General features: G+C 41.5%; 1 protein-coding gene across 1 annotated transcript; it reads left to right on the top strand.

Moving 5' to 3' along the window:
* The first annotated feature begins 31,405 nt into the window (after positions 1–31,405).
* Positions 31,406–66,353, top strand: ITGA3 (integrin subunit alpha 3). The gene is given in 27 exon segments (XM_074261186.1): positions 31,406–32,018; positions 42,865–42,952; positions 42,954–42,993; positions 43,490–43,569; positions 45,251–45,500; positions 47,215–47,301; positions 47,592–47,799; positions 48,215–48,408; positions 49,919–50,007; positions 50,403–50,539; positions 51,420–51,506; positions 51,955–52,022; positions 52,424–52,560; positions 53,359–53,508; positions 53,893–53,990; positions 54,162–54,309; positions 54,776–54,844; positions 56,635–56,714; positions 56,846–56,923; positions 57,817–57,919; positions 58,181–58,357; positions 58,627–58,749; positions 61,200–61,313; positions 61,867–61,965; positions 62,545–62,670; positions 63,096–63,244; positions 64,402–66,353. Coding segments are annotated over 26 exon segments (3,156 nt in total). The 5' UTR covers positions 31,406–31,803; the 3' UTR covers positions 63,207–63,244; positions 64,402–66,353.
* The last annotated feature ends 5,736 nt before the right edge of the window (positions 66,354–72,089 follow it).

The following is a 72,089-nucleotide window of genomic DNA, read 5'->3' as shown; positions in this document are numbered from 1 at the left end:
GTATTTGAACCCTTTTTAAAGTATCTGAGGTGGGAATTTGACTCTAAATGCAGTTTCCCCTTCATTATATCATACTGAGAGTTCACAAGAAATGCCTCAAAGGCATTGAAACCTATACCTAAGTGAGTAAGTGTTGTTGAGTCATGTCAGTCACATCCAACTCTTCATGATTTGGGGTTTCTTGGCAAAGATATTGGAGTAATTTGCCATTTACTTTTTCAGTTTATTTTACAGATAACAAAATTGAGGCAATAGGGTGAGGCAATAGCTAGTAAGTGTCTGGAGGCTGGATTGGATCTTAGGTCTTCTTGATTCCAAACCCTAGTGCTTCTGTCCACTGTGCCATCCAGATGCCAAACTTAAAGCTTTAACAAGAACAGGGCTGTCTGGGATTTGCCCTCCGGCACTGAATTTTGAAGTCATTGGAAGCACTTGCAATCCCATAGTAGAAGAAACAAGTGTCACAATTAATTAGCAAAAAGAATTTGTAAAAATAGGAAGCTGCCAGATGGTCTGTTTCGCACCTCCTCCTCTGGAGAACTGCTGAGCTCCTCTGTAGTCTCGTTGCCTTCCCAGTGAGCACATTTCATGGCCTGTGCCTCAGCAGAATCTTTTGCTGCCCTAAGACCAAAACTTCTAGCTATGGCTCTGTCTGATTATATGTTTTGCCTCAATTATTCTTTATTCACAGAATTTCAGAACTGGAAGGAACCTCAAAAATCACCTGATTGAATCCTTTATTACAGAGGATTCTTAAATCCGGAGTAGAAAAGAGATTTGCTCAAAATTATAACCTGAAGTTCTCCTAGAATAGCAATGATAGATGGGAGGGGCCCAATGTCAAAGTATGGGACTGAAAAATCAAAGGATCTGGTTCTATGTCAGGTCTGCTTTTTACTATCTCCTCTACTGTGCTCAAGTCCCCTTCCCTCAGTTTCCTTTCCCAATAGAAAATAAACAACTTAAGAAAATAAACACATTTTTTAGTCTTCCTATAATCAGCACCTTCCCCAGGACCTTATAAAAGGTAGTCTATGGATAACTATTTGATGAGATGAATTCTCTCAACTGTAAAATGAGATCATTGAACTAAATTTCCTGTCCGTCTCTAGATCTATGACCCTATTTACTTCTCTTTCCCTTGGAATTCCCCCTCCCCAATCCCTCCTCCTCCTACCCCTAAGAAAAGCCCAGGACACAAAAAGCTGAATGATGGAGAAAGAGCACTAGGAGACCTGCCTTGGTTTTTAGACCTTGAGCAAGTCAGCCCCTCAGTCTCATTTTCTCACCTGTAAATTGAAGCTCATAATTTTACTACCTACCTCACAGGAATGTTGTGAGCACAATTGCTATTATTATTATTGATCTAAATTGATCTATGATTTCATTAAGGCGTGGGAGCTCCTTCCACCATTACAGGCCAACTTCTCTGTAAGTCTCATCATCTTAACTGCCTTGCTTGGAGGCCACTGAGACCAATCTTCATATTTTACAAATGAGAAAATTGAGGCACAGAGAGGTTGTTACTTTCCTGTGTCCAAATCGGCAAATGAAACTTCTTTGTCCATTTTCCCTTAATAGAGTGCCCTTCCCCCTGCCTCCCTTCTGAGGACAATGGCCTATGGTAGCAGGGAGAACCACCCTTGTAGAGACAGTTTCTAACTTTATCCTGCCTGTTCTCTATATAACCAGAAACACAATACTCTCCCTCCTCAAACTCAGAACTGACCCCTACCCAATTTTCACCAAGATGAGCAGCCCCTCAATCTCCCACCCTACCTGCTCCACTCTGACCCCTGCCAGTTCTATTTGATATCCCCTGCCTCTACTAGGTACCCAGTTCTCACCTTCAGGGGAGGGGGTAGTGGTGAGGTCAGCTGTGAGGGGCAGGATCAGGGGCTGGGGTGGTGATGGTGGCAGTGTGTGTAACCTTGATTACTCATGGACCCGGCCCTTCCCGGTGGGGTGGGGTGGAGGAAGTGACTCAGTCCTTGTAGGCAATTCATGCTTCAGAGGACTGACTTGCCTTTTCAACCCAATGAGCCAAGACATTTGTCCCAACAGGATCTAAGGGGGGGTGGGGAGAGGGAGGAGGAAGAAGGCAGGATATTAAAGGGATAGAGCCTATAATTGTTTCTCTGCTTTCCAGCAGGTTTTTAAGTCTAATATCCTAAGGATTCTCTGATCAGTGTAGCCACAGCTAAAAGTTTAACATTCAGGGTGGGTGGAGGGGAATGTAAGCAACTGAGTCTCAGAGCTGGGTGCTTTTCAGATGGGGGCAAGGATTTCTTTTGATCCCTTTGAAAGCTATTCTTAATGGGTTTTGTGCCACAGGCAGTCTGGCAGAGCAGAATACTTTTTAAAAAATTCATATTGTGGAAGGAAATGTTCGATTTCAGTTAAAAGTTAAGGAAAATAAAGTTATAATTTTTTTCTCTCCGAACTCTTTATCGCTGGATATCAGTTCAAGAATTCCAGCCTTGGCATAGTCTCAGGATAAAGAGTGAATATATACTTAGGTGTTTGTGTGTGTGTCCATATACATATATGTATATATACACATATAAAATATATTTATGTATATATACACTTTTATGCATATGTGTATATACTATATATAACTAATGTATGAACATTAGTCTATGTGTGTATATACACATGATATAGATAGCAAAGGAAATTGTTTTGTTTAATTATGCATATTTGTTCCTACCTAGGTGGTACAGTGGTTTGAGCGATGGGCCTGAACATTATAAATATGGAAATAGAAGAATTGCACTTTTTTAAAAGAGTAATTTTTTGCATTTTAAAATCATTAAAGCTTTTTATTTTCAAAATATATGCAAAGATAGTTTTCAACATTTACCCTCGCAAAATCTTGTGTTCCAAATTTTTTTCTTCCTCCTTCTCCCTATCCCCTCCCTTAGATGGCAAGTAATCCAATATATATTAAATATGTGCAATTCTTCTATACATATTTCCACAATTATCATACGGCATAAGAAAAATCAGATCAAAAAGGGAGAAATGAGAAAGAAAATAAAATGCAAGCAAACAACAAAAAAGGTGAAAATATTATGTTGTGACCTACATTCAGTCCCCACAGTCCTCTCTCTGAGTACAGATTGCTCTCTCTACCACAAATCCATTGGAACTGGCCTGAATCATCTTGTTGTTGAAAAGAAACACATCCATCAGAATTGATCATCATATAATCTTGTTGCTGTGTACAATGTTCTCTTGGTTCTATTCACTTCACTCAGCACCAGTTCATGTAAGTCTCTCCAAACCTCTCTGAAATTATCCTGTTGATCGTTTCTTGTAGAGCAATAATAGAATTGCACATGTTTAACAATGGATTACTTGCTGTCTAGGGGAAGGATATGGAGAAAAGGGAGGGAGAAAAATTTGGAATACAAAGTTTTTCCAGAGTGAATATTAAAAACTATCTTTGTATGTATTTTGGAAATAGAGTGATGGGCCTGGAGTCAGGACTCATCTTCCTGAATTGAAATCTGGCCTCAGATACTTACTAGCTGTGTCATGTAAGGGCCCTTTAAATGGGCGCCACAGTGCATCGGGAGATTGAGGCCCAGAAGTAATTTCTGTGGATATTAGGACTGCCCTTGGGCGGGATCCTGGCCATATTGAGATAGTTTTGTAATGGGTGACTCTCTCGCTGATTGGCTGTGTGTGTGACCTCACAGGCCCTATGTAAGCCCACTGCAGGCAGCAACCGCCCTCTTTAATCTGGCGCTCTTCACCCTGGCTCCCCAGCCTGGGTGGCCAAGCCAAGATGGGTAGCCAAAAGAGGTAAGGGTTTTGGTAGTGAACACATGGGTCTTCTGACCAGGTGTTCACCAGGGAACCAACAAGTCAGGGCATCAGTCAGGGCATTATGTGAGTAGGTATAATAAAGGCTTTTAAGATTACACGTGGCTGTTCTTGAGTGCGCTACCGGTTATTAAACTATAGATTCAAGAGATTGTGGCCAGAGACCTTAGAAGGCCTCAGAGGAGGCGAGCCGGGTAGAGCTCACACTGCAAAGGACAGTGGTCAAAGGTACTCTGGTGGGTCTAGGACAGACTAGTAATTGTAACTGCTAGAGAGCACGTTACAAATGGCGCCCAACGTGGTGGACGCATCAGGAATTATCAGGTTTTGAAAATATTTAATATTCAGAATTAAGATTCTGAAAGATCCGGTAGAAACGCCACTTAGGAGGGAAGACAGAGAAGCAATATGGACCCAGGTAACTCTGGGATCAGACTCAAGGACACAGCTGAACATAATGCTTATATCAAGAGGTTAAAGAGCCAGATGGAAGATCTTTTAACAAAGATCACCACTGAAGAACAGCAGGAAGCTTGTAATCAAGCTCCACAAAGGCTATCCCCACATCCAGTAAATATAGCTCGGAGAGGGAGCAACCTAGAGCTAATGCGTATGTATGACAATATAGAGTATAAAATGCCACAGCAAGAGTTGCTGGAATTGCAGGTTAAACTACAGATGGAGATAGAGAAAGAAGAAAAAGCTAGGTTACTACAGATAGAACAGGAAGAGTTCAAACCAGTGGCTGAAACTAAGGAAGGAAATAAAGGAACCACATGGACTTCAGTTGTAGAAATTCTTCTTAGCGTTTTGTTGGTTTACCTCCTGCATTGTTGTTTTAAGGAATCTATTGATTACTATTCCATTGAGAAGTTTAGTTCTTTTTATGTGCAAAGCTCAGGTTGGATTTTAAATCAGCCTTTGGGGAATTTTCCAATTCTTCTTCCCTCTGCCTCACCTTCTTGGGCCAAGGGAGAAGGGGGAGGAGGAAAAGGAAGGGCGATAATGCTATCAGCACTGCCCATTAATCCATTCAAAACTCCTGTGTCTTCATTTCAAAGGACAGGAGTAGGCTTTATGCCCCAAGGCAAAAAGGAATTGTGGGGTATTGAGTATAATCAGAAAAGTTTTAAAAATACAGTTCAGTTAATTTCTAAGAAACCTTACAGGGATAAGGCCTTGCAGTTAGAGAGAGTGGAGTTTTATACTTGTAAAACTGCTAGGATCGTCTTTGGAGAGTTGGAAATCCTCTTTTATTACCTCGTGGATTTTCCACTTCCACAGGTGGGCTTGATTTCCCAACCCCCTACGGGTACTTATAAAACAGTGTTTATGTCTAGAATGGGTTGGAAAATTGTTGTTTTAATCACTAGAATAAATAGACAGTGTGTGATCTTTGACCCAGGAGGAAAAGTAATATCAGATTTATTGATTCACACTCCTGAAGTACAATTCAATATCAGAAACTCAAACTTTGATTTTTAGGCAAAAGAATTCAGGGATATAGCCGAGTGTTCTAGTAAAGTCATTACTGCACAGACTATCCCCAAGATCTTTTCTTCTAAACAAGAGAAAGGAATTTTGGGATATGTAATTGCTTACAATTTTTAAATTTTGATTTTACATTTTAAAACATTTTTGATTTTACACCTTCAAATTATTTTGATTTTACATTTTAAAGTTATTTTGGTTTTATATTTTTAATCTATTTTGGTTTTACACTTTTAAATTCTTTGCATTTTACCTTAGCAATGCACTTCGGGCATACACAGAAAGTGCAGCTAAGTGACAGACTGACTTTTGTCTGACTTGTTAATCTTTTTGACAACAACTTTGTTTCCACTGTGATGTGGAAAGGCCTGGATGGCATTTGGAAAGGCCCAAGTTGGGCCCCGGGGACATTCCTTCCTAGGTGCAGATCCAGCAGCAGAGTTCATCCCCACCAGAGACATTTGTAACCTGGGGATCCAAGAGAAGGACCAGACAACAGTCCAGAGAGACCAGCCAGATGTCCGCAGCCCTCCAGACGCTGATGGCAGCGATGCCCCTCCTGACCGTGACCAGAGACACCAGACACAGTTCCAGTGTTGCAGCTGAGATGGACTGTTTTGGGTGATACGCAATATAAAGACTGTAAATGGACAATGGGCCTGCTTGCTTCTCCCGTGGCCACTTGCCATATGGTGGCCTGGGAAGAGGCTTTGCCCTATGCTTTCTATTGAAGGACTATGCTTTTAAATTAGTGGGTGAAAAACCAACACACCCACCTGCCGTTGTTATTGAGACAATGTTACTGGACATGACTTTGCTTATGTGCACCTGTGAAACTAGAATTGTTCTAGAATTGTGAAAAGTGCAATAGAGAATTGTGATAAGCTAGAATTGTTCTAGAATTGTGATAAGTGCAATTGAGAATTGTGATAAGCTAGAATTGTTCTAGGAGTGTGAAAAGTGCAACAGAAAATTGTAAGAAACTAGAATTGGTCTAGAACTGTGATAAATGTAACTAGAATTGTGACAACCTAACTACTGATATTTGTTAACTAGAATTGTGATGTTTTACCTTGTTGACTTCCCACCTCAGTGTTGACATCCTACCTCATTGGCATCCAACCTCTTTGGCTTATTATCTCGAGTATGACTTTGATGAATGGGTTGAACACTTGGGCCACTGTTGAGCCTGGTTCTCATTGTCATACTTCTGTTTACTGATCTGCTGCTTTGTACTTCCTTGGGCATAACACTGTCATCTCATGGATCAAGTGAACTATAGCTGGTGCTAAAAGTTTAGCTTGGTGAGATGTGCGGTTCCCGCAAAACAAGAGAAAGGGAATTGTAAGGGCCCTTTAAATGGGCGCCACAGTGCATCGGGAGATTGAGGCCCAGAAGTAATTTCTGTGGATATTAGGACTGCCCTTGGGCGGGATCCTGGCCATATTGAGATAGTTTTGTAATGGGTGACTCTCTCGCTGATTGGCTGTGTGTGTGACCTCACAGGCCCTATGTAAGCCCACTGCAGGCAGCAACCGCCCTCTTTAATCTGGCGTTCTTCACCCTGGCTCCCCAGCCTGGGTGGCCAAGCCAAGATGGGTAGCCAAAAGAGGTAAGGGTTTTGGTAGTGAACACATGGGTCTTCTGACCAGGTGTTCACCAGGGAACCAACAAGTCAGGGCATCAGTTAGGGCATTATGTGAGTAGGTATAATAAAGGCTTTTAAGATTACACGTGGCTGTTCTTGAGTGCGCTACCGGTTATTAAACTATAGATTCAAGAGATTGTGGCCAGAGACCTTAGAAGGCCTCAGAGGAGGCGAGCCGGGTAGAGCTCACACTGCAAAGGACAGTGGTCAAAGGTACTCTGGTGGGTCTAGGACAGACTAGTAATTGTAACTGCCAGGAGAGCACGTTACAGTGTCACCCTGGGCAAGTCAATTAAAACACTATTTGTCTCAGTTTTCTCATTTGTCAAATAAGCTGGAAAAGAAAACGGCAAATCATTTCTGTATCTTTGCCAAGAAAACCCCAAATAGAGTCATAAGGAGTTGGGCACAAAGGAAAAATGACTAAATTTGTTGAAAGGATTTTTTTTCCTTCTCAAAAGGCAGGGGATGAAACAGGAGATAATGGGAAAGCTTCTCGGATAATGAAGATTATTAAGATAACAGCTGTTAAAGAAATAAAGAAACCAATAGAAGACAGAACATTTCATGCTGTATAAGCGTCTGAGTATCCATTTTTTTTTTTTTTTTTTTTTTGGTAATTGATAAAACTAAAATGAATTTTAAGAAGAGCCTCAGTCTTATTGAGTCCCTGAAGATCAAGATCAAAGACCTGGGGGTTGAAAGTACTTGTAGGAATTGGGAGGGGATTGGGGGCATCGAGGTGGAGCAGTGGACAGAGCACTGGCCCTGGTCAGTTCAAATCTGGTCTCAGACACTTAAGATTCATCAGCTGTGTGATCCTGGGCAAGCCGCTTAATCCCAATTTCCTTGCCAAAAAAAGGAATGGAGGGCTCAGTGTCAGAGTGAGGATATTATTGTCAATGTGGAGGCTCAGTATCAGGGATGGAAGCTCTCTGTTACAATGAAGGCTCATTGTGGCTTCTTTTGCTTTCATTCAGCTCTCAACTAAAGTCCTGCCTTTTGCAAGAAGTTTTCCCTCTGAGATTTCCCACCTTCAATTATACTGTTTGTATATAGTTAGTTGTCTGCAGTTATCTCCCCCATTTTCCTTGAGAACAAGGATTGTCTTTTGTCTTTTCCTTGTGTCCCCAGCACTTAACAGTCCCCAGCACTGGTAGGGGCTTAACCAATGCTAGTTGATGATTGTGTGTCAGTGATAGTGGCTTAGTGTCATCACCAGAAAAAGGACATTCAGCATCATGGATGGAAGAATCAAGTTTGGAAATGAGGGACTTAAGGTTAGAATGGGAGCACAGTATCCTAGATGGAGAGCTAAGTGACGGTTGGAAGCTCAGCATTATTGTTAGGATTTTTTAGTTCGATTAGGTTTTGGGGGGTGTTGTGTATTGGGGACTCATCGGGAAGATTGGGGCAAGTTAGAATCAAAGCAGAAAGCTCTGTTTCATTGATGGAGGCCAATTCTGTCAATAGCAATTGTTTCTGACCCTGATCATATCTGACCTCTTGTCCTGGAGAACACTTTCCCAGAAGACTGATAACATTTTTTCTTTTTTTTATTAAAGCTTTTTTATTTACAAAACATATGCTTGGGCAATTTTTCAACACTGAAACCCTTGCAAAATCCAAATTTCTCCCTCCTTCCCCCCACCTTCTCCCCTAGATGACAGGTAGACTGATAATATTCTGAGGGAAGGGACTCATTCATCAGTTGGCTTAATGTCTGTCATTCTATCATATCTGATTTCTTAGTCATGCCTGTGTTTTCCTGAACATATACTTTTAAGAAACCAAATGGAACATGTCCATTGAATATTTTAAATTTAACTTTAAAAATCAGTTTTATTGATGTCTACTGTTTATACATCACAGCTGTTCTGGGATATAGTCTCTAACTGCCAATCTAATTAAACTTTCCTTTGCATTAAAAACAAAACCAAAAAAATCTCAACTGATTAATTGAACGTACCTGACAGTATGTGCCCATATCTCTGCTGTGGAGGAGATATGTTTCATTTTCTGATTCCCAGAACCATTCTAAGGTTGCTTTCAGGGAATGAGGGAGTTGTGGAGGAAATGGTGTCCTTTGACTGAAGTACACTCAATCTTGGAGTGAGTCCTGGAATAAACCTGACCTGACCTGTATAAAGGGCTCAGACTTGACCCTCTATAACCCTTCTGGCCCCAGGCCTCCATCAGCTACTGCCTTGATCATCAGGCAGGACAAGGAACTGTTGTTTTCTTGTCAATTATTCATATCCAACTCTTCATGACCCCATTTAGGGTTTTCTTGGCAAAGATACTGGAGTGGTTTTTGCCACTGTCTTCTTTTTGTCCATCTGACAGATGAGGAAACTAAATTAAACAAGGTTGTGACTTGCCTAGGATCACACTAAGCTACTAAGTGTCTGAAGTCAGATTTGAACTCAAGTCCTCCTGATTCCAGGTCTGGCACTCTAGCCACGGTATCACCTGGCAGCCTATAGGATCTGAACATCTGTTTTCCCACATTTTGGATATCTTTTACCCCCAACCTATCCTCACATTTCCTTCCATTTCTCTGGAACTGATAGTTAAATCAATCTTGCCACTGTTCCTATGAAGGCAGTAGAAATCTACTGATCCATGGTTGGGATCTTCACTGGCCAGCATTTCCCTTGCTCACTCTCACCACTCCTGGCAATGCCTTATCTTCCCACTCTCCTACTTCCTTTTCACTCTGCCCTCCAGAACCTTCTTATTAACTGCCCTTTATATTAGACTTGTACCCTCTTCCCTTTACCCCATGTCCCTGCTCCAGTTAATGTCAACAACTATTTAAGAATCTACTGTGTTCTAGCACTATGTTAAGTGCTGAGGATACAAAAAAATGCACAAATAGCCCTTGTCCTCAAGGACCTCCAGTCTAATTGGAGGACAGCATGCAAACAACCATGTATGCACATGATAGACGCAGGGAAAAAGGAAATATCATAGGAAAAGTCCTATGTGATGGAGAGCAGGAAGAAGAGAAGGATCACTGGGAAAGGCCTGCTACAGAAGGTAGCATTTGGCTCGAGTCTTGAAGGAAGCCAAGAGGCAGCATGGAGGAGGAATAATACTCCCAGTATATTGGAGAGACCCTGTAGAAGTGAATGGGAAAGAAACATGGTTCCAGAAAATGCAAGAAGGCCAATGCAGAGTATGATGAGGGGAGTGAAGTGAAAGAAGAATGGAAAGCAGAAAGCTGTAAAAAAAAATAGTTTGAATATATCTTGTAGCTATTTATAGGTGAAAATGTCACAAAAGCACAGAATGTAAGTTCCCTGAGGGCAGGCATTGTTTGTATAGCTAAAGCCAAACACACAACAGACAGTAATGCTATTAAATTGAGTTGACTTGACTTGAATTTCCTTAAGTTGATTTGACTTTCTTTGAATTATCTGGGCTTGACTTGAATCTTTTTGAGTTGAATTGACTTGATTTAAATTTTTTGAGTTGACTTGTTTTGACTTGACTTGACTTAAATTTCCTTGAATTGACTTGAATTGAAAAGAAAAACAGGTTCCCAGAATGGTAAGGAATCTTGAAAATGACCTTCGTGTTTAGTTTAGTAATAAGGAGAAATTAGGTTGGGCTAGGGACTGGGAGAGCAGCTCCTGGGAGATCCTCCAGGAGGAATCAGATATTTGTTCCATTCTCTGGGGGTCATGCCATGGTACTTCCTCTAGAATTCTGTAGGATGTGTACCTGCTCACCTCAGGGCAGAGGGACACAGGCTCAGAGCTCAACCTCCTTCCTCAAAGATACTATAGTGGAAAAATTAGTTTTAACTGTGGCTCCATACCTACTCGGTCTTCCTCAAAATTTTCTTAAATCCCCTGAACTGCTGCCTACCTCACTTGTCTTCTGAAAATTATAGAGTAATTAATCAGTCAGTCAACAAGTATTTATTAAGTTCTTACTTAGAGCAGTGGATAAAGTATCTGGCTTGGAGTCAGGAAGACCTGAGTTGAAATGTGACCTCAGACACTTACCAGATTTAGTGTGATGCTGTTTACCTCACTGTGCTCATCTCTCAAATGAGGTAGAGAGGGAAATGGCAATTCACTCCGATATCTTTGCCAAGAAAGTCCTTGGAGTCAGGAAGACTCAGACTGCAATGATTGAACAACAGCAACAACAAAAAACAAAATCTGTCAAGCATCGTGCTAAAAGCTGAGGATAAAAAAGTAGGCCCTGACCTCAAGAAAACTGTATTTTAAGAAGGAGGGAGAAGGGAGGTGTCAAACCAGAAAATAATTAGATACATATAGGAAATAGTAGATTGAGGGAGGCAAGGAAAAGAAACCTTTAGAAGGGATTTAAGCTGGTTCTAAGACAGAGGTGATTGGGGAGAGCATTTCAGGCGTTCAGAATGTGTTGTGTCCAGCTTCATGAACGAATATGAAGAGGAATAATATCTCCTCTTTATTTCCAAAGCCACTACTACAATTCTTAGCTATAATTCTGTAATAGCCTCTTAAATGGCTTCCTCCCTCATCTTGCTTCCTTGTCCAGGTTGAACACTACTTTGCTATTTATTTTCCTAATCCACAGGTTTGCACAGAGAAAGGAAGAAGTTGGGTAGCCAGGGAATTTGACAAGTAAAGCTCAATGTGAATGAATAGTTCCTTATTACTTACCAGATAAAATTATAAAATGACAGCACTCAGAATAGAATGGGATGGTAGAGATCATTTATTCCAGAACCCAGTATGGAGATGTAGCTCTAAGTCTGTAGGATGGCATTCAAGACTCTCTCCAACATCTCTTTTACATATTTCTCCATCTTTTTTTTTTTTCTCTAGTCAGAGTTAAATTATTTGCCCAACGTCATACTATTATTATGAGTGTAAGGATGAATTTGAACTCAGGTCCTCCTAACTCCAGGGTTGGTGCTATAGTCCTAGCTGTACCCTATTTCTCTATTTTTTAATTTAAATTTTTATTTCTTAAAAATTAATTTATTAGTTTTAGATTTTACTTTTATAAGATTTTGAGTCACATTTTTTCTCCCTCTCTTCATCCACTCCTTTCTTCCCAAGACAAGAAATAATCTTATATAGGTTGTACATGTAGAATCATATTAAAAATATTTCCATATTAATCATGTTGTGAACTACTCAAGACAAAAGGGAAAACCCATAAGAAAAAACGTCAACAAAAGTGAAAACAGTATGCTTCAATCTGATTCCATTGTTCTTTCTCTAAATATGGATAGCATTTTCCACCATGAGTCTTTTGGAATTGTTTTAGATCATTATATTTAGCTAAGTCTATCAAAATTGATCCCTCACAATTGTTCCAGTATATAATTTTCCCTTGGTTTTGCTCACTTCATTTAGTATCAGTTTATGTAAGTCTTCTTTTTCTGAAATCTATCTGCTCATCATTTCTTAAAAAACAATGGAATTTGAGTGGATGCCCATCAGTTGGAAAATGGCTGAGTAAGTTATGGTATATGAATGTTATGAAATATTATTGTTTTATTAGAAATGATCAGCAGGATGATTTCAGAGAGGCCTGGAGAGACTTATATGAACTGATGCTAAGTGAAATGAGCAGAACCAGGAGATCATTGTACATGGCAACAACAATATTATATGACAATCAATTCTGATGGACAGGACTCTCCAGCAATGAGATGCTGCAGGGCAGTTCCAATAATGTTGTAATGAAGAGAGCCATCTACACTCAATGAGGTCTACGGAAACCGAATATGAATCATAACATAACATTCTCACTCCTTTTTTTGTTGTTTTCATTTTGTTTTCTTATTCATTTTCTTTCTTTTTTAATCTGATTTTTCTTGTGCAGCAATTGTACAAATAGGTTTACATATGTTGGATTATCATATATTTTTAATATATTGTATTACTTGCCATCTAGGGAGGGGTTGAGGGGAAGGAGGGGAAAATTTGGAACACAAGGCTATGCAAGGCTCAATGTTGAAAAATTATCCGTGCATATATTTTGAAAATAAAAAGCTTTCATAAAAAGGTAAAAAGAACTCTTGAGAACTGTATTTCTGTTATGGGTATACATAGAGAGTGCATGTATAATTTGATTTTACTCTTATAAAAAGGGAACTAGAGGTGGAAAAAGGATTGTACCAGAAAATGGGAAAAGTGGAGGTAAAATGAGGAAAATTACATCTCATGAAGAGGCAAAGGAAGGAGGGGGATGAACATTTTGTGAATATTACTCTCATCAGATTTGGCTCAAAGAGAAAATTTTAGACATATCTAGTTTACAGAGAAACTTCTCTCACCTTATTGAAAGTGGGAGGGGAAAGGCAAAAAAGGAAGAAGTAGACTAAACAAAAGGGAAAACAGAAATAGTAGGTGAAAGATATAAGAAAGGGGGAGGGACTCTAAAAGAAGAGAGATTCTAAAGGGAAAATTGCTTGAGTCAAATGATGCTCATAAGTTAAATATTGGGAAGGAGGGAAAGGAGAAAAGGAAAAAGAAAAATATAATCTGGGGATAAACAAGATGGTAGGAAATACAGAATTAGTAGTTTTAGGTATAAATGTGAATGGGTGAACTCTCCCATAAAGCGGAAGTCGATAGCAGACTGGATTAAAAGCTAGAATCCTACAATAAATTTACAAGAAACACATTTAAAGCAGAGTGATACATACGAGTAAAGGTAAAAAGCTGGAGCTGAATCTATTATGTTTCAGGTGAAGTAAAAAAAAAAAAAAAAAAAAAAAAAAAAAAAAAGCAGGGTAGCTATCCTGATCTTAGATCAAGCAAAAGCAAAAATTGATCTAATTAAAAGAGATAAGGAAGGAAACTATATCTTGCTAAAGGGTACCATAGATAATGAAGCAATATCAATACTAAATATATATGCACCAAGTGATATTAGCATGGAAATTCCTAAAGGAGAAGTTAAGAGAGCTGCAAGAAGAAATAGATAGCAAAACTATAATTGTGAAAGATCTCAGCCTTCTCTCTCAGAACTACATAAATCAAACCACAAATAAATAAAAGAAAAAGTCAAAGAGGTAAGTAGAATACTAGAAAAGTTAGGTTATGATAGATCTTTGGAGAAAACTGAATGGAGACAGAAAGGAGTATACTTTCTTTTCAGCAGTTCATGGAACCTATACAAAAATTGACCATATATTAGGACACAAAGACCTCAAAATCAAATGCAGAAAGGCAGAAATAGTAAATACATTTTTAAGATCATCATGCATTAAAAATTACATTCAACAAAAAGTCAGGGGAAAATAGACCAAAAAGTAATTGGCAGCTAAAGAATGAATCATAGACACAATTAATAATTTCATCCAAGAGAATGACAATAATGAGACAACATGCCAAAATTTGTGGGATGTAGCCGAATTTTATATTTCTAGATGCTTACTTGCATAAAATAAAGTGAAGATCAATGAATTGGGCTTGCAACTAAAAAAGCTAGAAAAAGAGCATATTAAAAACCCTCAATCAAATACCAAACTTAAAATTCTAAAAATAAAAAGATAAATTAATAAAATTGAAAGAAAATAAAAAGCTTTAATAATAATTTTAAAAGAACAATACTATTCCATTTCATTCATATACCATTACTTGCTCAATAATTCCCCAATTGATGGGCATTCCCTCAATTTTCATTTTTTTGCCACCATAAAGAGAGCTGCTTTAAACATTTTTGTACATGTGGGTATTTTTCTCTTTATTATGATTTCTTTGGGATATATACCTAGTAGTGGTATTACTGAATCAAAGGGTATGCACAGTTTTATAGCCCTTTAGGCATACTTCCAAATTGTTCTCCAGAATGATTTACACCAGTTCACAGCTCTACCAACAATGCATTCCATTTTTTTGGATCCAATTTGGATCCAATGCATCCAGTTTTCCCATATCTTCTCCAACATTTATCACTTTTTTTTTCTGTCATATTAGTCAATCTGATAAGGATGAGATGGTATCTCAGTTGTTTTAATTTGCATTTCTCTAATGGTGTCCAAGAGAATTTTTATATGACTATAGATGGGTTTAATTTCTTTATCTGAAAACTGCTTGTTCTTATCCTATAACCATTTATTTATAAATTGGGGAATGACTTGCATTCTTATGAATCTGACTCAGTTTTCTATACATTTGAGAAATGTGGCCTTTATAAAAAAAACTGAATCTAAAAGTTGTTCCCTTGATTGTGGTTTCCTTCCTAATCTTAGTTGCATTGGCTTTATGCAAAAACTTTTAAATTTAATGTATTATTTTACATTTCATAATGTTCTTCATATCCTGTTTGATCATAAATTTTCCCTTTTCCATAGATCTGACAGGTAAACAATTCCCTGCTCTCCTAATTTGCTTATTATCTTTTATGTCTAAATCATATGCCTATTTAGACCTTATGTTGGTATAGGGCGTGAGATGTTGGTCAGTACCTAGTTTCTCTCACACCATTTTCTAGTTTTCATAGCAGTTTTTGTCAAATAGTAAGTTCATATCCCAGAAGCTGGAGTCTTTGGGTTTATCAAATAGATTAATTATAATCATTGACTATACATTGATGTTGTGTAGTTAACCTATTCCACTGATCCACTACTCAGCCAAAACCAACTAGTTTTAATGATTGCTGCTTTATAATATAGTTTTAGATCTGGTATGGTTAGGCCCCCTTCCTTTGCATTTTTTTCATTACTTCTCTTGATATTCTTGACCTTTTGTTCTTTCAGATGAATTTTGTTATTATTTTTGCTAGCTCTGTAAAATAATTTTGGCAATTTATTTCTCTATTTTTAATAATAAATATTTATGTGTGTCGTGGACAGCTCACCCCAGAGTCAGGAAGGCAAGTCTCTTAATTTCCAGTCAAGATTATAAATTACAGAACACATAGGGATCTGTATTAGAGAAATTTCCTTACTAGGAGTTTCTTAAGTCAGTGAAATCACTGGTCTGGTCCTCTCCTTTCCCGAGAAGGGAAAAATAGATTAAAAAGCTGGAAGCAACTTTAGTCTACCCAAAATACAGTGGCTTTTAACATTAAGTTCCTAAATTTTAAAGATACATATGTATGTATATAATATATATTTCAATAGAATTGATTTCTTATGCATTATTTTGTATTTTATATTATGTACTTTAAAATTATTTATTTTATATCTCATTTATGCAACAAAACAAGCATTTCCATAGCATAATATAATAATAATAAATAACATAATTGCAGATAAAACTGCAAATCTGTTATGTACAACTTGCTATTCCTTTTAAATATATAATAAAGTTATGATGTAAATTTCTTTTTTTTTAAATGTTCTTTCTTCCCCACATATTATCTATTTTCTTTTGAGAAGGGGTCCATGAGTTTCACCAGACTACCAGAGGGTTCCCTTATAACAAATGAAGAATGTCTGATTTAGTATAATCTTAGAAGTGAGGAAACTATGAATCGCTGAAGATTACTCACAGTTGCCCAAAAGTAATCCCTGATATTGTTAAACTGGTTTCTCTATCTCTGAATGTATCCTATACATTTCTACCTGCACTTTAAAAAATATATTTTAAAATCAAAATTATTTTTCCAGACAATAAACAAAACAAAACAAAAAAAAAGACAACTACCTTTTTTCCCTCCCTTTTCTTAAACCTCCCTAACTCTTAATTACAATCTGGATCTCCAGAGGGCTGCTAATTATTTTTCCACTCAGATTCAAAGAACAGCCTGAGTGTGATGGAATTTTCTGGAACCATAGCTCATGTGACCCCACTGGTGTGCTCTCCATTGATTATCTGTTAGACTTAATTAGCTTTTAGAAAGAGTACTTATTAAACATGTATATCAGGAATAGTTGTCACAGAAATATTTCCCCAAATCAGCAATCTTCCCTTGTACAAAAAAGTTCCTGGAGAGAATGGACTCAAACTTAAGAGCACATGTGGTCAGAACATGAAATCCCGCTTATCCTATCAATTTTTTTTCTCTTCATGGAGTGGACACTACAGGGAATATCAGATTTTTCAATCTTTCAAAATTCACCAGGTCATCACTTGGTCAATGGCAAAAAAGAGAGAAACTAGCTTTTATGTCCCTTCTTTCTTCCAATGGCATTTCCCTCTTAGGAATTCTTTACCACTTGGATTCAATTACCACTCAACTGACTGAATATGCCATCCCAAAGTGGCCTACAAAGTATGAAAGATACTTTCAGCCAACCATGAAATATTTCCCAAGTAGTGTTTATCTGTTTTTATGTGATGAGCAAAGGACTTCACTTTTCTCAAGTTGATTAAAGATTTGTTTACACCTTTGACTAATTAATTGATTTAGTTCAGATTTAAGGCCTTCTATGTTTGCCTTTATTGAGGGATTTATAATGAAAATTCTACAATTAGTAAGTTCCTCCCTAGAACTTCCATTTGATGAAGGACCAATGCCACCTTTGCTCACCTCTAACCTAAACTCAACTTTTGATTCTTTGTTCTGCCTTCCAATTCCCCATTTCTTGAGGAGATCTTTCTCTTGCATCCCCTTTCAACATTTTTTATATGTTGTCTTCCTCATTACAATATAGTCTCTTTGAAGGTAGAGATTACCTTTTCTTTTTGCTTTTATTTCTATACATGATACATGCTTAATAAATGTTATCTAATCTAATGCAAAAAGAAACAGATATTCAGAAAAGATAAATAATATCATGACAGATGTCCCAAAGACATTAGGGTTAAAGGACTCTAGTAACTTTGATATTTCAAGCTTGGATGCTGAAATTAGTGGTTTGTTGTCATCACTGAAAACCAGCATAGATGATGATGAGAACTCTTTGGTAAAGCTATAAATCATTGCCTTTCACTGACCAAGAAGAAACAAGTGATCAGAATATTCTTATTTTTAAAAGGTTAAAGCAAAGAGGAGGTGAGATTTAATCAATTGAACCTACATGTTGGGCTTGGCTACAAAAAAATGAATTGCTGATATCTCATTTCAAAACCTGCATACTAATAAAAGTTGTTGAAATTGTTATTTAAAAAAAAGAAAAAGAAAAGAAGTTCTTGATATAGATCTGAAAAGTTTGATATTATAGAGAGTAATAGGTATATCACAGATGAATGTATAGCAGAAAAGAACAATAATTCATGGAAAACCATATCTAAGAAAAGAGCTAACAACAAAACCCATAATTTCAGATGCTTGTTTATAAATGCACAAAGTATAAATAATAAATAGGGAAAAGTAGAGATCTTCTTGAAAAGAGGCATATATGAACTCATAAGTGTCACTGATAATTAATGGGATGTAAGTAATAACAACAAAGTAAATCTAGGAGGTCATAATTTTTCAAAAAAAACCACATAAAATGAGGGGTTATTAGCACTGAATATTTAAAAGATGGATATAAATATAGAGACAGATACAGATATGTATAAGGAAATGGATATAAACATGGACATGGACATAAATTTGGATAAAGTCTATGATAGCTTCTATCATATTCCATCAGGCTCTAATTATCAGAGGAGCAAGAAGCAATCATCCTTGTCACATACAAGCAGACACAAAACTTAGCATTTGCTAAGAAACAGTGGGGTGATAAATCTCTTCTCACCTCTTAATTCTGTACCTCAGGGGAAAATGTTGCATTTGCTTTCAACATGGAAATTAAAGCAGTGCACATACACATACTCTTACATGTCACTGGTTTAATTCAGAGTCACATCAAGAATACACACCCCAGTGGTTGAGCCAATCCTCCCTGAGGGCATATTTCTCAATCCTATCTCATTCATGCATAAAGCCAAAATTATCTCTGGGTAAAGCAATGTGCAATATACTTACATTTTAGGTACATTTGCTTCTTGGGGGATATTATTTTTTATTCTTCACTTCAATATCTGGGCTTTAGGCTTTAGTACACTGCAGTTAGGTGAAGAGGTCTTATTTCTGGGATTATTATTTTCATCCTCTGCCCTTTTGATTTTAGGGCTGAAGTCAGAGAAAGGAAGTGGAATGCTCCAGGAAAGTCAAACCATCATCATCACTACACTATTTAGATCCTGGGTCCCTGAATAGAGCCCTGTGATGGGCAATATTTTTTATGCCATAAACCCTGCTTCCAAAGCCAAAGTTTCCCAAAGCCATCATAGAGCAATTACTGTAGAAGAGCGGCCTACTTTCCTTACCATTATTAACACTAACTACTACCTAATTACAACTGATACACAAGTAGGCACAAGAGCCCTGTAAGTAATAGCACTGCCTTCCCAGCCCCCCAAAGTCATCATATGAAGACTCCCATGGAGTTCCCATGGAGATGTGGTCTGGAACTGTTCCTGAAGGGGCTGCAATCCTACAGACTAAAAAGTCAGAAAAGAATCTTATCACCATCAGAGTGAAAGTGATGTGATTTTTATCATAATATAATGACATTATAGAAGATGCTATCATCTACTTTGCTGCAGTGTCATCTAACTATTAGCTAAAACCTTTTTTAAATGTAATCTTCCCTATTATAAAGTGAGCTCCTTGGAAAGATTAGCAATCTAATCTAATCTAATCTTTATTTTTATCCCCAACACTTAACATGGTGCTTTATACATTTTTATTTTGGTTCACTCATTTTAGTTAGTTGTGTCTAACTCTCTGTGATCCCATTTGAGTTTTCTTGGCAAAGATACTGGAATGATTTTGCCATTTTTCTCTCTAGTTCACTGAACTGATGTAAAAACTGAGACAAATGGGGGGAAGTGACTTGCCCAGAGCTACATAGCTAGAAAATGTCAGATTTTAATTCAGAAAAACAAGTCTTCTTGACTCTGGGTCTGGCACTTTATCCACTACACTACCTAGCTCTCTTTACACATAGGAAGTGTTTGATAAAATAGTTTTTTGGTTCATTCTTTCATTTATGTATAAAAAGAAATCATTCATGCCTCTGGAGTTTGGAGGGATGACTTTGGGGTAGGAGTTGGCTTAACTGATTTCACAAATAACCAGATAGGGACTCCCATGTACATTATATAATTTTGTGGGAGTCCAGGGTCTTAACAATATTAAGATGGAATGACTGGATAGAAGATAACATTCTAAAGGATCAAAAATGGTTCTTTTTGTTTTTATTATCATTTTATATCTGTATACCTGTTACCTAGTATGATTCTTTGTACTTCATTCCTCATTGGATTGTATGCATGTGTATATAATATACACATATAATATATATGTGTACCTACACACACACACACACACACACACACACACACACACACACACATATATATACTATGCATAGACTCAAGCACAAAATCAGCAAGAAAATGTGTAATTTATTGCAATTGTAATTACATTGTAATACATTTGTCTAATATAAACATCTTTATCTTTATTTGAAATCTCCTAGATAAAGGTTATATTTCTCATGACTACATTTAGGCAGCTATGATTAGATCTCCTAGTTGACTTAACTGCCATTCATTTGAAGCCATAATAATTAGCCACTATAGTGTGATCTGGGATAACAGATATCATAGAGTGTATATAGGTAGAATCCAATGATCTGATATTAAAAACAAAACAAAAAACCTCTTTACTAGATCTTACCATCCTTTAGGTCATCATCTCCTATCTCGCCTCCATTTCTCAGCCAAATTTCTTGAAAAAGTTGCTGACTATATACTCGTCACTTACAGTTCTTTTCCTTTCACTCACTGATCAATGCTTTTTTTTTCTCTCAGTAATGTTTTATTTTTCTAATTACATGTAAAGGTAGTTTTCAACATTCATTTTTGTAAGATTTTGAGTTTCAATTTTTTTCTCCTTCCCTTCATTCCTCATTAATATAATAATAATAACAATAATAACCTATAGGTTATACATATTTCCATACATTTCCATAATAATCATGTTATGAAAGAAAAATCAGAACAAAAGGGAAAACCCACAAAAAAGAAAAAGCAAACAACAAAAAGAAAAAAAGAGTGAAAAATGCTATGCTTAAATCTACATTCCATCTCCATAATTCTCGATTTGGATGGATATAGCATTTTCCACCCTGTCTATTGGAATTGTCTTGGATCAATATATTTGCTGAGAAGAGCCAAGGCTATCATTCACTGCTCAATGTTATGCAAAATATCTGGCTTCTAACCTTATTAATCAATTGAAATTGCTCTTTCCAAAATTATCAATAATCTTTTCATTGCTAATGCTGGTCTTTTTAATTTTTTTTTATTTTTCTTAATCTTTATCCTTTTTGGATTTTCTGGAGTATTTGTCAGTTTGGACATGCTCTCTCTTTTCTGGATTTTCATGACACATCTCTCTCTTGGTTCTCCTGATTTGTCTGATTGATCCTCCAAAGACTCCCTAGCTGGCTCTTTATGCTTATAATATCACCTATCTGTATCCCAAGACTATTATAAGTGCTCTTCCCCTGTCTCTACAATCTATAATTTGATTATCTCATTAGCTCTCAAGGGTTCAATCATCATCTCTATGACTCACAGATTTGTACATTTAGTCTCTCTCCTGAACTCTAATCCCACAGCACCAATTGTCTACTGAACATTGAATATCTTCTAGGTACCTCAAACACAGCATGTCCAAAACAGAACTCATTTTCTTTCCCCTCAAGCCCACCCTGCAAAGTTTGGTCGCTCTAGGTGACTTGGGTTTAAATTATTACCTGACAGGCATGTGCTAGAGTCCACTCTAATCCCACTGTAACATTTTTTACTGTGAATATTTGCACTTAGAAAATGTGCAAAGCTCCAAATCAGGATTTTATTGTTTTTTTAATTGTTTAGACTTAAGAAAGTGATGGATAAAATGTTAACAATCCAGATTAAACATAAAAATGTGCTGTATTTGCATTTTTCAGGGGGAGAGTTGTTAAATTGGTAAATATTTACCAGCATACCATGCCTGTGGCACACACTAAACTCTAACATATGTACATGTTGTCTCCCCATGCTTCCCTGTAAGTTTTTGGCAATAGGGATTGTTACTATTTTTGCATTCTTGGTGCTTCCCATAGTTTGTGGAATAAAATAGGTGTCTAATAAATGTTTGCTGATCTACTGATTAATTTAGAGGAGGAATTAACTAAAGAGCAACATGAAGTTCTCAAAAATGAAGTTAAGACACATAGAAGTGAAGAAAGGGGGAAGACGTCAGAAGAAATGTCTCTCCTGACTCAAGTCTCTTATAGTTCTGATAGAAGATGAGAATTAGAGAGGAATTCAAAAGAAGTATAGGATGTCAGAAGAACCAAAGCCTATAACAAACTGAGGTTAGTGATATTTTTAGAGGTTAATAAAAAAAAGAATTGTGTGTGTGCTTGTTTCATTATATTGTGGGAAAGAAGAGAATCAAAAAAGTAGCTTCACTATTCAGGGTGGATAAAACATTATTAATGTAAAATAATGAGACAATTGGATGACTCAATTCTTTTTTTTTTTTCCTTTTCTGTTTTTTTTTTCTTCCAAGAAGAATGGTCTTAGGAATGGGACAAAAAGAATGAAAAAGCTAAGTAGAGAATGGAAACTATGAAATTAGGGAATGGAAATCTATAATTAGGTGGATTCAAAACTGATTAAATGACTGAACCCTAACAGAATCTATTAATAGGTTTATGTCAATTTGGAGGGATATCTCTTATGGAGAAACATCATGGTTTTCTGTCTTTATTTGTGTGCCCAATGAAGTGTTAATAAATGAATTAGAGAAGACATAGATGGTATGGTTATTACATTTGAATGGGAAGTAGGGAGAGGAATGACTACATAACATCTGGCTGTATTCAATGGTTTCAGGTTGTCAGGCCCAGATTAGTTGTTAAAAGAACTAACAGATGTGGTTGCCGAATTCTAAGATCAAAATATCATATGGAGCAGGGCAGATGTTGCAGAACTGTTGTTGTTCAGTGAGGTACCTGATTCTTTGTAGCCTTATTTAAGGTTTTCTTGGGAGGAAAATGGTGACATTTCCTTCTCCAGCTCATTTGACAGATAAGGAAACTGAGGCAAACAGGGTAAATGATTTGCCCAGAGTAATACAGCTAGTAAGTGTCTGAGGCTGGATTTGAACTCAGGAAGGTGAGTCTTCCTGATGGGTGGGCACTTTATCTATTGTACCATGTAGCTGCCCATTGAAGAACTAGAGATAGGGGAATTGTCCAGGTGTTCCCCCAACATGGGAAAAAAATGAAATTTTGAATCTATAGGCCATGAATTTGACTTGTAGTAGTGATTACAAAAAAGCAGCACATATTCATTAAGAGCACATTATACCAAATGAGCCTCCTTTTGTTATTTTGACATGGTTATTAGATTAGGGAAATGCTACAGAACTACAGAGCTATATTTACAGTTGGGTAATGAACCTGGAAGACCCGAGTTCAAATCCAATTTCAGACACTTACTACGTATGTGATCCTGGGCAAGTCCCTTAATCCTGTTTGTCTGCCTCAATTTCTTCATGTGTAAGGGAGATTAATAATAATTACTATCTCCCAAGTTGGTTGAAAGGATAAAATGAGAAAATATTTTAAAAGTGCTCTTCAAATACTACTTATTATTTCAGCAAATGTTTGACAAAGTCTCTCCTGTTTTTTTGGACTTTATAGAGGGTATAATTGTCATTCAGTTGTTTTTTTAGTCATATCTGACTCTTTATGACCTCATTTGGAGACAAACAGGATTAAGTGACTTGCCCAGGATGGCATAGCATGTAGGAGTACAATCAAATTTGAACTCAGGCCATCCTGCTTCCCACAAGCTATGATTAAGTGGATTCAAAACTGATTGAATAACTGAACCCTAAGAGAATCCATTAATAGTTTATAACAATTTGGAGGAATATCTCTTATGGAGAGACATCATGGTTCTCTATCCTTGTCTGTGTGCCCAATGAATGTGCTTATAAATGAATTAGAGAAGACTTAGATGGTATGGTTATTACATTTGAAAGTAGGGGAAACAGTTAATAACCTGAATGACAGAGGCAGGATCCAAAAATATCCCAACAAATTAGAACAATGGATTGACTCTAAAAAGATGAAATTGAATGGGAACAAAAATAAAACCCTATATTTGGGTTAAAAAAAAATCTTCACAAGGGCCAGCTAGGTGGCGCAGTGGATAGAGCAGCAGCCTTGAATTCAGGAGGACCAGGGTTCAAATCTGGTCTCAGACACTTAACACTTCCTAGCTGTGTGACCCTGGGCAAGTCACTTAACCTCAGTCTCAGGGGAAAAAAAAAATCTTCACAAGATGAGGGATGTGTTGGTTCCTGAGATAAAGTGGTGAGTTTCTTTAAGAGAGAAAAATGAGGAAAGGGATGGTTTCCCTGGTCAGCTGATCAGCTGATCTCTGAAATACCATATTTAGTTCTGAATACATTTCAGGAAAGACATGAACAAGCTAAAAGTATAGTTCAGGAGTCCAGAAGAATGACCAGAAAGAGGAGAGGCCTGGAAACCATGTCTTAGGAAGATCATCTGAAGGAAAGGCGGATGTTTAGTCTAGAGAAGATAAGGTTGAGGATGAGGGCAGGGAAGGTCTTCTCTTGATAGCTGTCTTCAAATATTTGAAGGGCTGTCACATGGAAGAGGGATTAGGCATGTTCTTCTTGGCCCCGAAAGGAAGAGCTAGGAACAAAGGGTGGAAGTTGTAGAGGACACAAATTTAGGCTTGAAGTAAAGAAAAGCTTCCCATAAAGCTGTGCTGTGGAATTTGGTCTCTGGCCTCTCAGTCTCAACTAAAATTCTGTTTTTACTTCCTCAATCCCTTTTAATCTTAGTGCCTTCATTGTTGATATTATTGTTAATAATAACTTTTTTTGCCAGTTGTGTCTGACTCTTCATGACCTCATTTTGGGATTTCCTTGGCAAAAATATTGGCATGGTTTGCCATTTCCTTCTCTAGCTCATTTTCCAGATGAGGAAACTGAGGCAAACAGGTTTAAGTGACTTGCCCAGGGTCACACATTAGTATGTGTCTGAGGGGGAAGCTAAGTGGCGCAGTGGAGAGAGCACCAATCCTGAATTCAAGAGGATCCGAGTTCAAATCTGGTCTCAGACACTTAACTCTTCCTAGCTGTGTGACCCTGGGCAAGTCACTTAACCCCAGCCTCAAGATTAAAAAAAAAAAAAGTATGTGTCTGAGATCAGATTTGAACTCAGGAAGACTCATCTACTTCATAAATGTTTATTAATTGATTAATTGAGGGAGGTAGGTAATGGATTCCCTTTCACTGGCAGTCTTCAAACAGAGATTAAATGATCACTTGTTGGGGTTATTATAAAAGAGATTTTTATTCCAGTATAAATTCTACTAGTTGCCTTCTGGGATTTCTTCCAATTCTGAGCCTGTCGTTTTGTTTATGTAGGCTCAGCTCATGGTAACTTTTTTGGCTGCTGCCTTACAAAGTCTGTGATGGGAGGCCCTGGGCCCTGGACATTCCTGGCAGCCAACAGCTTGCATTGGTGATAGTGGTGGCAGGTTAGGACAGCCATCTGTGACCTAGGAACAGTGTGTAAAGGGGACTGGCTTGGATATGGATCAAACCCACAGTTGTGGGTGCTGTCTGGTCAGTTAAGCTCACATGTCCCATGGAGGAAGGAAGGAAGGAAGGCGGGGAAAGGGCAGAATGACAGAAGGAGGGAAGGAGAAAAACCTCCTGTGTACCATGTTGAAGGAGAAGATATAAGATCACCAGTACCCACCCCGATATTATCTATCCAAAGAAACATGATACAGAGAGGTGGTAGTGGGGGGGGGGGGATTCCTTTGGTGAAATAAACCAAATAGTATTTGAAAAAGTCCTTTCCCCTCCCACCCATCCCAACAATATTCTCACAATCAGGTGGTTGGGGGAGAAAATAGCTAAAAATAAACTCTGGCAAAACCATGTGAAAGGAGGTGTTTCCGAAATCAGACAAAGAACGGTGACTATGCGTAAGCAGAATAGGCAACCTCCTTGGGCATCATGGGAAGAGGGAGTGCAACAGGGGGAAATTTTAACATAAACACACAATCTTCTAATGCCAGAAAATTCCCACCTCCCCAGCCCATAGGCATTTTGTGATCAGTCACGTCACTACCTGTGGGACCTAAGATAAGTTAGTGTGGCTCTCAGTTAATCTGTAAAACTAGAGAGTTTGATTATAGAGACTCCAACACTCCTTGCATCTTCAAGTCTGGGATCTTTAATAAGAACCATTCATTACAATGAATGAAAACAAAAGCTCAGAGCTTTCCAGAAACCATGTCCTCTAGGGGGCACAATTTTCAAGCCTTCCACAAATACAAATTCCTGTTGCCCAGTTGTAAGAGGGGCTCCAGAACTGGGAATCTGAAAAACACTTGAAGGACATGGTTATCTCCCCACTCCAGATCTGAATCAACATCTCACCTCATACAGTCAACAAGCATTTATTAAGGCCTTTCCATGTGCTAAATGTGGGTATACAAAAAAAGACAAAAACATTGTTCTGGTCCTCTAGGAGTTTACGTAGTAATTATATGTATATATGTTTATAAATATGTATATAATACACATAAATAGATATTAAACATAATACATATAAATAAAATAAAGGAAAAAATAAAATAAATACATATAAATAAAAAAATTTAAAATTGTATATAATACAAGATATGCACATTAAATGGGAGATCATCTCAGAGGAAAGACACATTGGTGGTCAGAGATGGGGTAAGGGGAAAAGACAGGGGGTGGGATTTGAATTGACTCTTAAAAAAAGTTAGACAAGCCATAAAGCAGAAGAAAGGTGAGAACATAGTTTATAAAGACTGGAAAGGCTGACTGTTCTATACAAATTAGCCCCTTCTTTCCTTCTAATTCTTCAGAATTTCCCGGCTCAGATTCTCTATTCCCACTACTGAGTGGGTTATGCATTCATCTCCAGTCCATCCCTCAATTTCTCATGCCCTCCATTTTTCCTAATTGGAAGTCCATTACCTCTCCCTTTCTAACTCCCTAATCCTGTTCTTGCCTCTTCATTCAAATGCTACTCTCTATTTCCCTCCACGCAGAGGTCTTCCCTTATTCTCCTTCCCCTAGTCCATAGGAGAAAATTCATTCATATTATCTTGTCTTTTGGACCCTGTCTGTGTACCCAATGCCCTATGACAGAAGTCCACAAAAGACCACGTTTGAGGAGTTCAAGCCTGGAGGGAAGAAATGGATGATTATGTCATAGAGTCAAGTGATTCTAGCTCTTTGAAGAGGCTGGAGAAGCAATAGCTAACAGAGTGGTGACTGTTTTAAGAACTCTGGATTTCTCTTTATAACTCCTCCTCTTTGCAGTCCCTGCCCCCTCCCTCTCCCTTTCCCTGCTGCTCCTCTCCTCCCATCAGCTTTTGGAATCTGGGATCTCCCCCACATTCCTTGGCTCTCTTTCTTTTTTTTTTTTTCTAATGTCTTTGTCACTCTCCCTCCATAAAGTAACTTCTCCATCTAATTCTCCTCGACTAATGCTCTTCTGTCCCAGCTTTTGCCCTAACTTTTAAAGCTATTATTTCCTCTCCTGAAATGGAAAAAAAAAAATCCTCATCCTTTTCCTACTTCCCATCCCTGGGATTGGACATGCCAGTCATTCTTGTTTGGGATGGTAGGGGAGATAATAATTGACATATAACCTGGATCCTAACCCCAGGGGATTTCAAAGCACTTTTTAGATGGGAAGGCAGTCCTCAATCTTTTAATCACTAATTCACACCGCTTCATATTAGGACCCTATCTGTCCTTTATATCTGAATTTCATTTCCTACCATCTGGGATAGCCTAGCATGGTTGGAGCAACAGAGTAAAAAGAGTCAAAGGATGGAGGCTTAGTCTGTCTAGAATAGGTAGCTTTGCTGTTTTCTGGACACAGTCTACACTAGAGTCACTATATTATATGGGGAACAGGGATTGATTTCATAATAGACATTTTATATGGCATTTCAAGGTTTGCAAAGCACTTTATACACATTATCTCATCTGAGCTTCACAGCATCCTATAAGAGATGGGGATACAAGGTATGATTATCTCCATTTTACAGATGAGAAAATTGAAACCTGAGAAGATTAAGTGACTTACTTGCTCAAATTCATCTAGGTAGTAACTTTCTGAGGTAGCATTTAAATAGAGGTCTTCCTGACTCTCTCGTCTAGAATTTTATCCACTATGCTACATTTACAATTTTAATTACCTCATCTTTCAAAAATATTTCTTTGCAACTACTTTGTAGAAGCAGGCAACTTAGAATTTCAGTCTATGCAATGATGACCCCCCCATTCCAGTAGACTTATGGTGATCTATATTATCTCTTCCTGACAGAGAAGTGAGAGATTCGAGATATAGAATGAGATTCGAGATATAGAATGAACTTTTTTTCAGTAGGAAGAAGAAAGTGAAGAGAAATTAATTGGGGTGGGATTTTCTATTTAAGACCAAGAGAAAGTCAGAGAGACAGAGACAACAAAAGACACACATACACAGAGAAAGAAGAGAGAGGAGGAGAAAAAGGGGGGAGAGAGAGAGAGAAAGAGAGAGAGAGAGAGAGAGAGAGAGAGAGAGAGAGAGAGAGAGAGAGACAGAAAGAGAGTGAACAGAAGGAAAGCCAGAATGAATCACAGACAAGAAAGACAGCTTTGAATGTTACATGTTGAATTTTTATTTACTTAAAAATAAAAGCAAGCTCTACATAATAAAGACTCACAGTTTCATGTACAATTCTCTCCTTCTGTTTCACAAGGAAACACGAAATAAAATAAAGAACCCTTTCTCTAGATCCTCTCTCATCTCCAGCCCTCATCATTCTAGTTTTCTTCAATTTATTTTTGTTGTTCAGTCATTTTTCAGTCATGTTCAACTCTTGGTGACTCTTTAGATATAGTTAATTTGTTCTATTTACTAAAAGCATGCTGCTCTCCTTTTATATACCTTTTAATAAGTAGTATCAGTAGTAATAATAGCTAGAATTTTTTTGACACTTTACAAAGATTTACCAAAAAAATTTACATCCTCATAGTGACCCTGTACGATTTGTCTCAATTTTAGAGATGATGAAAAACTGAGGTAGAAAGAGATTAAGTGATTTGCCAAGGTCACACAACTAGTAACCTATCATTCCAACATCTGGAGATACATGAGTCTCCATGAATTAATGATATACAACATATATTATATTATTATATATTACTACATATATAATAGTTCATATAGCTGCCTAAGTACCAAGCACTGTGCTAAGTGCTTTGCAATGATTAACTCTAGGAGGTGGTGCTTTTATTATTTCCATTTGCAGATGATGAAGCTTAAGCAAACAGAGGCTAATTGGTTTACCTAGGATCACACAGCTAGCATGTATCTGAGGTCATATGTGAACTTAGGTCTTTCTGTCTCCCAAGCTCCCTCCACTGTGGGTTCTCATAGCCCAGGGGTTCTCAAACTACGGCCCTCGGGCCATATGCGGCCTGCTGAGGACATTTATGGGGTCCTCCATTATGGCAAATGGGCTGAGGGGCAGAGACAGAGTGTGAGTTTTTGTTTTTGCTACAGTCCGGCCCTCCAGCAGTCTGAGGGACAGTGAACTGGCCCCTGTTTTAAAAGTTTGAGGACCACTGGTAGACTGTAAAGGGATGGATCTCTACTACTCACAGTAACTTACTAAGGGAGAATGTCCAGTTAGGAGGTGTTTTAATAGAAGAGATGGTGGAAGATTAAGCATCACCTTTTTCATAGGGAGGGAAACAGAAAAGATATCTTCTGGGTCTTTTTAAAGTTATCATGGTCTGTGGTTGATCGCTGATTGCTCTGGAGACCTACCTACCTGCATATCACCACCCAATGTCAACAATGTTCACTGGCTCGGCTTCCCCGTCTAGTCCTCAGAGACTTGGCTAAAGGTCAGAACCTTTCAGAGTAAGTCCAAGGTGGGGCTGCCTTGAAAAGATAATGGAGTGTGAGAGGGAGAGGGCGATGAGATCACCCTTTTCATGCAGGGCTCTTTAAGGAGAGGAGAGGATAAACTAGCTGGGTTGAATTCATTGCAGTTATGGCAGCTGAAGAAAGGGAAAAAAAATTACCTTCAATAGGATTTGGGAATAACAGATTAGAGAGCTATAGGATGGGGATGCAGTGGATACCAAACTGGACTCTAAAGTTCAAATCCTGCGGCAGGCGACACTCTTAGTTGTGTGGCAGTAGACACAGCTATATGGTTCAGTGAATAGAGCAATGGCCCTTCGGTCAGGAGGCCTCAAAGATTTAATCGCTATGTGACCCTGTGCAAATCACTTGACCCTGTTTTGCCTCAGTTTCCTCATATGTCAAATGAGTTGGAGAAGGAAATGGCAAAACACTCCAGTGTTGTTGCCAAGAAAAGCTCAAGTGAGGTCACTGCACTCTGAAAAAAAAAAAAAAGATTCATCAACAATCTGGGAAACTTGCCTGCCTCAGTTTCCTCTTCTGTAAAATACCGCGGTAATAGTTCACAGCTTGGAAAGTTGAGAGACTCAAATGAAATGACATGCAGAAGTGCTTAAATGTTAATCATTGTCGTTGCTCACTGGGGAGGCGAAAGGACTCCAGAATCCACCCGATTTCCTGCTCACCAAACCACACATCACTAAGAGGGAATGGGAAATGCAGGTGTGACTTAGTTTCCTCCGGTTAAAGGGCAAACATTGAATACTTAGATGCCGGGGCCTTGCAAGCTGTATAGTTACTCATTAATATCGACGTTCCTATTGACAATTATCTGGCTTGTTCTGTCCTCCCGTTCACTCTTAGAAGCCAATAAGGCTTGGGACAATTGTCCACCCACAGCGTGTAGAGAAAAGGATGGCTCAGACGCTGTCAGCTACCTCATCCAGGACCTACAGCAAGGAGACAGACGGGGCTGGGATCCGAACCAGCCCTAAAGCCGGACGTTCCTATCCCGAAAGGGGAGGTGACCCCGAAGGCTCCGGCCGCCGGGTGACCCCTCCGGGAGGGCGCGGGCCCGGACGCGATCGCTGCGGCAGCTCCCAGAGCCGCTGCGGCTGTGGCGAGGGCACACCACGGACACCTTCCCCGCCGCCGCCGCCGCCGCCGCCCGGGCCTCCCAACCCGTTGATCTGCTAGCAGTTTCCCGGAAGACAATGGGGTCGGGTCTCTTTTGGGAGGTGGAGGGGGTGCGCTGAACAGGTGTTTGGGGAAGGGCGCGGGAGTTGGTGGGGAGGGCTGTGAGGGAGGGGCGCAGCTGCCCCTTTAAGAGGTGGCTGCAGAGCCGAGCCCTTCCCCACCCTTTCCCCGGAAGAAAAGCGGAGCCAAGGCCGAGGCTAGCTAGGTGGGGAGGTGCGGAGCTGGGCGTGGGGGAGGCGGGGCCGCGGGACCCCTCCTTCCCGCCCTCCCTCTCTCTTTCCCAGCCGCGGTCTGGCCCCCGCAGCTCTGAGCCGGGATCGGGTTGCTAACGCCGGCAGGAGGAGAGGAGGGCGCAGCTAGAACAGAGCCTAAGGGGGTAGAAAGTGGTTGAGGATAGGGCCGAAGATACCAGGAGCAGAGGGTCCATCCGTGCGAGCTGCGGAGGCATAAGCCAAGGAGGGAAGGAGGGAGAGAGGAGCCGGGAGAGGGGGTGATCCTGACCCGGGGCGGGGTGGGAGACCCGGCAAGGACAGGCTGGGAAACTGGCCGGGGGCACCTGACTGAACCAAGTAGGGCCACCTGGCGGGGTTGACCGAGGGACGGACAACTTCACTGCAGGCGGCCGCGGGGGAAACAGGTGAATCCGGCCGCTCACACCTCCGCGCCCCCACCACACACTCATCCTCCCCACCGAGCCGACGTAGCCATGGACCCGGGCCCCGGCGGCCGCGGTGTCCCCTGTGCCCAGCGCCTGCCCCTCTGCACCCTGACGCTGGCCCTGGTCGCTGTCGGCTGCAATGTAGCCTCCGCCTTCAACCTGGACACCCGGTTCCTAGTGGTGAAGGAGGCCTCGAACCCTGGGAGCCTCTTCGGCTACTCGGTTGCCCTCCACCGGCAGACTGAGCAGCAGCAGCGCTACCTGTGAGTGGGGCGGAGGCTGGGACTGGGGGGTGGCGGGAGACGGGACATCAAAGAGGGACCTCCAGCGTTCTTCCCGTCCCCAGCCAGCTCCGTTTAAGCGCCTGAACACCCTAGGGTTTAAGGATTGAAGGGCCCGGAGGGGGCAGCTTTGCCGGGAGGGGAACGTTTGAGCCCGGGAAGGGGGGTGCGGCGGCGGAATCTGCGCCGGGAGAAGAGGAGCTAATCCCTAGCACGTGCGAGAGCTGCTACAACCTGCCTCTCCCCGCTAGAAAAATTCCTAGTCTTGAGGCACAGGCTGGGGGTGGGGTCCCCTTTGTGCCTTGGAGACGCGACTAGGAGCGCCTGGATCCTGAACATTTCCCCTCTTCTCTTCCCCTAACCTTGGGCGCCAGGCCCCCAACTCCTCAAGATCCCAGTTGTGGGGAAGGGAAAAGGCCCGAACAGCCGTGTGTCAGGAACAGCGGGGGCCGAAATCCTCGGCTTGTAGACCCTTCACTGCCTGCTCTCCACCGTAGGCTTCCATTCCTGAAGCCCGATCCTCGATATATTTAGGGACAATAGCATCCTAAGATCCAGCCCTGAAACGGAACAAAGAGGAAATCTAGTTTAACCTGCTCCTTTTACAGAGGAGTAAACTGGAGCCCGGGGAAGGGAAAAGGGCTTGCTTAGGGTTGCACAAGACCCAAGTCATTGATTCCTCACGTGCTATTGTCACCCTATGAAAACAGCATAGTCCGTTTCATAGCTGAGGTGAAGTGACTTTCCCCCGAAACAGCTAGTGTAGTGTCTCGGATCTGGATTCAAATTCGGATCCTCTGCTTCCGAGTTGGGTTGAGGGCTTTTCGCACTGATTCATGTTGAATGGATAGGACAAATGGAGGCTGTTTTCATTTATTGAGGTCAGGAGAGGGAGTGAGTGCTGCCTTGACCTAGCCCATGTACGCCCCCTTGAGGTTTCAGGGGTGGCTATGCTCTCCCACCCACCAATGCTTTCCCGATCTCCAACAGTTGGGACCCCTCCCCCTTTCCCCACCTTCTCCCCAGCATCTTCTCCACATTCCGCACATTCATGCTGGATCTTCAGCCCTGAGTGTGTTTGTTTTGGTTTGAAGAGGAAAATGGCCTTTTTTTTTCTCCTTTCTTTTCTCTCTATTTCCCCAGCAGCTGCTGAGAAAAAAGGAGGGGGGCAGGGAGGTCCGGGTTCTGGAGAAGGGGAAGGTGACAGCATCCAGCTGTCTGAGTACCGAGTCCTCTGTTGGACGTAATGATTGTCTAATTACTGATTGTTGAGTGCTTTGGGATCTTAAATGGAGACTTGTTATTCATTCACGTCTGACTTTTCATGGCCTCTTTTTGAGGTTTTCTCGGCAAAGGTACTGGAGTAGTATTTCATTTCCTTCAACTTGTTTTGCAGTTGAGGAAAGAAACTGAGGTAAACAAAAGGAAGTGACTTATTCAAGGTCACACAGCTAGTAAGTGTTTGTGGTCAGATTTGAACTCAGATCTTCTATGGCTCTAAGCCTGGCACTTAGCAGCATCAGATGGGTTGGACATTTATTTTATTGTTCTAATTTATTTTGATAGAGGTGGGCTCCGGAAGGAAGACTTCTGTGAGAGATGGGGGTGATGTTGTTAAGGCAAGGAAGGGAAACAGGGAGCATTTCAACGTTCTGAGAGCTGGGTGACTTTAATGGAGAAGGGACTCAATCTCTACTAGATAGTGATCGAAGGTACTTGGGGAAATTACAGCAGAGTTCATAGACCGCCCTGCCTAGCCTCAGCCTATGCCCTTCTGAGAAACTTGGAAAATGACTAAAGTCCAAATCTTCCTAGCCACCAACTCCTTCCACTTGCTCCAAGGTGTCCTTTTCAGGGTTATTTGAATCCAGAAATTCTGGGTCTCTCTGTGGCAGCTAGGTATGCTCCTAGAACTAACTAACTGAACCTAAAAATCTAAGCCATGAGTGTGTTTGACCCACGGCTGGTAGATCCCAGCTCCGTCCAGAGCTTAACTCTAACTTGGGAAAGGTTGAGTAAGAATTGGGAAGTCTGGGCCACTGAGTTCTCCTCTTGCCTCTTGGCCTGAAAATCGATAGGGCCACTTTCTGTTTCTTTGGATACTCCACATAAAGCTTCTTCCTTATTTTATGGTAGAGCAATGATTCTTCAGCATGAAGCAATGTAGTTCAATGACATTTTTCTGGTCCCAAGAATCGGAGGATCTGGATCCTAGTCTTGGCTGTGTGATCTTGGGCAAGTTAGTTCCCCTCTCCTCAATATCCTTCTTGTAAACAAAAGATTTGAACTGATGTTATCCAATGAAAAGAGCACTGGTATTTGTCAGAGGATCGGGGTTCAAATATTGACTTTACTAATACCACTTTATGACCCTCGGAGATCATATAATCTCCCCGAGTCTCTCAGTTTCCCCATCTGTTAAATGAGAGGATTGGCCTTCTAGATTTACAATCATCTGATCTCTTAGGTCTCTTCCCCTAGAATCCCTTCCCTTGGTTTCCAGAGTGAGAATTATATTAGTATGAGGGTTCAATTCCCCTATGACAAATAAGCTAAATTTTTAGGTACCCAAGTCTCATTCAGGTCCTCTTTAGGACATCTCAAAGCACCCTTGGCTCAGAATCATAGTATTATAGAGCTATAAGGGACTTTCTTAGTGTGCTATTATATTCCTCTTGCCCTGAAATGTCATCTTTAGGATTTTTTGAATACAGAGATTCTGGATCTTTCTGTCACAAGTGGATATGATTCTGGACCTACCTGAACCTAGAAATCTAGGTCATGTATGTAGGGGAAAGAGGGTGGAGAAATTGTGATCTCTAGGTCTCTTGGGAAGTTTTCCTCTCTTGTTCTGCCAGAGACCCCTCAGCAGTGCCAGATGGGCCTGGACAGAGACAATCAGCTGTGTATCCAGATGTGAATAGCTGCCTGAAAAGTCAAGCTGTGAACTGAAACCTCTTGGCCGGAGCCTTGAGCTATTGGGCCAGGATACCTAGCTTCCTCTAGGGCAATGAGAGAATCAAAGATGTAGACGAAACACCATTCCAATCCCTGACAGACAGTTGGTAGTTCAATTAACATAGACTGACATAGTGCCTACAAGTAGTCTGAAGCAGGTGGGCTTCTTCTCAGGCTGATATACTACGGATCTTCTTCCAGGACTGTGTTCTAGCCCCCCACATTAACATAAACACACTCGTGACTTAGATTTTTAGGTTCAGTTAGGAGCATACCTAGCTGCCACAGAGAGACCCAGAATTTCTGGATTCAAATAACCCTGAAAAGGACAACTTGGAGCAAGTGGAAGGAGTTGGCAGACTAGAAAGCCCCATATATTTCTGAAATTTTATGCTTTTAAGCTGTGAGAGAAAGGGGCATGTCACGACTGCATGGAATGAGCAAAGGGAAAAGTGGAAATTATTTCTTGAAGATAATTCCAGGGCCCTTCACTCTTAGGCTTAATAAAAGTCTAGCATTTCTATACTGCCTAAGATCTATAAAGTCTCAGCAACCTTGAAGTAAGTGCTATTATTATCATTCCCATTTTACAGATGAAGAAACAGAGGCTGGGGTAGGTTAAGTGTCTTCTAGAGTCCAACTCCATCCACTGTGCTGCTTAAGAATATTAGATTTCTAGAAGCCCAATTTAGTTTTTTATAACAGAGTTCCAGGAAGAGCAGACATGATTCTATTAGGGTTTAGTTCTTCCCTTCCCCTAAACTGTCACCAAGGAGCACTATGGGAAGAGAAGGTTGTGGGTACCCACTTTAGATCCAGGAGTGCCTACTGTGATTTCTGAAAATATGCTCCCTGTAGGATAGACTGAGCTGGCACTCCTTGGGCCTAATACCTGGTAGAGGAGGATGGCAGCCAAGGCCTCAGGCACCCATCACAGAGGGTGAACCTCTTTCTTTGTCCTATCTCTGCTTCAGAAGCCAGTAAGAGAGTCCTTCACCTTGGCAGAAATGTTGTTGTATGCTGGCTTCCTCTCAAAAGGAGGAAGAGGTTGGTGGGGTACTTTTTAATTTATTATTTTTTTTTAGCAAGTAGGCTTGAAGATAGACTTTTCTCAGGGGCCAGAAGGGAGGAAGACATCCAGAAAGTAGGGAATGGGGAGGGGAGCTATCCAAGCATCCTTCCCTCTTTCAATTCATAATGAAATGTTAGCTGATGAAGGTGGCTTTGGCATGGCCTTTAAAGCTACTTTCGGGGTTTTCCCTCAGTGCCTTTCTTCCTCTTATCTTTTCCCTTAATCACTTTTTCTTCTCTATCTCCTTTCCCCTTTATGTCTTTCTCTCTCCCTGTCCCTTCTTTCTGTCTTTCCCATCTCTCTCTCCCCTCTTCTCCATCTTTCCCCACCATCTCTCTCTCCTATCTCTTTCCACCTCATCATTTTGCCCATCTTTCTCCTTCAATCTTTTTCTTCTCCTTTTCTTTCACTCTCTCTACTCCCCGTGTCCCTCCCCCTACCCCATCACTTTCTCTCATTTCTCCCCATGATTTTTTCCTTTCTCTCTTCCCCTATCTCTTTCTGACCCTTTTCTCCTTTTCCCTCCTGTTCTCTCTTCACCTTCCAACCAGTTACTCTGGCTTGAGGAGCTGAGTCACTATGAGGGGAGAGGGCAATGCCTGTGTTTATGTGGAGGGGTGAGAATAGAAGAGGCCTACCATTCCATCTTGGGCTTTTTAGAGCTTTGCTACCTCCAGGGGAAGAGTCCTCCAGGGATATGTCTAATTCAGGAAACAGGGTTGGCACTGAGCTGGGATTCAGGCAGCAGGGAGTTGCTGCCCCTAGGCAGAACATGCTCCTTCCCTCTTCTTAGTGCTCCCATCCCTTTGTGGAAGATTTACCTTAAATCACAAACAACACATCCAGAATCTGAGGGATTCCTGGAGACAGGTTCACTGAGTTCTGATTCCTGGTACCTCCTTTTGCTTGGGTTATCTCTAGGATAACCCAAACTCTTTCTGGAATTGAATTTTCCCTCTCTACTGTTACTGGGAGAAGGGGAGGAAAAGGATCTAGCTGAACTCCCCGAAATACTCATATGTTGGGAAGTATTTGAAGAAATCTTAAAAGCTATTGTTACCCTATAACTACTCCCCTCCCCCTTCCCCTTGGCCTTGCCCCAGCCTGCCTTTTTTCTTCAGTGAAGTGATGGATGCTGATGCCCCTAACCCTCCTGAGTCCCATTTCCTAGCTTTTATCACTTCTTCTGTTTCTCTACTTTGATGCTCCATTAGCTTTGAACTACCAGGGAGTCAGGCTAGGGGAGGAAGCATTACTTCCCAGTGCTTCAGTTCCCCAGAGCCTGGGAGGGGCTTTGCTACCTTATAGGAAAGAGGATGAGAAAAGCAACTGTTTTGCAAGAGTTTCTAAGGTTATCATCTTGCCTCCCTTTACCCAAAAACCATATCAGAGAAATGTGAGGGGAAGTGCATGAAAGGATTGTGATCTTCAACTAATTCCTCATCCCTGGGCCTCAGTTTCCTCATCTGTAAGACATGATTTAAACTAACTATGGAAGTTAGTTCAAAATTGAAAGTTCAGAGTTGAAACCTTTGTGTTTCCTTTCAGCTCTAAAACTGTGGTCCCAACTTTTCTGAAAAAGTTTTCACTTTTGTTAATTCCATTCCTTTTGATTTTTAAACCATTTTAGTATATTAAGTTTTGCCTTAGGATCCCAACTTTCTAGTTCTAGTTGGGATCAGAACCTTTTAAAAAAGACTGCAGATCAGAGAAGTACCAAACTGAGGAAGGGATTCTCCTCCATCCCACTGACCAGAAGTTGACCAAACCTACTTGGCCGAAATGTTGGGAATTATTTCTTCAACAAACATTTATTTAGCCCTTATTATGTGCCAAGTACTGTACTTCTGGATCCTGAACATAGTTTGGGAAAATAGTATTCTTGTCATGCAAGGGTTCTTTATTCTGCCTTTGGTTTAGGTTTGGTTTGGAAGGGAAGGATATGCAATGTACTTTATACCTTCAGGCTTTTCTCTTTCATCAAAAGATTTGATGAAAGAGATGAGGTTGTGTGGTTTTCCACTGGTTGACCCCTCTGACCCCTCACAGGGTGCTCCATGATGGTAGGAAGATTGGTGGGACCTCAGAATGGAGCTCAGGGGAATAGAGACTTTCTTCATATCCTTTGAATCCAAGGATCTAGGAATAAGGTAAAGGGAGGAGATGAGCTGAGGGATCAGAAAAGAATGAAGAAACAGGCTATTTCCTTCAAAAAAATTCATGCCCTTTTCCCCTTCTCTACATTCTCCTAGCAGTCTCTGCCCTACTGCCTGGCTAGTGAATGAGTGAGATCCTGAAGCCTTTTATAGGTCACAGATTTAGAGCTAAAAGGAAAATACCATTGAGTTCAACCTCTGTCATTTTTCAAATGAAGAAACTGAGGCACACAAAGGGCAAGTGACCTTGGTCATGGTCACATAATTGATATTGGAGGCAAGACTTGAATTCTTTCTCATCCATATCCAATGCATTACTCTCTATGACTATAACTTTTTAAATAAAGTGTTCATTTATATGGCAGCCAAAATCCAGGAGCCCTCTCCTCTTTTCCTCTTCTAGTTCACTTGTAAGGAACATCTTTGCCACCTGTTTTATATGTTGTTGTTCTTCAGTCATGTCTCTTTGTGACCCGCGAACTTCTGCCCATTGGGTTTTCTTGACAAAGATTCCTTTTCAGTTGGTCACTAATCTATATGCAAACCGAAGTCAAGTGACTTGCTTAAGATCACACAGCTAGGAGTTTTCTGAGGCTGGATTTGAACTTGTGACTTCCTAACTTCAAGCCCAGCATTCTACCCACTGGGTTTCCTAACTGCATCTCCATGTTTTGTTCTTCCTTCATTCATTTCAGTCACGTTTGACTCTTCATGACCTCATTTGGGCTTTTCTTGGCAAAGATACTTTAGTGGTTTCCCATTTCCCTTTCCAGCTCATTTTACAGATGGGGAAACTGAGGCAAACAGGATCAAGTGACTTGTTCAGGATCTCACAAGTGTCTGAAGCTGGAATTGAAGGTCTTCCTTACTCCAGGCTCAGCGCTCTATCCACTGTACTACCCAGCTGTCCATATGCCTATCCAATTCTTAATCCTAATTGAGTGTCATTTCTGCTGAGAAATGTCTCTAGTCTAGTCTTTTCCTTTCTGCCTTGTGTTTTATGTTGTTTCTGTGCATTTAACAGGATTTCCTGTGATATCTGTATCGATGTCTCTTTACCATACTCTGAAATGTCACAAGACTAAAACCCTATCTAAACTTTGTATCTTTCCTTTGCCACAGGACTTTGCATAAAGTATATATTTGTGGAATTGAACAGATTTTCATCCAGGGGGAGGGGGAACAAACAACCAGCCAAAGTGGGTTACACTAGGGTCATCCCCCCTCCCCAACATGCTATCACTGCTCTCCTTCCTCTGTCTCTGGTGCCTACAGCTCTCTACCCTCCACCTTTCCCCCAACCTAGTACAGAACTCTAAGTCATGATCTGCTCCATCCCGGGCAGGGAGCCAGTAAGGCTGGAGGGGCCTCTGAGCCAGGAGCTAAAAATACCCAGGGGCTGGGGGGGAGGAGGGATTGGTGTTGCGGGAAGGTTCCCTGTGGAATCTCTAGGGAGGGAGGGATTGGATCCGGATGGAATTGGTGGGGGGAGGTGACTGCTGTCTGAGCATCCCTTCTTCCCCCCATCTCTGTGTCCACAGACCCAGGGCTTGCACTGAGGATGAAGGAGGTGAGGGTAGGCAGACAGACAATTGACCGACTTCTATTCTGCTTGCTCGTGACTTTAGAAGGGGCCTGAGTTTGGGGTAATGGGAGGGGAGAGCTAGCTTGCAAGCCAGAGCATGCCAGCTGCCCAGCAAGGCAGGATGTTGTCTGGGCTGGGGAAGAAGGCACCCTACCACTCCCATTCCTTCTCTCCCCCCCTCTGCCCTGGGTTGAGAAGCAGTGGCAGCCTACAATTCAGGCAGAGAGGGTGGAGACAATGCTTTGTTACATTTCATTGAAGGAATCTGGGTTGGACCTTTCCAAGGCCCTCCTTCCTCCTATCCCATCAAGGACCAAAACCATCTTGAGGTCATTTTGGCCAGTCCCGTGCCTCTAGGCAACACTATGTCCAGGCCAGACATCTCTGTTGTGTTTAGTATTCCATCACCCATGTTAGGGTGTCCTTAAGAGTTGGGAAGGCCTACAGAATAACTAACTTTGATCTTTCCTGATCTGATGTTAGCCTCTGCTCTCCTAATAATGCTATTTACACTTGGGCATTTCTAATCCTCTCTTCAGTCTGACTAACCTGGTGGGAAGAAATTTGCTGGAGCCGGGTCAGGCTCCAGAATAGCTGATTGTTAAATTTTCAGTATGAACATTTATACCTCAGAAATAGACAAACTCCACAAATTAGGACTTGATTTATTGTCTTGTTGATTGTATAGATTTAAGAAAGTGATAGAGAAATTTATAATAATGCAAACGAAACTTAAAAGTGTGTCCTGGGGTTTCAGAAAGCTAATTGTTAAACATTTACCAGCATATTGCAGCTGATAGGGTGAGGATTGCAGGGTCCAAGAGAAATGGAACCTAGGGTTTCTGGTCTTATCAGTCACATTCCCATGCATAAGGAAGTTGGGTGGCCATTAATTAAAAAGTAGCATGGCGCCTGGTCCATCTTTCCCATCCCCCACCTCAGCCCTGGCTTCTGGCCCATATGCTGTAGGGGTGGGACAGCAGACTCTAGTGGGTGGTCAGTCACCAAAGATCAGCATGACTTTCCTTGTCCCTTCCTGTATCAGACTAGGAAGTGACTAAGAGAAGGCTGACTGGCAGGGCTGGCACCTGGCCAACCATGTGTATGTTGGTACAGCTAAGGGAAGGGGGAGGAGGATTCTCCCTAAACCTTTTCCCTCCTCCTATTTCCCTGAGACCTTAGAACAGAATTTTTGCTGTTGAGGTGTGTAGGGAAGTATAGGTTGTGTCCTGATTCCTCCCTCCCAGGCTCCTCAGGCTCTGCATTCCTGACCTGAGAAGGGAGGGATCTCCAAGTCTTTACATGCCCAGCTTTTGAACCTCTTCTCCCATTCTCATCTGCCCTTCAGTAGAGACTCAGAGTCACTGTCTAGAGGCAGATATTGCACCCTGATGCTGCCCTTGGCTCTACCTTGAGGCCAGGTGTGGAAGGGCACAGAGAGCAATAAAAAAGTCTGTGGTGGATGGGTGGGAGAAAAATAAACATGAGGCCCCTTGGGCCAAGAACACAGAAAATAGGACAGGGAGCAGTGGCTCTAGCAGACCCTAGTTGTTGTAGGACCAGTGTGAGGACAAGAGAGGGATCCACAAACATCAGGGGCCTTACAGCCTTTCAGTGCTTATCTGGCTGACCCTATGCTCTGATTTGGGGTGTCTGGCAGTTCTGGAGTCCGTCACGTACCCCCTTACCTGCCTTTACCTCAGCCAGCCTGATTCCCCAGTTTTAGCTATCAATTGCTGGAGCAGCAACAAAGGCTTTCTGTGCCTTTAGAGATGTGAGACAAAGATACTTGTTGGATTCAGTCAAGAAGTGACCAGAGCCTATCTGAACCAAGGTGGCAGCCCTCTGCATTGAGGGCAAGAGATGCTGGAAAGTTCGAAACACCTAAACTTCACAACTGATTAAATATCAGCATCAGAGAGGGAAAGATCAGGAAATGGCATTCCTGACTGACTTGAAAGATGGTGATATCTTCCATAGGAATAGGAAGGCTCAGGAAAAAAATGGATTTAGGGAAAGAATTAATGAGTTCTCTTTTAGAAATGTTGACTCCAGAAACAGAGGGAAAGTGAGAGGATCATTGAATGAGGGGAACATTGAGTGTGTAGCCCCATAATTTTAATGGAGAAAAAGCAAAGAGAGATATAGGCTAATGACTTAGAAAGGTTTGGATTTAGGGAAGTTGTTTGTTTTTTGTTTTTTTAAGGATGATAGAAACTTGGGTATGTTTGTAGATGAAGACAGAAGATCCAATTGGCAAGAAGAGCTTGAAGACTAGGATGGGGGAAGATAATTATGGGGACCATGTTCTGGAGAAAACTGGAGGGGATGGGATTGCATTTGTTGGCCAAATTAGTCTTGGAGAGCAGGAGCACCACATCGTCAACAGATACTAAAGGAGAAGGGACAGCTAAGTGGTGCGATGGACAGAGCATTGGTCCTGGAGTCAGGAAGACCTGAGTTCAAATCCAACTCAGGCCCGTAATACTTACTAGTTGTGTGACTCTAGGCAAGTCACTTAACCCCAATTGCCTTGCAGAAAGAAAGAGATAGAGGTCGATAGAGAAAGAGACAAACACACCACACACACACACACACACACACACACACACACACACACACACACACAGAGAGAGAGAGAGAGAGAGAGAGAGAGAGAGAGAGAGAGAGAGAGAGAGAGAGAGAGACACGGAGACAGACAGATAGACACTAAAGTCTTGGGTGAAGTCAAAGTCTTGGCAGATGCACCAGAAGGGAGAAGCAGAAGCTCCTAGTGAGCGGTCTTCATTAGTACAATGTAAGATGGCCCACTCAGATGCTGCTGTACTCTCAGTGACATGCCAGTGACATGGCAGACTTTCTGAGGAGGATCACTTTAAGGGGAGAGCTGAGGCTTGCAGAGGTGATCCTCACTGTTCAGTCAAAGAAAGGACCCGGGTGTGCCATCCTCTTGGTACAAGTTCCCTTTTGTTAGAATGAACTTCCTTTACCTTGGATGGTACGTTGGCTGAGAGTTAAATGTTAGTGTGACCTCTAGTCTCTTTTCTGCTCCCTTAGACTCCTTGCTGGCGCTCCTCAGGATCTTGCTTTACATGATAGCCACACCAACCGGACAGGTGCAGTGTACCTATGCCCCCTCAGCGAACCGAACAGATGACTGTGAACGGATGGATATAGTGGAAAAAAGTAAGGGGGAGGGAGCTCAAATGCCCTTGTCCTGAGTATTTTTCTTGGGCAACACCAAAGTATTATGGGGCTAGGAAATTCAGAGGAGATGAGGTCACCATCCTCCAAAGGAGATCCCAGACCCTGACCTTATGGCATTCTCAGGCTGGGGATAGAATAGGGCATAGAGCCACAGATAACTCTGCAGAAAAGGAGAGTGGAACATTCCAGGGACCTGGGGGAGAAGGGAGGGACTAGGCTGGGAGAAAGGTGTGGGGAAAGGTTAGTGTCCACAGCATGGGGAAAAGATTAAAGGAAGATCCCAGAGCCAGAGAAGGCAAAGTGGGGAACATTTTAAGAATAGATCTGCCTTCCTGAAATAGAGAGCCCGAGCGCCCAGGTGTCTGCCCTTGAGAAAACCCTAGGGGTACTAGGAATGTGAGAAGTGAGTTTGTGTTTATGTGAGATGTAAACTCTTAATTTCTCTTCTCCTCCTCACTCCTGCCTTTGCTCTCAGGCGATCCCAGGCAGCACATTATTGAGAACATGTGGCTTGGGGTGACAGTGGCCAGCCAGGGACCTGCTGGCAGAGTATTGGTGAGTGGGTCATCCACAACCCCTGTGCTTTCCTCATACCTTCCAAACTACTCAGATCTCCTTGGGGGTGAAGGGAATGTTACCTGGCACAGGAAGAAACAGGAATCTAAATACCTGGCCTCTGAGAACAATATGTGTGTGTCCCAGTGCTCCCCAAGGAGCTCTGTTTCTCTTCCCAGGTTGGGTGTGGCTCAGCTCTAGTTCATGTCTCATTGCTCTTCCTGCCCCCTGGGGTGCCCACCCTTCGTGGGAATAAGGCGAGTAAGCCTCTGGGAGGAAAGGACAGAAGGGGCCCCGGGCGGCACAAACTTGGCTTTAATTACTTCCTTTGGGAGGGAGGTGGGGCTCAGTTCCTGGCGAACCTTGCCTGCTCCAGCCTGGGCATCAGAATTTCCTGACTACCTTGGAGCTCTTTTTGGAATCCTCTCCTACCCCTTGCCCACCCTACCTCACCTGTCCCTCTCTCACCCTCAGGTCTCAGTGCTGGTTCTTGCCCAGTGCCAGCAGTTCCCATACCCAGCCCTCCACTTCTGGAGGAATAAAATTCTGGAATTCCATTTTGAATTTATTCTAGATTCTATTGCACACAACCACAGATCCAGAATTCTGCCAGTGATCTCTTCTGGACTCCCCATTCTTGGCCATTTCTAGATTAATCCGATTCCAGAATAATGATGATAATGAGCTAGCATTTATACAACCTTCAAAGTTTGCAAAGCATTTTGCAAATATTATTTCCTCACAATAACCCTGGGAGGTAGATGCATTTTACAGGTGAGGAAATGGAGGCAGGGCAGCTAGGTGGTGCAGTGTATAGACCACCAGCCCTGAATTCAGGAGGACCCAAGTTCAAATCTTATTTCAGACACTTAATACTTCCTAGGTATGTGACCCTGGGCAAGTCACTTAACCCCAACCTCAGAAAAAGAAAAAAGAAAAAAAAAAAAAAAAAGGAAATGGAGGCAGGCAAAATCCTTTAAAATTGGCAAATTAGTTTGCATATATTATTTCATTTGATTCTTATAACCTGGAAAAGTAGCTGCTATTATCTCCATTTTACAAATGGGGAAATTTGTAGACTGGAAGTTTTCAAATGTCTTACTCAGGGTCATAGAGATAAAAGTCTGAGGCAGAATTTGAACGTAGATCATCCTGATTCCAAGTCCCCTTTACTCTTTTTTCCTTTGTCACCTAGTACTTGCACACATGCACACACTATCTAATTCTAGGTCAACATCTGTTTTTGGTTTTTGTTTGTTTTTACTGTAAGAGGACAGGGTATTTGGGGTGGGGGGGGAGGCAGGATGTCCTTAACTTACTCTGTAACAAGTTTCTTTTTGACTTCTAAACCAAGGACTGCCCCTAACTCATCCTATGATAATCCCCCCAATTCCCTTATTTTTCAAGGAGTAGTGCTCCCTTTCCCTCTCCTTCCTTCTAGGGGGAATCTAACAGCCACAAAAATTATATATTCAGTTTCAAGGGCTAATGAAGGAAATGGGAAAAAACCCCAGGACTTCCTCCTTCTCCACTCCCCAGAACAACAGCCAAAAGACCCACTGAGAGAGGTCTAAGAAACAAGCAGACAACTGCTTATTCAGGTTCCTGGCTGTGGGCCTCTGGTATTCTAAACAGGATGGCTTGTGACAAAGGTTTTGTCTGGGGTGGGGTCTGTCCCCAGGTCTGTGCCCATCGCTACACCAAGGTGCTGTGGTCAGGATCGGAGGACCAGAGGCGGATGGTGGGCAAGTGTTATGTGCGGGGCAATGATCTACAGCTTGACCCCAGAGATGACTGGCAGACGTACCACAATGAGATGTGCAACAGCAACACAGACTATCTGGGCACAGGCATGTGCCAGATGGGTACCAGCGGGGGCTTTACCCACAACACTGTGTACTTTGGGGCACCTGGTGCCTACAACTGGAAAGGTGGGTAAGAAAAAGTGGCAAGTGGGAGATGACATCTAACCCAGGCCTTTCAGGATAATACAGGATGAGAAGATGGAAGCAACAGGCTGAACTTGCTATCAACATCTCAATTCATGTATTCTTAATATGCCCCATCTGTAGCTTTAATCTTTTTAAATTGTGGAACGAGCTTCTCATTTTTTATCTTGTTGATGGAAACAACAAAGAAGATCCTTCAATGGGAACAGTCAGAGTGAGAACTTCAGTTATCTGCTACTGTAGGCCAAGCTGCTTGATTCTTTCTCTGCTGCAAACTTCTCCCTCTTTCTCTCTTTCCTTCCTTCCCTAGATTCTTCCTTCTTCCTCTTTACCTTTCCCCTTTTTTCATCCCTCTCCTCCTTTTTCCTTTTTTCCCTCTCTTCCTCCAGAGCCTGTCTCTTTGTCTGTCCTTTCCTGTCCTTCTCTAATATCTCTCCCTCTCCCCCTTCCTCTGTTCTGTTTCTCTCTGTCTCTCTGTCTCTTCCTTCCTTCCCTCTTTCTTTTTCCCTCTCCCTTTCATTCTTTCTCCATCTCTCTTTCTCTGTCACCTCTTGCTCTGTTTCAGTCTCTGTGTCTATCTCTCTCTATATGTCCATCTGTCTCTTTTTCTTTCCTTCTCCCTTTTTCTCTGTCCTGCCATCTCTCTTCCTCTTCCCTTTCCTCTCTCTCTGTTTATCTGTTCCTCTTTTTCTTCCTTCTTCCTTCATTCACTCCCTCACTGTCTCTTAGTCTCTCCCCTCATCCTGTTCTGTTTCTCTCACTCTTTCCTTCCTCCTTCCTCCCCTCACTCTCCTCTTTCCCTCTCTGTCTCTCTCCTCTCTTCATCCTTTTCTTTCTTGCTTTTCCCTCACTTACTGTCTCCTCCCTCTCTATCTCTTTTATTTTCCTTTCCCTCCCTCCCTCCTTTCTTTTTTCTCTGTCTTGGTATCTCTATCTGTCCCTCCTCCTTCCTTCCCTTTCCCCCCTCTCTCTTTTCCCCTCTCCACATAAACATACTCCATATATCATCATGGCTGACAACCAGAACAAAAGGAGTGGATGTGAATAGCCATTATAGAGAATCTCAAGAACCATGTTTTCCAGGGCCTGGAATTATCAACCCAGGAGTCAGAGTTTGGGAGAGCAGCAGGATAGATGTGGCAGTAGATTTCTAATTCAGACCCTGCAGAATGTGTCTTTTCTGCAGTGGAGCAACAGGAGAGTAGACCAGGGCCTGGAGTAGCATCCTATCTCTGCTCCATGTTGTTTGTATAAACATGGCCTAGTTGATTCACTTTTCTGAAACTCAGTTTCCTTATTCTATAATAAAATACCTCATAATAAAATAAAATAATTTCTCAGGTCATTCCTGATGCTAAGACTCTGCAATTCTACAGTCTTCTTGAAGTTATTTTTCTAGATTATTGTCAGTAGAATTAGAATTATTTAATTCACAAAGGAAGAAACTGACACCCAAAGAGACCAAATGCTTTACTCAAAGCTCACAAGAAATGGTAGAGCTATAATTTGAATCCAAGTCTTTTTACCCTAAGTGGAGCATCTTTTCTCTGCTACTGTACTTATCTCCTTAAGGAAGGGTTAGGAATCCTTGAGAGGATGATTGGAGATGTCAGGGAAGGTTTCTATGGAATTCAGAATCTGGAAGAAGAAGGGACGGGTTCTGAGTGTGTCCTAATTATTCCTCCTTGCCCTTAAGGTACCACCTACATGATCCAGCGAAAAGACTGGGATTTTTCAGAGCACAGTTTTACAGACAAAGAGGATGTAGGACATCTCTATATAGGTGAGTCCAGAGCTGGAATCCTTGACTATGGAATGAAGAAGAGAGGACCTCGTGGGTGGAAGAAAAAGTCTGGTGGTAGTGAATAGATGTCAGGGATCTGAGACAGATACTCTCTTTTTCAATATCAGTATTCAAGTATAATAGATTTCCTTTGTAACTGCAATGCCAAAAGGAATCACAGCACAAAAAAGGCATTCTTCCCAAGGGACTTCAGGGGAGGTGATTGGAATTCTATGCAGGCTGCACTGAGTTCCCTTGTAACCCAGCTCTTCCATTTTATCTTCTCCCAGGGTACACAGTACAGGTGGGGAATGGCATTTTGCACCCTGAGAGTCTCACCATTGTAGCTGGTGCTCCCCGGGACCGCCATTCAGGCTCTGTCTTCCTCATGAACCTTGAGGCAGGTGGGGAAATGCAGCTGAAGCAAGTGTTAGAGGGGAAACAGGTGGGCGCCTACTTCGGCAGTGCCATCGCTCTAGCAGACCTTAACAATGACGGGTAAGTGAGATGGTAGATCTTTGATGGATCTTGACCCTGCTCACTAATCCAGGGATCACTCTTCTCCTCTAATTCAGGGTAGACATGTATTATTGTGCATCCATTTTCATTTCTTTATGGATTTCAGATCAGAACTTGTGGTGGGTTCTGGGTTTGAGTATCATTGGCAAATAATTTGCCTTTTCTGTACATAGATTTTCCACAGCCAAGCAGTTTGTTTTCCATGACTTTTTTATAGTCATGTATCATGCACATGGGTCTTATATGACCTTCCTATGCCCAAAACATGGGACTAAAGTCCATGACCAGTCCCAAAGCTATGTAGATCTATTTCAGGGTAGTATATCCTTGGGTCACTTTGAGAGGGGGGTGTCATGAGGTCATTGCCTTCACATGCTCTTCTCCACTGGGATAGGTGGCAGGATATCCTGGTGGGTGCCCCCTACTACTTTGAACGGAAGGAGGAGATTGGTGGTGCCGTCTACATTTTTATGAATCAGGGGGGCATCTTCCCCACCAGCCCTTCTCAACACCTCTATGGCCCAAGCGGGTCAACTTTTGGCTTCTCTGTGGCCAGCCTTGGAGACATCAACCAGGACGGCTTCCAGGGTGAGCTTCCTCCCTTCTCCTGCCTCCTCTCAACACCCTTCCCTCTCCATTACTCCTTCAAGTCCACAAATATTTACAGAATACCTACTTTGTGAGGGAACTGTGCTGAGTTACAGGGGGGTCAGTATAGAGAATTAGATATAGTCTCATTCTTCCCAGAAATTACAGTGTAGTCAGAGGAATGACATGCATATGAGAAAACATGGCTAACAAAACAAGGCAATTTAAATACCAAATGTGCGTTGCACTTAGAAAGCTCTGGGATTTAGAAGAGGGAAGACATGTAGTCTAGGGACCTCAGAGAGGTTTCTTAAGAGTGGTAAGACAAGATGGGCTTGATGATTAAATAAGGTTCAGATAGAGAGAAGTGAAGCCTTGCTAAATAGGGAATGTATTTGGGGGAATGGTGAATAGATTGGTAGGGAAGAGCAAATCGGATTCATATTTGGCTGTGGTGAGCAGATGGAGTTCATATAGGAAAATAGGAGCAGTCAAGGCTGGTAAGATAAGTGGAACTTAAAGTAAAGAAAGACTATCTTGTAGGTGAAAAGGGATCCCTGAAGGTTTTGGAGAGTGAGTAACATCAGTTTTGTGCAGCTCTGGTCAGGAAGTAATGAGATATGGGGGGATGTCAGGGAGAAGAATCAAAATTAATATTATTGCAATATTATTGCAGATATCAAGATATTAAAAGATAATGAATTATGTAGAGTAGAGTAGTCACACAGGAAGATTACATTATTATGGAAAAAATCCACAACATAACCCTGAAGGTCATTGAGTTCAACTTACATGTTTTACAGATGAGGTGGCAGGTAAAAGTGAAGTAAGAATCCAGATGACTTATAGATGATAGTACCAGGGAAATGGGAGTGGGTGGAGTTGATTTTGAAGGGATGATGAGAGATTATGTACCCAGAGCTTTAGACAGAGTGTCAGAACTGGACAGAATCCTGTCTCTACCTGGCTGGGTAACTGTAGACAAATCTTTCCCTCTCATGACCTCAATTTTCTGAGAGAGTTGGATTAGTTGGTTTCTAAAGATCTTCTGAGTTTATATTTCTATAGGTTTGGGTTTTGGTTTTTTTTTTTTTTTGAGTTTTGCTAAAAAAAAATTTGGCCTCCTGCTCTGGGACATCTGGCCCTTTCTTGATGCTGCCCCTCCCACCACCAACTTCCACCTTTTTCCTTAGAAGTTACAATTTCTCTGGCCTGGAAACAGTCTGGGATTATTGGGACAGACTATCTGAGTGACCCTGTCCCAAGATTAATTGCTCTGCTCTCTCTCTCTCTCTCTCTCTCTCTCTCTCTCTCTCTCTCTCTCTCTCTCTCTCTCTCTCTCTCTCTCTTTCTCTCTCTCTCTTTCTCTCTCTCTCTCTCTCTCTCTCTCTCTCTCTCTCTCTCTCTCTCTCTCTCTCTCTCTCTCTCTCTGTCTCTCTCTGTCTCTCTCTCTCTCCTCTCTCTCTTCTCTCTCTCTCTCCTCCGTTATCCCTACTCCCTTCTCCCCCAGATGTTGCAGTAGGTGCTCCATTTGAGGGTTCTGGCAAAGTCTACATCTACCACAGCAGTGCCTCGGGCATCAAGGACCACCCTCAACAGGTACAAGTTGGGAGCATGCCATTGGGCTGGCCACCTGCCTATCAGTCACTGTGTTCAACCCTCCCTTCTTGTCCAAGTGCCTGTTTGTCCCATGTACCTGTCTGGTCTTTCTGTTCATCAGTTTACTTCTCAGCTATCGGTTAATCCCACTGCTTAAACAACCAGCCACAGAGGGTTTCTAGTCTCCTATCTATCTCTTGGGCTGTATTGCCTTGTGTCTGGCTGCCCATCTGTCTATAGACCATCCCACCATTTGTCATCCCCATGTATCCCACTGAACGTACATACAGAAAACAGGGTGAGGAGTAACTCCTTAAACCCCATAGCCCCTGCCATTTTCTCCTCTGCAATTCCCCCTACACACACTACCACCACACACCCCACTTTGCTCCCAGGTGATTCATGGGGATAAGCTTGGCGCCCATGGCCTGGCCACCTTTGGCTACTCGCTGAGTGGGCGGCTCGACGTGGATGAGAACTCGTACCCCGACCTGCTGGTGGGGAGCCTGGCTGACCGCATCGTGCTGTTGCGGTGAGCAGGATGGGACACATCCTCAGGGGTAGTGGGATGGACTGGCTTGGGGGACCCATTAGAAGTCAGGAAGTCCATGCCTTGTCTGTCCCTCACTGTCTTTCAATAGTGTCTATTGAATGCATCCAGCTTTCGGTGTCTTTGTCTCTTGTCTTTCTGTCTCTCCCTCCTTATTTTTCTATTATATCAATTCCAATCTTCCAGTTGGAGGCAAAGTGGTATGTAAAAAGAGTCCTTCACTGGGAAATAGGATTTGATATTAACTAGGCAGCTAGGTAGTCTAGTGGACAGAGCCCTGGATCTGGAATCAGGACCTTGGATACTTCCTGACTGTGTCTTCCTGGGCAAGTCACTTAACTTCTGTCTGTCTCAGTTGTCTCATCTATAAATTGGGAATAATGAGTATCAAATGAAATAATCTTGGTAAAAAGTGCTTTGTAAGCCTTGATGAGCTGTACAAATGCTACCTATTACTATTAGTTTTCCCTTGCTTAATGTACTAATATCTCCCTTTCTCCTGAGAGGTCACCATTTCTATGGGTATTTAACCTATGTCTGGGATTAGATGATGGAAGTGAGGATGAACCTAGGCTGATCTGGGCCATCTCTCTTCTCATCCCATCCCCAAGACTTCAAAGTGAGTACAACAGGGGACAGACTGATGTGCCATATAACCTGTACCATCTTCTGGATTCAATCTCTTTATTTGTGACCAGGGGTGTTGAATTCAATGGGTTTCAAGATCTCTTCTAGCTTTAGTGTTCGATGACCAATATTCTGAGCTCTTTACAGAGCAGGACTTGTGGTCTGCCCACACCGTATAATCTGATGACCAAATGATTTTTTTTTGCAAAGACGCAAATTCCCTTCCTCCCCTTAGAGCCCGTCCAGTTATCAACATTCTCAACAAGACTCTAGCAGTGAGGCCTACCATGCTGGATCCTGCCCGCTGTACTTCCACCTCCTGGTGAGCTACTCTTTCCTACAAATCCTTTATGAGTCCCTTCTTCCCATACCCTTCCCCTAAACAGCTTTATCCACTCTTTAAACTTTGTATCTTTCCCTTCCTCCTAGCCACTTTCCTTGTAGAATGTAAACTCCTGCAGGGAAGAAACAGTTTTTAGTCCATGTTTGTATCATTAGTACCCAGCAAAATGCTTTGCAGATAGAAGATGCTCTCCTTCACACTCTCCTTTGTGAATGAAAAGAGAGATGGGTACCTTAAGAGACAGGTGTTGCTGAATTTCTAACTTTACCCAGAACTACCTTCTTTCTATCTTCCCAGCAAGATTCCCCCAACCTTCTTCTGGTGCCTTTCCTTTCCTTTTGTTTTCGGGGGAATGGGGGCATGGGGGATGGGATCTAGGGATGCTTATTGTCTCCTTCTCTTGACCTCCTTCTGGTGGTCCTTATAGCATTCAGGTCGAGGTATGCTTCGCCTACAACCAAAGTGCAGGGAATCCAAACTACAGACGAAACATCAGTGAGTGTTGTGAAATGAGGGTGGTGAAGGGGATCTGGGCATGGGACTTGGGGATGCAATACAGAAAAAAAAAACACCCTACTGATTTGAACTTCAGTGAGGAGTTCAAGACCTATTTCTGATACCTGCTAGTTTTGTGATCCTGGGTGAGTCCCTTTAACTTCTCAGAGTATCAGTTTTCCTATCTGTAAGATGGGTCTAACGAGTTGTTAGTCCCAAGTAGGCACTTGTTGGTGTGGTTATGGGGATCAGAGAAGATAGTTTATGTAAAGTGCTTTGTAAAGCAGTTTGGAAACACAGCTGTGAGCCCTCTCTATGTGTTAGACAAATATAAACTATAATTATTATTCTTACTCTATTGCATGCTCTCCCTGGTTGACCTCCTTGCTGCTTTCTCCTAGCACTGGCATATACCCTGGAGGCAGATCGAGATCGACGCCCACCCCGAGTCCGGTTTGCTAAGAGTCTTTCTTCTACTTACCATGGACTATTTTCCATGCCTGAAACTCGCTGCCAAACCCTTGATCTGCTTCTAGTGGTGAGGAATGGGCGGGGGTGCATGTTCTTGTGTGTTTATATGAAAACATTCCCATCTGAGATGATTTCAAGTAGCTGACACCATTTGAGCCAAGCAGCTGATGATACAGATGGGTAGATGAAGGATCTGGGTTACAGAGAATCCAAGAAAAGGGTGCTCTTCATATTAGGGAGCCAATGAGGTCAAGAGAGCACTGGGAATTGGAATTGGAAAGAATTGAGTTGAAGTTTGGCCTCAGACACTTATTAGCTGTGTGACCCTGGACAAATTACTTAACCCTAGTTGCCTCAGTTTCCTCAGTTGTAAACTAAGGATAATAACTATACCTAGGGACTTTTATGAGGATCAAACAGATAATATTTATAAAATGTTTAAATAATGCCTAGTACCTAGTAGATACTTAGTAAATTCTTTTTTCCTTCCTCTACAAATTCTTGGAATACAATCAAATGCAATAGGCATGTATTAAGTTCTGATTTAACCATTGTCTACTTCAGTTTCCTCATCTGTAATATAGCATTTATCCCACAAGGTTATTGTGAGGATAAAATGAGATCCTATTTGTAAAGTGCTTTGCAAACCTTAAAAAGTACCTTATAAACACAAGAACTATGATGACAATGCACCTGATTTAATTCCTTTATATTATATACCAATATATGCCACTGAAATGATTCTGGGGTCTAGAGATAGTGCCCTCAAGGCATTATATGTGGAGGTCTCTCTGGAGGAAAGTTCCAGTAGGGAAGGAATTATGGGGGGAGGAGTATGATCCTCAGCTTCCCTCCCCTCTCCCAGGACAATATTCGGGATAAGCTCCGCCCCATCTCGATCTTCATGAACTACTCTTTACCAGAAAAGCTTCCTAAGCACCCACGCCTTGGACTCCATTCCCTGGATGCCTTTCCTATCCTTAATGAGGCCCAGCCCAGAGAGAACCAAACAGAGGTCAGTTAAGTAGGCATTTGGGAATATATAAAGAAGGAAGGCATGGGGCAAAGAGCTAAGAAAGGGGAGGGATGGGAAAGCTTGGGGTCTGAGGGGTGGTTGGTAGGTAGCTGAAAGAGATGTAGGCCTGAGAAGGAGGAGAATATTAAAATATACTTCAAGGCTCAGGACCGGGAGCACTCTGCCCTCAAGAGGACCATCAAGGGCTAAGGATAGGAGACTATCTGTTGTCTGTCATGTCCTATTATATGTGAATTTGGGGGCAAGGTGACAACATTTCCCTTTTAGGAGAACTATTCCTGACATTAGGATTTGCAGGGATCATCATTTCCTGAAAACCTTTACCACCTTACTGATTTTCCCCTTCTCTCTTCATACCTCCAGATTCAATTCCAGAAGGAATGTGGTGCTGACAATCAGTGTGATAGTAACTTACAGCTTCAGGCTGCTTTCTTGTCTGAACAACTACAGCCCATCAATAGGTAAGAGACCAGGCTGGGCCCCTGAATAGCCAGTTTAGGAACTGGGGGGCCAGACCTATGCCTCATTGTACTGATGGTATTTGATGGAGAAGAATTGGATCCCCTTGATTGACCAAAAGGGAGTTGAAGGGTGGGAGCAACTCATTCCTTTCTTTCCATCTCAATTTCTAGACTTCAGTACAGTAAGGATGTGCGAAAGCTGTTCCTGAACATCAATGTAACCAACATGCCCAGCAGGGACCGAGCTGGAGAGGATGCTCATGAGGCTTTGCTCACCTTAGTTTTGCCTCCAGCCTTACTTTTCTCCTCTGTCCGCCCTGTGAGTCTGCCCATTTTCATCCTCAGTTACTCACTAGACTCCAGAAGTCTGAATAGGAGAGAAGGGATATCATTATCCTTGTTCATTTGCATGTTGATTTGAATGCATTGGGATTCATTGTGTACCTCTCCCAACCCCCAGCTCTATCTGTGTTTAATAAACAATCCCCCTGTTGCTATTTGTAGTTGGGCTGGAAGAACTGGTTGAACATTACCTGAGCTGGCCTAGCATCTTTGCTGCCTTCCCCTCACTTAACCTCCAAGTCTAGAATTTCTTGGGATGGAGATTCCTAAGTCTTCCACTAGGGGAGAAAGCAACAGTTCCCTATTTTGTGTATGGAGAAGGGATGGGAGTCAGTGAATCAGTGGATTCTATCATTGAAGCATATTTGAGAAAGGCATGGACTAAATCTGACTTAACTTTCCCTGTTCTCCAAATCTGTCTCCCATTTCATCCCCATCCCAAGGCTGGAGCCTGCCAGGCTAACGAGACCATCCTATGTGAGCTGGGAAACCCTTTTAAAAGGAACCAGAAGGTGAGTAATTTAGGGAAGGATACAGGGCCCTACTGTAAATCTTATACCCAAACAAAATGATAGGATAGGTTGCCGTGCCTTGATCTATCCCATTGTTTCCATCTTTCTTCATCATGCCTAAGCTCCTTCAGCCTTCCTGGTATTCCTAGCTTTCTTTGGCTTTTTTCTTCTTGCCTTGGCTTAGGAATTTATTTTGTTCTATCTTTTTCTATTTCCTCAATGTCATAGATTCAGAGAAATAGGAAGAGACACAAGCGTGAAGAAGGAAACATGTAGCTACTTAGGATGGGAGGGACAGGGAATGGGCTGGGAAAATTCATACAGTTCAACAAATGTCTCTCTAGCAAATCTAGAGATGATCACCCCTACATAGTATACATGTAGGTGTCAGGTGTATGCATATTAGTTGACAGGTACAACAATCTTCACACCCCTCTGATGGCTATCAGCTCACTTTTTTATTTATTCTCTGAGGCAATCAAAGGGTATTCTAATATTTTCTCATAAATTAATAAAAACTGGGGCAGGTAGGTAGCACAGTAGAGAAAGCATCAGCCCTGAAATCAGGAGGACCTGAGTTCAAATTTGGCCTCAGACATTTAACACTTCCTAGCTGTGTGACCCTGGGCAAGTCACTTAACCCCAATTGCCTCAGCCAAAAAAAAAAAAAAAAAGAAACACATAATCTCTCATTATTAATTAATTATGATTCCTCATTCCAATTTTTAAATAAATTGGAGAGACTTCTTCCCATCAGATTTTATTCCTCTTTTTTTCCTTTTCCCTCTCACATCTGTATGTTTTTTTCTCTCCTTCCCTCCTCTATCCTTATTTCTTCCTCTATTCCAATTTTCTACTCCTTTTCTTTTATCCTCTTTCTCTTCTGCTTCTCCCTCTTCTCTTCTTCTCCTCTTTATCCTTCTATCTCTCATTTTGTTTCTGTCTCTCTCTCCTTCTTCTCTTTTTCTCTTCTTTGGTCCCTCCATCTTTCTCTCCATCTACCTTCACAGGTTTAAAAAAAACATAACATTAATATTACTGGCTGTGTAATTTATTGCCACTGTAACAAACAATACAAAGACATGTTTAAATATTTCAACAATGTAGCATGTATTTGAAAAATCACAGCCCAGCTAACCTTTAAGTAGAAGTTGCAACTGCTGATGACTGTAGTGATACAAATCACTTCTTTAAGGATGCAGAGTAAAACTTAAATAGTTCTTTCAAAATGTTGCTTCTCATTCTTTTTGACTGTTAACTTACACAGTCTCTCAAGAAGTACTTTTTAGTTCTTTCTCCCTGTATTTCACAAAGTCTCAATCAGATAGGAGTGTTAACTTTGTCCAGATGACAATTAAACAGTAACTCCCCAAGATTCCATTTTCTCTTAAAGATGCAGTAATTGTAGTTTCAGCAAGAGAAGCCATTGAAACAGATGTTACTTTAGTACATAATACAGTTGGCATTGGACTAAAGTACAGTGAAAAGATAAGAGGGAAAAAAAGAAATAATCTCTACTTTAAAACCATGGACGTTGGCTGAGGATGAGGGGCTTACACAAAGAGAGAAGGGGGGAAAGAGACAGTCAGTGAGAATTGAGGGTAGGAGAAGAGGAAAGTAAGTTGTGAGGGTAAGAGAGGAGAGAAACTCTCAGAAACAGTAGGAAGAAAGAGAGAAATAATGAATAAATAAATATATTCCCAGTATTATACTTTCTTTACATTGTCTTTGACTATAGAAATAAGAATTCAGAGACCATTAACCTCTCTTTTTACACCTTCCCCTCAAAGATGGAGCTGTTTATTGCCTTTGAGGTCATTGGTATCACCCTACAGACTCGGGATATTGAGGCTCAGATGCAGCTTTCCACGTGAGTGGGGAGAGTGTGAGTTGGGCTGGGTGGGTGGGCTAAAAAATGCATCCCACTCCAACTTTTCAGCCCGTCATGGTGGGTGAGAAAGCCTTTCTCCTGCCATTCTCCACTGTATTATATCTCCTTAGGTCTAGTCACCAAGATAACCTAAAGCCTGTGACTTTGATGCTGCAGGTGGATTATACACTCCAGGCCTCACTTGGCATGTAGGTAACTCCTTTTCTTTCTTTTCTTTTAAATTTCAGAAATATTTTATTTTTCCAATTATATGTGAAAATGGTTTTCAACATTCATTTCTGTAAGATTTTGAGTTTCAATTTTTTCCCTTCCCTCCTTTTACCACTCCTCCTCAAGACAGCAATGAATCTGATATAAGTTATACATGTACACATTTAAAACATTTCCCCATATTAGTCATGTTGTAAAAGAAAAAAAAATCAGGACAAAGGAGAAAAATCATGAGGAACACAAACCCAAAAAAAGTGAAAATAGGATTCTTCAATCTGTATTCAGTCTCCATAGTTTTCTTTCTGGATATGGATGGGATTTTCTATCCCATGTCTATTGAAATTATCTTATATCCCTGTATTACTGAGTCTACCATGGTTAATCATCCCACAATTTTGCTGTTACCACATACAGTGTTCCCATAGTTTTATTCACTTCATTCAGCATCAGTTCATGGCTTTTCTGAAATAAGCCTGCTCATCATTTCTTATAGGATAATGTTTCTTTACATTCATATACTACAACATGGGTATCCACTCAATTTCCAATTCCTTGATACCACAAAAAGAGCTGATATAAACATCTTTGCACAGATAATTCCTTTCCTTGATGCCTGTCTCCATATATTCCACAAGCTACACCTCTTCCCTTAATCTAAATCCTTCAGTTGATACAGTCAATAAATACCTGTCCCTATATTATTTCCCATCCTGTTTCCTTCATCCTATATCCTATCTCTTTTGTTCTCTCTACCCCATAGTCTCTTTCCCCTTCCCTATTTTCTCCATGTGCCTCAGTTATAATCTTTGTCAGCTATACCTGCTGTATTCACTCTTACCTCCCCCTAAAGCTCCTATCTGTCCCTGTACAGGGTGAATCACCGACTACAGAGCTACTTTGGGGGAACAGTGATGGGAGAGTCAGGCATGAAAAATGTCACTGATGTGGGGAGCCCTATCACCTTGGAATTCCAGGTATGGAAAGTTCTGGGATGAGGAGAGGTGTTGGGTTAGATGATGATGGTTAGGGGGAAGTTGCGCCTTTTTGGAAGAGTTGGGATTAGTTGAGAGGTTATAGGTTAAAGAAATAGTCATCATAAAAGGCTTGCAGGTGGAATATGATGACACAAGGATGAAATGGCTAGTAATGTCAGATCTGTTCTTAGGAGAGAGGAGGTCAATGTGGGGTGGTAGCTTTGGCACTAACATATCTCCTGGGGTCTTCTTTGTTCCCAGGTGGGCCCGGTGGATGAGGGGCTGACAGCTTTGGGAACTCTGGTCTTAGGGCTGGAATGGCCCTATGAAGTTAGTAATGGCAAATGGCTTCTGTATCCCACCGAGATTATCATCCAGGGCAATGGAACCTGGCATTGCCAGCCACCTGGGGACCTCATCAATCCTCTCAACCTCACAGTAAGCAAATCTTTCTCTTTGTCTCTCCTGCCTAGATCACCTGGAGTCTAGATATCACCTCTACCAATTACTAAGGGCTAGCTCTGCCTAGAAAAATGAGGCATCTCAATGTTTTGCCTGTCGAGACTTGCCCTCTTCCTTTGCTTTGGCTCAGACTGGCTCTCTTTTCTTTTTTATCTTCTTCTCCCCATCTATATGATCTTTTTTCCTTTTTTTTTTCCTTCCTTTCTCTGTTATCTTTCTTCCTGTCTTTCCTGTTTTTCCAGCAGATTTCTAAGGATGAAGCCCCTTCTCAGAGACGCCGGCGAAGGGAGCTGGATCCTGGAGAGTCACAGGCACCTCCTCCTATCACTCTGGCCACTTCCAGGAAGGCAGAGTCAGAAACTGTGTTGGTAAGTGTCTGGAAAAAGGGGCTGATGCTTGGTGAATGTGATGTCACTCTAGCTGGAGCTCCTATGCCAACCTAAAAAATGTGATGGGGCCTGGACAGAAATTCAGAGCATCATAATGTTTATAGCAGAAAAGAACCTTGGAAGTCATCCAGTCTAACATTTCATTTTAAAAAGAAGAAAAATTATCAAATCAGGTCAATAAACATTTATTATACACCTATTATGTACTAGGCACAATGGTAGGAGCTAGAGATACAAAGAAATTAAAAACAAACAAACAAAAGTCCCTGTTCTCAAAGAACTCAGTCACTAATAGGGGAGACAATGTGTAAATAACTATGTACAAACAAGATATAAATGAGATAGGTTGAATATAATTATCAGAGAAAAGGCGGTAGCATTAAGGGAAATTGGGAAAGGTTTCTTGCAGATTTTGGGATTTTAGCTGGGATTAGAAGGAAGCCAGGAAGCAGAGATGAGAAAGGAGAGAATTTATACACATGGGAAGCATCAGAGAAAATGCCTAGAATGAGGAAAAGGGGGAGATCATCATTGAACAAACGATTGATAGAAGAGTATATAGAAAGTATAGAAAGACTGGAAAGGAAGGGAGTGGAAAGGTTAAGGTCTTGAAAAGGCAAACAGTGGATTTTTTATTTGTAACAAGAATAACTAAGCAAATTTGAACTCCAAGTTCAAAGAGTAGCAGACCTAGATCCTTCTACTATTCTCAAAAAGGAGGGAAGGCCCCTGAGATTAGGATTAGGATATTGTGGGGCAGAAAGCCTTTAAAACCATATTGTTCATTTGAATTTAGGAACCATAGCTAGTAAGTTTCTGAGGCCAAATTGGAATTTAGGATCCATAGCTAGTAAATATCTGAGACCAGATTTGAACTTGGGAACCATGCCAGAAAAGGATCAGTTGAAGGATGCAAGAATGTTTAGTCTAAGGAAAAGTAGACTTAGAGAGGATCCAATGGTAGCTCTTAAGTATTTGAATTATTAAAGTATTACATAAGTTACTTTAAGTATTTAGGTAATTAAGGTGTTTAGATATTTATGCTATCATGTGGAAAAGGCTTTAGATTCAGTCTGCTTGGATCCAGAGAGCACAGTTTAGGACCTCTAGGGAATATAAGGAATAATACAGGGAAATATTAATAAAATAATTAATAATACAGGGAAAACATCTCAAGAATGAGTTATCTAAAAATGAGAAGGGCTTTTTAGCAAAGTAATGGAAATAATATTACTTAAGTCCTAACACTTCTAATTTAGAAAGAGAAATGTCCAAAGTGACCAGTACCATCTGCACCCCACCCCTATGCCCTTGAATATCTTGAAGTAGGTGGAGCACTGGCTAGCCCTGGAGTCACTAAAACCTAAGTTCAAATCCAACTTCTGACACTTACTAGATGTGTGACTCTGTGCAAGTCACTTTACCTCTGTCTCAGTTTTCTCATCTGTAAAATAATAATAGAACCTATCTCCCAAGGTTGTTTTGAGGAGCACTTTGCAAACTTCAGAGGGCTATATAAGTATCAGCTATTGCTATTATTATATCTCTGAAATAATTTAATATAATATTTATAAGAATTTAGAATGAGGGAAAGATTATGTTAAAGGACACAATATGTTAACTTTGGATTAACTTTCTTCTCCATCTAAAATCAGGTCACTTAATTTTCTTCTAAGCCTGCTTGACTGATTTGACCCAACCTTTTAATTCTTCTGATATACTCTGAGGACCTCTTCTAGGTGATCCATACCTTGGTTCTTTCTAAATAGAGAAAGATAGACTACCCACAGTTAGGAGTGATCATGCTTATTTTTTGTGCTTGACCTTTCTGTACTTGTGCTAGCCTTTAAACAAGCTTCTCCTCTGAGGCCAGATTTGAATTTAAGAATTACAGCTGCTAAGTGTCTGAGGCTGTATTTAAATTAAGAACAATAACTAATAAGTGCCAGATTTGAATTTAGGAAGATGAGTCTTCCTGATTCCAAGGCCACTGCTCTATCCACTTTGTCACCTAGGTATCCAAACTAGGGCAAACCAGGTTAAGAATGTTTCCCCCAGAGGAAGCAGGGCTGATTGGGAGGGGTCAGGGGAAGCTTTGAGGAATGGGGAATGGAGAGTAGGGAAAAGGAAGGGAAGTTGGAGTGGGTGCGTAAGGTGATGTAGTTCAGTCTATTCAAGTCTCTCCAAGAATGTTGACTTTCATTTTCATCATTTTGTCTCTAGTGAATAGGTGTTTGATACATGGTAGGCACTTAATAAATGCATATTGAATGAATCAAGGAATGACTATGGGGACATGAAGGTCTGCTTGCCTGGCTAGAGTATCTATTGTCATATTACATGGAATAAGGACCAGCTGGGAAATAGCTATGAAAGGAGGGCTGAGGGGCTTGAAGAAGATTCTCTTATTCATTCTCTGCTCAATCCAGTCCTGTGCCAATGGTCGAGCTCGCTGTGTGTGGCTGGAGTGCCCGATTCCTGATGTCTCAGTACCCTCCACCATGACAGTGCAGGCACGAGTGTGGAATAGCACCTTCATCGAGGTTAGTGACCTGTTTTAGGGGAGTAGAGAAGTCTGAGCTCTTTAGTGCCATTCCTTTATCTCAGACATTTTGGGGAGGCATGAGAAAAAGAATGAGCTGGCCTAGCCAAGCTTGTCACAGAAGGCCCATCATCCCAGTCATGTGGGAAGCCTAACATGTTTACTTGTCTCCCCCTGAGGGATTGCCATGTGGCTGTGGGTACTAATATAGCAAGTATGTATGAACTATGGTTCACATGTATCTGGATAATTTTGTCCATGTGTGTGAGATGGCTTTGATGTTTCTGGATTCAGTCAGTATGTCTGTGGGTTGGAGGAGGGGAAACTGACTGGAGAAACTTTGGAGTGAACAGAGGGGTGATTGTTGATCAGTCTGTGAAGACACATCATAGACCTGAACATATGAGAACTGAGAACCTTTTCTTCTGAATCTGTCCCTGGTGTTGGGCTTTTGTGGATGGTGTCTGGATACAAGGGTTCTGCTTGGGATGGAGCAGGGAGGGTAATGAGGAACAATGGCTGTCTCTCTTACTTTGTCCTGCCTTCCATTGCAGGATTACAGTGATTTCGACAGAGTCAGAGTGGATGGCTGGGCTACCCTTTTCCTCCAAACCAACATCCTGACTATCAATATGGAGAATAAGACGACATGGGTGAGTCACAAATAAGAATAAAAGGGTTTACTTGCTTTCACTAATTGCTTGCTAGCAGAAGGCCACATTCTAAAGCTCTCCCATTCCCATTATCTTGGCGATATCGTTCTTCATTTACAGATTAAGAAATTGAGACTCAGCAAGGTAAAGGGACTTGCACAAAGCTAGGTAAAAATGGTCAGATCCTAACTCCCAGTATAAGGTTCTTTTCCTTACCCCATACTCAAAAGGTTAAGAATTATCTTTTAACAGTAAGTCCAATATGAAAATCTTTTCATTTATGCATGTAGGTGCTAGAGGCAGGAATTGGGGTGGGGGAACAAAGAGACATGAGAGTCTTGCTCACGGGAGATTTTATTCTCCACTTGTGGGATCACAGGGATGAACAGAGTGACCTTTGCAGGTCAAACAGGAATTTTTCTCAACCTCCAGGCTCCCCCTTCAGGGAGACAGTCAAATTGCAGAGCCCCATGGCTCAGGTCTAGGGAAGAAAGGATTTGGGGGTGGGGGGATGTGGTAAGGAGTCCTGCTAAATGGTCCTTCTGTCTTCCTCCATCCCTGTCGATTCATCTACTCCAGTTTTCTGTGGACATTGACTCAGAACTGACAGAGGAGATTCCTACAGAGATTGAGCTCTGGCTGGTCCTGGTATCTGTGGGAGCTGGGCTATTACTGTTGGGGCTCATCATCCTTTTGCTTTGGAAGGTAGGCACCCCACTCCACATCCATCCCCTTCCCTACTCATTCCATTCCCTTCAGTCCCCTTCACCCTAATTCAGACTCATTTCCCCTCCTTTCTCCCTTTCCCATTCTATTTCTCCCCATCCCCCCCCACCCACCCTATTTCTTTCTAGTCCCATGTTGGATATTGCCCTGGTAGCAACAGTGAAGGTAAAAGCTCTTTCAAAGGACATAGTTTGGAGCTGGAGAAGGGAAGTAGCCCCAGTTGTATCCCTATGACCACCACAGGGTCAGGGTCCTGATCTTCCAAACCCCTCCTGGCCCAAGAAATGGGACCTAAGTGTCCTATCCTTCAACCGTTGAGTCTTTGCAACTCCCCGAATCCCCTCAAGTGGAGACATACCCAGGCCCACCCCCCACCTTTGACTTTGCCTCGCCCTCCCCCACAGTGTGGCTTCTTCAAACGAGCTAGCACTCGAGCCCTGTATGAAGCCAAAGGGCAAAAGGCGGAGATGAAGAGCCAGCCTTCTGAGACGGAGAGGCTGACCGATGACTACTGAGGGGAGACCCATGCCTCCCCATCCCACACACACCCCGGGTAAATTCTTCCATTTAAAACTAAGAAAACCCAAATCAAAAGAACCTTTTTCCTCTCAGACTCCTGCAGTCTTTGTGGGACTGAGTCTGTCCTGTCCTCTCTTCCTCTGATTCCCTCTTCACATCTCAAATTCTTCCAAGGTGTCTTCAGATTTTCCCTCTTCACCTTGGCTCTAGATATCCACTATGGGAAGAGAAATGGCCTAGCAGACTGTAAAAATACAAATCAAGGGTTCCTTTCCCCTATTCTTTTTATCCATCCCACTCTCCCCTCTGTCCCTAAAGGGGCTGGCTTGCTTCCTTCTAAGTTTCATAGCTAGCTGCCCAAATCAGAGAAATGGGATCAAGGAGAGGCCATTGGGTATGAAAGGCCACAGGAGTTTAAGCTTTTGGGGGCTCCATCTCAGCATGGGCAAAACTTCTTTATTTTTTAGAACTGGAGAAGAGACTAGGAAACAGTTGATCCTTTCCTAACAACCTTTTTCAGTTCTTAAGCAAATTCTAGGCCCATCTTAGTTCCTTCCCCCAGGTCCAAAGCCAAGTAGGATCCCTGGAGGAGGCAGAGAATTATTGGATACATTTTATGCTTGATGATTCTATGCTTTTTAAAGAACCTCCCTTGGGATATACTTTTATATATATTTTCCTTTGATTGCCCTGCTTGGAATTGTTAGGATCTTTTTCCTGATGGACCCCTTCCTTTCTACCTACAGTATTCCTACCCAAGAACCTCAATTTCTGTTCTTCCATCTCTATTTTTCTTCTATTCCATTCTGCCTATATTTTTCAATTCCTCTTCCTCTTTATCCAGCAAGTCTTCTGCTAAAAGAGGGTGGATGGAAATAAACAATTTTGGATTGTGGGAAGGGAGGTCCCTGATTTTCAAGAGATAGTAGAGGGAACTATCTGAAAGGGCCCTGGCAAAGCTGAAACCAAGGCCTGAACCATATTTTCTTTGGGGAAAGGGAAGTAGAGAGAAGGGGGAATTCTACAGGAAGACTGGGGAAGGGAGGTCCAAATTTGTATTCCTCTTGGAACATATCTGGCCTGCTAGCTTGAAACAGTTGGATAACTGGATACTAACATTCCTTATTTTTTTCTCTTCCCTCCTTGGGGATTCTCTACTTTCTGTTCATTCCCTCCTGACAACCTGAACAGTGTGACTTCTTCAAACGGACCCATTATTACCGGATCATGCCAAAAGTACCATGCTGTGCGGATACGGGAGGAGGAGAGGTACCCACCCCCAGGGGGCACACTGCCTCCCAAGAAGCACTGGGTCACCAACTGGCAGGATCGAGACCGATACTACTGATATTTTCTTAAGCTTCCATCTGTGCCTAACTTCACTACCCACTCCCCCAAATCCAACTTTTTTCATTCTATTTATCATAAATTATGCCTCCTGCTGCCTACAGGAAGCATCACTTGGCCCTTAGCACCCTTTGAGTTCCAGGATTATTTTCCTCAACTTCCACTACAGCCAGGGGAAGTGCCTTCCTCTACTTCCTGAACCTAGCCCTTTATTCTCCAAATTCTCCACATGGTTTTCCTGTCTCCACTTCTCTCTCCCTCCCTCCTCTCTTTTTTCATCTCTCTCTCTCTCTCTCCTCTCTCTCTCTCTCTCTCTCTCTCTCTCTCTCTCTCTCTCTCTCTCTCTCTCTCTCTCTCTCTCTCTCTCTCTCTCTCTCTCTCTCTCTCTTTTCCCCTCTCTCTCCCCCTCTCTCCCTTTCTCCCTTTCTCCCTCTCTCCCCCTCTCTCTTCTTCTTTTCCTCTTCCTGCTCTCACCGACCCACCAACACGTGCACATGCTTGTGCACACGTAAGTACTGATTACTCATTCCTCCCTCCCTAGGGCTACATTTTCTATCTTTCATATGAACAGGGACTGTAAGACACTTGCTAAGGCCATGTTCACGATTACCCCTTGTCCCTGCATACAGGTGATCCCATGTAGGTGTTTGAGGGATTTTCTTGCATACATGTGACCATGCATGGAATGTCCCAAGTCTTTGCTGGTGCCAAAACCTGGATGTCTCTCCCCATTCTCTTCCTGCCTTCTCTATAATCCTACATAACCCCCTGATCCCCTGGGGTCAGGAAGAATGAAAACCCCCAAGTCTTATGGGGAAAAAAAAATCACTCGACCCTTCACACTGGACTTACATTGAGCCATAGCCACTGGATTGATTCTTCTTGGGGGGCAATGATGACTGCTCAAGTTGGACCAGAGATGGACCCTCATCTAAGGCCACTAGCCATTCACAGAGAGCAAAAAGAGAAACTTCTAAGGTGGGAAGTTTGACAGGCCTTTGATGTACTAAAAAGGCTTCTTTTGTAGCCCTTCTCAAAGGCTTCTGCCATTTACATCCTCTCCACCCTCCGACGACAGACTGAAACTTCAGAGCATTCAAGAGGGAAGTTAGATTCCAAATCCTTGCCTGCAGTGGTCCCTATGCAGGGTGTAAGATATACAAAGAGATGACATTGATGTGACCAGATGGGGAGATTTGGAAGAAAGAAGGGGGATTAACAAGGTGGGTTGGATATGAGATGGGAATGTCCATCTCTTCTCCATCTCACCTCTTTGCCTCACTAGGGAAAGAAAAAGGGGAAATGGCAGTGATTGTACCTAAATCCTAGTGGGGCAAATGGGGAGGAAAACAGATGACTCAATGAATGTAGAGTAGGGCTTGAGGCTTTGGAAATAAGCCCTTGCCCTTCTCCAGCTGGACCTCTCCCTCCATCAATACTCTTCGTGACAGCTGCTTCTCCACTCTTCCCTTGTATTTCCTCCCAGCCCCTCACCATGAAGAAGTGGTTTGAGACCACTAGAGAGAGTATGGTTCCTGGAGGTCAAAGTTTTGATTATCAGTACTGGGGCTAAGACACAAAATACTTCCCAAGGGAAGTTAATGGAAGTTAACAGACTTCTTTTGAGTCTGGCCTCTTGGCTGCTAAGGTTAAAAGCTACTATTTGTTCTCCTTCCCTGAGCCCTCTATACCCTTCCCCTTCCATGGTACTGTAGCAGGGGAGCCCCCTCCCCACCCTTGTGCCTTCACTGTATATAGGCTTCTGGTGGCAACCAATAAATTGCTTCTGATTTGTACGATAGCTTCTCATTCTGTTGTCCCACTTGTAACATCTGCTGGTGGGGGATGGAGTCTTGTGCAGAGCCATCATGGTTCTTCCCTTCTGATGAAGAGGGGAAGGACTTGTTGGCCCTTTAAGTTGATGAGGTTGATGAGGGAAATTCCCATCCCTACAATCAGGGAGATCGAAGACTGATAATTGGGTCTAATCAATGGAAATACATCCGGTAATTTTAATTAATCACCTACAATATCCTGGGAATACAGAGACAAAAATGACTTGCCCTCAAGGATACATACCTAGTTAAACAAGACAGATTTGAGGGATGGGAAGACACCAACAGGTAGGAAGGAAAAATGCTTCATGTAGAAAATTGTATAGGAATGGCATTTTGAGAGAAATGGGGGATTCTAAGAGGTAGTGGCTGGGGAGGAGTGATTTCTAGTCATAGGAGGTGATTAGTGCAAAGGCAAAAAGATGGGAGATGGAGTATCCAGTGTGAAAAAAATAGTAGCAAAAAACCTAATATTTTAGGACCACCAAGTGCGGGAAGGGGAATAATGTATGATGTATAGCCCAGCTAGATGGTACAGTAAATAGAGCATTAGTTTTGAAATCTAACCTCAGACATTTATTATCTGTATGATGTTAGGTAAGTCATCTATCTCTGTTTGCCTCAGTTTACTCATCTGCCAAATGAGCTACAAGGTTGTCCAAGGGGAAGAATTTGTATTTGATTCTAGAGACGGTAGGGAGCCCTTGGAATTTATCAAGTGGAGGAGTGGTATGATCAGTTCTTCATTTTAGGGAAATGACTGGTCACACTGAGGGAGCTAGATTGGAGAAAGGAGAGATTTGAAGCAAGGAAGCTAATTAGGAGTCTGTAGGTGATAAATAGGATAATGGCTAGGTGAGGAGAAAAAAACAGCAAATGGAAGAAATTTCATGGAGGTGGAAACAAGATTTGGCAACTAATTAGATATGTGGAATAAGGGACAAGTATCATGCTGAAGCTATGAACCTGAAAAATTGGTGATGGCCTATCCAGGAATAAGGATCACCTCCAGAAGGAGTTGGATTTGGTGGGAATAATTTGGGTTTTAGAGGCCTATAGAGGGGCTGCTAAGTCATGCAATGGGTAAAGTAATAGCCCTGGAGTCAGGAGGTTCTGAGTTCAAATCCAGCTTTAGATACTGTGTGACCCTAGGCAAGTCACTTAGCTCTAGCTCAAAAAAGAAAGAAAGATCTATGGGATCTTTCCCATAGATCCAGGTAGAAATATCCAATTGGCTATTGGAAATGCATAACTGGCATTCAACCAACTACCTAAAAAACTATTTATATCTCTTACCTATAGTTCTTTTCCTGTCACTTGATCCTGCTGACATCTTCTCCTATTCTCCCTCTTTGGGTTCTGAAGATACTGTTCCTTTGTTTTTTTTCCTACCTGTTTGCTTTTTACCAGTTTCTTCTGTCTGATGGCTTGCCATCCGCATTACATATTCTTGTTCTGTGTTTCCCATCATTCTTTCCAGAGTTTTCTTCTTTCTTTTCATTCTCTCATACGATGATTTCACAGCTCCCAAAGATTAATATCAACTTTGTGCAGTTGACTCTTGAATCTTTATATCCATGCAAAAGAACAGATTAGATTATAAAGATATTGAGAGTGTTGTTTCTTGGAAAAGGTGAAGCTAAATCAGGGAAGACTTCCTTCAGGGGAGTATTAAGCATTTTGACATAGACTGAGTAAATAGCCTTGGTTGGGAAGCTTCTGAGTATTATAGAATCATAGGTTTGGAATTAGAAAGAAGTTTAGAAGTTTCCTAGTCTAACTATAGACAATAGGTGAGGCAAAGAGATAATCTGATCTATTTTTCAACCCCAGTTCTGGAGCTCTTTTTGGATTTTTCTATCAACATCCCCATTCATTCATCTTGGTGAGTGAATAAGAATAAAGACAGGATTGTATAATCTTGAAGCCAAAATGGATCACAAAGGTCAACTAGACCAACCTATCCTGGAACAAGAAACATCTAACCTCCACTTCAAGATTTTGGACTCATTACTTGCTGATGGAGTCCAATTTTTTTGGAAAGCTCTAATTGTTGCATATCATCCACTCTGGGAGCTGTTCCTCTAACCCTGCACTCAAACTTGTGGGTTAAGTCCTCAGAGAATGTTGACTTCTAGAAATGATTCTGTGAATTTGTAACACCATCGCCCCCAAACTTCTACTTATTGTGCTTATAATTAACAATCAGACAGTAGATATGATAAGTTCTTAATGGTATTTACTAAGATTGTGTAATCAAAACAGTAGTTATATAACATTCTTTCCATAAACCTAGAGCATATTCTTCCACTAGTATCCATGGGAATGGTCACATATAGGGAGTTCAATGTAGAGAACACTTGTGACCAAGGCAACTCACTGTTCCAGTTATTACAGAGTCTAAAAGGCTTCTCTTCATGAAACCCTTATGCAGTAATCCTTGAGCTCAGTAACTCTGCTGGGTAAGAAGTGTGATGTCTTGACTTGCAAGCGAATTGCAAGTCAGGACTGTGCAAAGCCCTCATTGTCTCCTCCAGAGTCATTGGAGTGCAATGGCAAGATATAAGTCAGAAGACTGGTGATGGCCCCTATGGCTAAAGAAGGGAAGAAGAGAGAATTCTTACTTTGCAGGAGTCTCATTCTATAACCAATCCAAGCTTTGGCTCCTTGGAAGTTCCAACTGACTTTTGTTGTTGTTATTTTATAACAATAGCTCTTATTTTTCAAAATACATGCAAATATAGTTTTCAACATTCACCCTGGCAAAACCTTGTCTTCCAAATGTTTCTCCCTCTTCTCTCTCCCCTAGACAGCAAACAGTCCCTTATAATAGGTTAAACGTGCAATTCTTCTAAACATGTCTCCATATTTATCATGTTGGGCAAGAAAAATCAGATCAAAAGGGAAAAATTGAGAAAGAAAAAAAACAAGCAAACAACAGCAAAAAAGGGGAAAATACTAGTAAAAATACTATCTTGTACCCCACATTCAGTAACCATATTCCTATCTCTGGATGTTCTCCCTAACAAGTCTATTAGAATTACCCTGAATTATCTCATTGTTTAAAAAGGCCAAGTCTGTCACAGTTGATCATCACATAATCTTGTTATGCACAATGTTATCCTATGCACAATGTTCTCTTCCAACCATTTTGTACAGGTAATTCTTTGAGTCTACCACTAAGTCAATAAAACTGACTCCACTGATTCACTTTGGTGTGTATACCTCGTAAAGGGATCCGTAGTCAAAACCATCCTTAGAGTTTACTTATCACAGAACTTGAGAATTGGAAGGGGCCTCAGTAGGAATCTAGTCTAATTTGTATAAGAAAAAAAGCCCCACCATAACATAGTCTTGTTGAAGGCTCCAAGGAAGGGAAGTCCATCAACTTTATAGGCAGCTCATTCCATTCTTTCTAAAAGTTCATATTGTTAAGAAGTTAAACTCTTCATTAACATATTGTGATTACATTCTGGACTAGGATGAAAGGGCTATCAAAGGCCAATTGTCTTACAGGTAAGATGGTGGGGGGGGGTTCCCCTCATATCAATGCTATTTTATTTTTCCAAATACATGCAAAGAATAGTTTTCAATATTCATCTTTGGGAAACCTTGGGTTCCAAATTTTTCTCCTTTCCTTCCCTTTCCCCACCTCGAGAGAGCAAGCATTTGATATAGATTAAACATGTGCATTTCTTTTAAACTATTTCCATATTTGTCATGCTGAGCAAAAAAAAAAAAAAAAAATCAGATCAAAAGGGAAAAAAACCCAAGAAAGGGGGAAAAAGCAAGCAAAAAACAACAACAAAAGGTGAAAATATTATCCATTGATCCACATTCAATCTCCACAATTCTCTTTCTGGATGCAGATGGCACTTTCCTTCACAAGTCTATTGGAATTGCCTTAAATCACCTCACTGTTGAAAAAAGCCAAGTCTATCAAAGTTGATCATTACATAATCTTGTTGTTACTTTGTACAATGTTCTCTTGGTTTTGCTCACTTCACTCAGTATTAGTTCATGTCTTTTCAGATTTTTCTGAAAACCTCCTGTTCATCGTTTCTTATGGAACAAATAATATTCCATTACCTTCATTGCCATCACTTATTCAGTCATTCCCCAATTGAGGGGCATCCATTCAATTTCCAGATTCTTGCCACTACAAAAAGTCCTGCTACAAACAGTTTTCCCCTCTTTTTTGATCTCTTTATGTCCCCTATCAAATTTGTTCTCTCTTCAATATCTACTCATAGTTATGTCCTATAGGATCAAACACAACAAATCTGCTACCTCTGATTTATGATAACCCTTAGAATATTTGAAGAAAGCCAACTTGTTCCACCAAGATTTTCTCTTCTCCAAGCTAAAAGTCCTAGTTCCTTTAATGGATCCCCACATGATTAGTCTCTAATTTTCTTAATTTTCTGACTCACTTTCTCTGATCTGATATTTTGTCAATGTCTTTCCTTCTTTCCAAAGCCTTGGACCCAGGACAAAATAATATTCAAGTATGATCTGAATCAGAGAGAAGACAGTGGGACTGCAGCCTTTATTTTATATTTTTAATTGTTCACTTGGTTATTTTCGATCATGTCCAACTCTTCATGACCCCATTTAGGATTTTCTTGAAAAAAGATACTGAAATTATTTGCCATTTCCCTCTCTAGTTCATTTTACAGGTAAGGAAATGGAGGCACAGTTAAGTGACTTGTGCAAGGTCACATAGCCAGTAAGTGACAGATCAGATTTGAACTCAGAAAGATGAGTTGTCCTAACTCTAGATCTGGCACTCTATCCAATGTAAGATCAATTAGATGGAGGCCTTTGATCAATATGATGAGCTTACATAACATATGTGAGCCTTTGGAGCATCTGATGAACACTGCCTTATGGAAAACATGGATATTTCCATTGATGTCTTGTTAAGATAACATTTGGGGAGATCCCTATCAGATATTCCAAAGAATGGAGATCTTATGAAGGCACCTGATTGGGACTTTTGTCAAATTGATCAGGAAACTATTGATTAACCCCTTCCTTCCCCTAAAGGGATGAATGATCTGATTCCTCAAGTCTTCACCAGTGGAGAAAGAGATTTCCATTGTTTGAAAGCTGTATGAGTCATAGGCTCTTAGGCTTAAAGGTGGAAGGATCTTGGAGGCCAAGGAGCCTAAAGCTCTCTTTTACTGATGAGGAAAGGGAAGTTGACACAGTTTAAAATGACTTGCCTAGGATCATACAGTAAATGGCAAAAATAAGATCTGAATCTAGGTCTTCCGGATTCTAAGCCTGATGCACTATCTCCTACTATGATACTGTTCTCCACCCCATTTCCCCAATATTTTAAAGAAGATTTCACCCAGCTGAAGTTGCAGTTTTTCTTTTCTATAATATTCAGAAACAGATAGGTGGCAAAGTGGATAGAACCTGAGATTCTAGGCTATGGAGATATTTTGAATCTGATTCTCTTGTTTAACATATCCTCCCCCCTCCCCCCAGCTTGGTGCTGTCTAAACATTGGATGAGCTTGTTCTGGGAAAGAAAGGGTTAATAATTGAGAGGATTAATTTCAAATAGAACTGCAGGCTTTGTGATATCCTTATTCTACACAGGAGTTGATAGAGCTCAAAGTCCCTTCCTGAGGAAAGCCCTGGAGTCTGAAGGATTGAAGTTCAAATCTGCTGTTCAGACACTAGC

The sequence above is a fragment of the Sminthopsis crassicaudata genome, chromosome 4 (assembly GCF_048593235.1).
Source record: "Sminthopsis crassicaudata isolate SCR6 chromosome 4, ASM4859323v1, whole genome shotgun sequence".
NCBI classification, from domain to species: domain Eukaryota; kingdom Metazoa; phylum Chordata; class Mammalia; order Dasyuromorphia; family Dasyuridae; genus Sminthopsis; species Sminthopsis crassicaudata.
This window is presented reverse-complemented; position numbering and strand designations above follow the sequence as displayed.